The sequence below is a fragment of the Sorex fumeus genome, unplaced genomic scaffold (assembly GCF_029834395.1).
Source record: "Sorex fumeus unplaced genomic scaffold, SorFum_2.1 ptg000024l, whole genome shotgun sequence".
NCBI classification, from domain to species: Eukaryota; Metazoa; Chordata; class Mammalia; order Eulipotyphla; family Soricidae; genus Sorex; species Sorex fumeus.
Genome location: NW_026606081.1, coordinates 56,996,325 through 57,064,559, shown reverse-complemented (window position 1 = coordinate 57,064,559; position 68,235 = coordinate 56,996,325). Strand labels below are relative to the sequence as shown.

General features: G+C 60.2%; 2 protein-coding genes across 4 annotated transcripts; one reads left to right on the top strand and one right to left on the bottom strand.

The window, feature by feature from the left end:
* The first annotated feature begins 11,884 nt into the window (after window positions 1–11,884).
* MFGE8 (milk fat globule EGF and factor V/VIII domain containing) lies at window positions 11,885–19,894 on the top strand. Of its 2 annotated transcripts, XM_056113845.1 has the most exons (9): window positions 11,885–12,033; window positions 13,617–13,742; window positions 14,181–14,312; window positions 15,635–15,816; window positions 15,924–16,079; window positions 16,620–16,764; window positions 18,354–18,538; window positions 19,203–19,358; window positions 19,452–19,894. In XM_056113845.1, exons 1-9 carry the CDS (start codon window positions 11,961–11,963, stop codon window positions 19,587–19,589), a joined length of 1,293 nt encoding a protein of 430 aa, XP_055969820.1. In that variant the 5' UTR covers window positions 11,885–11,960; the 3' UTR covers window positions 19,590–19,894. The 2 variants fall into 2 exon arrangements, with proteins under 2 accessions (XP_055969820.1, XP_055969821.1); XM_056113846.1 differs by lacking the exon at window positions 13,617–13,742 and having other exon boundaries at window positions 11,887–12,033; window positions 19,452–19,688.
* Window positions 19,895–21,115: 1,221 nt separating this feature from the next.
* On the bottom strand, window positions 21,116–55,728 carry ACAN (aggrecan). 2 transcript variants are annotated; one of them, XM_056113839.1, is made up of 19 exons: window positions 55,481–55,728; window positions 43,559–43,635; window positions 43,105–43,488; window positions 41,844–42,018; window positions 41,322–41,449; window positions 39,788–40,081; window positions 38,456–38,860; window positions 37,043–37,217; window positions 36,547–36,674; window positions 35,124–35,417; window positions 34,820–35,029; window positions 30,692–33,949; window positions 29,304–29,417; window positions 24,350–24,463; window positions 22,394–22,552; window positions 22,224–22,306; window positions 21,843–21,987; window positions 21,429–21,611; window positions 21,116–21,261 (listed from the first exon to the last, which is right to left on the bottom strand). In XM_056113839.1, the coding sequence occupies exons 2-19, from the start codon at window positions 43,626–43,628 to the stop codon at window positions 21,197–21,199; spliced, it is 6,384 nt and encodes a 2,127-aa protein (XP_055969814.1). In that variant the 5' UTR covers window positions 43,629–43,635; window positions 55,481–55,728; the 3' UTR covers window positions 21,116–21,196. The 2 variants fall into 2 exon arrangements, with proteins under 2 accessions (XP_055969814.1, XP_055969815.1); XM_056113840.1 differs by lacking the exon at window positions 24,350–24,463.
* Between the last annotated feature and the right edge of the window lie 12,507 nt (window positions 55,729–68,235).

Here is a 68,235-nt window from a genome sequence, read left to right as displayed (position 1 = left end):
CAGCCCCCACGCCTTCCTGTCCTTATCCAACTCTTTGTGCCTGCTAGAGCTTCTCTACTGGGGTCAGTGGGGGCAGGGAAGCCCCCCCACACACCGGAGTGAGCTGCAGGCCTGGGGAGGGTGGGGGCATCAGCTCAGGATCTGCCTGGCCCTGTCCTTCCCCTCAGATAATCAGTGCAGAGTCTGGAGTTAGCCCCAGCACAGCCAGGGTTGGCCCCTAAACTAACGGAACCAAAAGCACCCACCTGGCCTTTGGCACCTGGGGGCTGGGGGGCCGTCCTGGGTCCCGGAGCTGGGGCTATTGGGAGCTTCTCCAAGCCTCTGGGAGACAAACCTTCCCTCAACTCTCCACCTCAGCTCGCCACCTTCCCAGGCCCCGGCAAACTCTCTGCCTTGGGAACTGGGAACGTCCCCCAGGAATTTGCAGGACTGTGTAAAATGCAAAATGGGGTCAGCGAGAAGGGAGCCGTGAGCAGCTGGAAGGGAAACTGAGGCTTCAGTTGGCAGGCCCCTGGCCATGGGATCAGGATGTCCCCCACCTGACCCCCACTCCTGACCCAGCTCCAGCTGGCCTTCCCACTTGAATCTTGAATAACCGCAGCTGACAGGAAGGGACCTTTTTGTCTTGTTTTGTTTGGTCTAGTGGTGTTGGGGGCTACTCCTGGCTCAGTGCTCAGGGCTCACTTCCAACTGTGCTTAGGGAACCAGGCAGTGCCTGAGGGGTGGGGGGCTGTGCTCGGGCCCTTTGAACTGCCCCCCCATCTCCCACTTCGGAAATAAATGTTTCACACCAACACATGTAAGGTTCCTAGGGACCCTGAGAAAAATTCCAGAGCTAAACTCTGCTAATTAGTACCTCTTCCTTACCTGCCCCCTCCCTGATAAAGCCTTGAGATGTAAAGTCTGTCTTCATTTGTTGACTCTTCCTAATTGGGATATAAATTCTGAAACCATTCCTTGGCCCTTCCTTATCTGTTACCTGTTAGGAACTTTTCCCTTATCCGCCTCCACCAGAACGCTGGAGCCGTGAGCTGGGAATCAGAGGGAGCCAGGTAATAACCAAATGTCTGAGTTACCAGATACCCACTGGCCACGATGCCTGTGTACGCAAATGCTGATCTTTGAATCTATAGGCTAAGGAGTGAGGTACTTTTAAATGGATTGGTTAGGAAAGTATATGTCGTTCAGATCTATTAGCTATGAAATGCGTGGGCTGTGTTATAACGGCCAGTGAAGGCCTATATGAGACCCCCTTTGAAGAAGTTCGGGGTCTGGCCTGACGGCTTGACCCTGGCTAGCCAGCTCAATAAACTTCCTGCTTGCTGATTGCATTCCTGCGTGGTCCTTGCTGGCGGTCGGAGATCCAGAGTCGTGTCCTAACACAGTCTAGCGGCCACGCTAGGAAGCCGCGTCAGTAAGCAGGTGAGCAGCCGGGGTGTGTTGGGGGCAGGGCGGAGGCAGCTTCCTTCCAGTTCCGGTACTCGTACCCAGCAGGGTGTGGGAACTCGAGCACCGGCCGGGCCAGGCCCCCTGAGGAACTGGGACCTGTCTGTCTGAGGATGTAGGAGTCGGTGACAGTGTTCGGTGGGTGTTTTTGCTCCCAATAAACAGCGATGAGCCAGTTGTGGGCACGTCCGGAAGGGCTGTGGTTGGCGGCTATAAACATCTGAATGGGGCAGAGGAAACCCACAGTCCCCGCCCCCAGCTCCCTCCACCCCCCTCTGCCTGGCTCGGGCCTAAGCAACTGAGAATCACAGAAGGGGGCCTGGAGCAATAGCACAGCGGGGAGGGCGTTTGCCTTGCACGCGGCCCACCCGGGTTCGATTCCCAGCATCCCATATGGTCCCCCAGCACCGCCAGGGGTAATTCCTGAGTGCAGAGCCAGGAGGAACCCCTGTGCATCCCCGGGTGTGACCCAAAAAAGCCAAAAAAAAAAAAAGAATCGAAGAAGGTGGCTCCTAGGGGTTCTGCAGCAGCCAGGTCCCCTAAGGAAGGAAAAAGAAGTCACAGGGACTCTCCTGACCAGGGGTCCCAGCCTGGCCCGGGAAGGGTCAGAAAAGCTGGATCGACCCCTAAGGTTTGGGGTCCCTTTAGCTCCACCTCCCAGTGGGGTCCCAGGTAGGGCTGCTTCCTGGGACCTTCCTGTCCCTCAATGTTTTTGGTTTGGTTTAGGGGCCACACCTGGCTGGCAGTGCTCAGGGCTGACTCCTGGCTCTGTGCTCAGGGATCACTCCTGATGGTGCTCAGGGGACACCGTGTTGTGCCAGGAATTTGAACCAGAGTGGGCTGAGTGCAAGGCAAGAGCGCTGGCCTGTCTCTCAAGCCCCTGCGGGGTGTACTTGCAGGTGCCTTGCTGCCAACCCCCAAGCACAAGCACCCCCCCCCCCCCCACACACACACACATGCATGCAGGCACTGACGCACGCACACACACCAGGTTCCTGACCGAGTCCTGAGAGAGAGGTTAGATCTGGGTCAGCAGAATTCCCCAAACTTTCCGTCTCGTGGTCTTGGGGCCTTCTCCTTTGGTTTGGAGAGGCGGGTTTCGGGGTCACCCCACTCCTGTCCTGAGGAAGCCTGTGATAGGCCTCGGGCAGCAGAGAGACTGACTCAGCACCCATGGGTGGGCGGGGAGCACAGGAGCACCCCTGCATCATTTCGGGGGGCTGTCAGTTTGGCAGGTCAGCTTGGGCACAAGGCTAGTGCCAAGGACAAACCGCCCTGCGCCAGCCAGGGTCAGAGCCGCCCCTCCTAGGCAGGCCACGTGGGCGCTGCAGCCAGAGGTGAGAACTGAGGCAACCACTGCCCCCCACAACCTGCAGTGACAGGCAAGACCCGCTGAGTCCCACCCCAAATCTCGGGCCTAATCAACCCTGAAACGTATCTCTCCCGTGGGGCCACGTGTTGCTGGGGATTGACCAGGGTGGGTCACGTGCAAGGTGATCTCTAGCCCCTGAACCCTCTTTTTAAAGTCTGCGTGCCTCAGTTTCCCCATAGAAAACACATTGAGTGCTACCAGGGCATTTCTGCAGTGGGTTGGGCCAGTGCCATGTCAGAAGCCTGGGCTGGCTCTCTCGGCCCCACCCCCATCCCCCATAACCGTGATGAGGACCAGAGATGGTGCCTCCCCACCCGACCCGGGTCCGGGCTGGAGGTGCTTACAGCTTTGAGCACGTGTGTGTCCCGGGCAGTCACCTCTGCAATTCTAGGAATTTCCCAGGGCACCAGGCAGCCGAGGGAGCTGACGTGGGAGGAGGAATGTGAAGTGGGGGCCTGGGGGGAGGTTGCGGGGTGGGGATGCCTGGGCTCTCCCAGGACTGGAAGCTTCTCGGGCCCAGCAGCGGCGGCGGCACCAGCCCGTAGCCCACACTGGAGCTGCCTATTCTCAGAATAGCTTTCCAGGGGCGCCGGCCAGGGAGACCCTCCTGTCCAGAAGGGCTGATCGCGGGTTAGCACAGGCTGTGGGACACGGGAGCATCCTGCAGGCCCAGAGTGGCAGCTGGCGGTGCGTCCTGTCCTGGTCTCCAGGACTGACTTCGGTCTGGAGGTGGATTTGTTCTGGGGGGCATGGGAGGCGACTGGCACGCAGACCCTCTCTCCTTTGACTTTCCCCGCACCCCACATTTTCTCCTTCATTTTCACACCTGCCAGGAGGTTTGGTCCCAACTTCCCTTCTCTCAGAGGTGGGAGGGCTTGGGGAGGAGGGTTGGGGGCGGGGATCCAGGCTTTGTAGCCCCCCCCCCACCCCCAGCTCAAATATGCAGTGATTTGAGTGTGATTTCAAGGAAGGGGAATTTCAGGGCTAGGGGAAGACCCAGCAGCAGGACATTGGTCTTGGTTGTGGGGGTGGATCACCGGCACCCGCTTTATGCCTGCATACACACAGTCCCAGTGAAGTTACTGAAATAGAGGGAACTGGCTGGTGGAGGAAGCAGCACAGCAGGGAGGGCACTTGCCCTGCACACAGCTGACCTGAGCTCTGCAGGAGGGAATGCAGAACCTGGAGGGAGCCCTGAGCACTGCCAAGGGTGCCCCCAAAACCCAAACAAGGGGAGGTGTAGGGCTTTGGACAAAGAGGGGTCCCAAAGGGGGAGGTCTTACAATAATTAGGATTTTGTTTTTGGGGGGAGAGTGTTAACTCCTGGCCCGGAGCCCAGGGATCTTGGGTGTGAGGCCCTTGGTGCTGCGATCTACCCGACATGTAAACATGCCTACAGCTTTTTTTTTTCCCTTTATTTTATTTTATTTTATTTTTTTTTAAGTTGTAGATTTACAATTTTTTGTGCTTTGGTTTCAATTATACAATGATCAGATACCCATCCCTCCACCAGTGCCCATTTTCCACCACCATGGATAATATCCCTCCCACCCCCATCCCCCCATCCCCCCTGTCTCTGTGGCAGGGCAATCCCCTGTGTTCTCTCTCTCCTTTTGGGTGTTGTGGTCTGCAAAAGAGGCATTGAGTGGCAAACATGTTCAGTCCATAGTCTACTTTCGACATGCATCTCCCCTCCTGGGAGGATCCTCCAAACATCCTTTATTTGGTGCCTTTTCTCCCAGGCGGGGACGAACATAGGCCTGGTTTCCCCCACCCTCGGCCTGTCTGCGGCAGCATCCTCCTCTCAGCCCTGGGGCGCCTGCTCACTGGGGGCCCCTGCCCCCGCCCCTGTGCGCCCTGGGCAGCTCCCTGGACCCCTCCTGGGCCAAGGGAAGCTGGGAACAGAGCAAGCAGGACTGGCCTGGCAGAGGGTCCGAGGAGCCACAGAAGGGGGGCTTTGTGTGGCCGCCTCCCCTCCCTCCCTCTTGCCAGGCAGGGCCAGCTCCCACGCCTCGCCCCCTCTCAGGGCCATTGTCGCCCTGACCTTGGACCAGCTCGAGCGAGAGAGAGCGAGCGGGCACTCCTGCTTCCCGGGACAGTTCTCGGGACCGAGCTGGGAAGGGACTCTCCGTGCCCGCGGCCTGTGCCAAGCTGCTGGCCAGGATGGTGGCCGATGGCTGGGCCGGGAGAGAGGCCAGTCTAAGCTAACGAGGACGCGGCCGGTAGGGAGGGAAGTGGACATCCGTCATCTCCCAGAGGGCCCTGCATGGTTCCCCGCCAAGGGCAGCTTGGTGGGGGGGTCGTGCTGGGAACCAGGCTGCTGTCCACTGCTGGCAGCCCCCTCTGGACTCCTTCCCGGGGACCAGCACCCCATGCCAAGGTCTGTTCTCTCTGGCTTACAGCCTGGGCCTCCGCCTCCCAGTGCCCCCCAACAAAGACAAGTGGGAGTTCTCTGCCTCCTCCCCTAGCCCGGTAGCTGGCCAATACAATTTTGTTTAGGGCCCCTGCCCCCCTCCCAGATGGCACAGCAGGTGGCCGCTTCCGGGGGCAGGGAGGGGGGGCAGTGCTCTTTTATCCAAGGCTCTGGCCAGGGTGGATGCCAAGTTGGAGGGGTGCATCTCTCCTCATCTCTCCGCACCCCATTCTTCTGGGGACCCAGGCCCTGTGTCCTTTGTGGGCTCTGGAGGGCTGATGCTTCACTGTCTTCTGATGGGGAGTCCCTCACTGGGCAGAGGACCCAGGGTGGACCCAGACTCGCAGGGAGATCAGGCAGGCGGGGTATCCCCTGTCCATGTCTTACAGAAGAAGGAAACCTTTCTTTCTTTCTTTCTTTCTTTCTTTCTTTCTTTCTTTCTTTCTCCTTCCTTCCTTCCTTCCTTCCTTCCTTCCTTCCTTCTTCCTTCCTTCCTTCCTTCCTTTCTTTCTTTCTCCTTCCTTCCTTCCTTCCTTCCTCCCTCCCTCTCTTTCTTTCTTTCTTTCTCTTTCTTCTACTTCCTTCCTTCCTTTCTCTTTCTTTCTTTCTAGATTCTTTCTTTCTTTCTTTCTTTCTTTCTTTCTTTCTTTCTCTTTCTTCTCCTTCCTTCCTTCCTTCCTTCTTTCTTTCTCCTTCCTTCTTTCCTTCCTTCCTTCCTTCCTTTCTTTCTTTCTTTCTTTCTTTCTTTCTCTTTCTTCTCCTTCCTTCCTTCCTTCATTCCTTCCTTCCTTCCTTCCTTCCTTCCTTCCTTCCTTCCTTCTTTCTTTCTTTCTTTCTTTCTTTTTCTTTCCTTTTTTCTTTTTTTACTTTTCGGGTCATACCTATCAATGCTCGGAGATTTCTCCTGTCTCTGCACTTAGGAATTGGTCCTGGCGGTGCACGGGTGCATCATATGGAATCCTGGGTTGGCCATATGCAAGGCAAACGCCCTACCCACTGTGCTCTCACTCTGGCCCATGGAGAAAGAACCTTTTGCAGTGACTAGTTCGTGCGGAACGGGGACCTCTGAGTCTCCCAAGATTTGGGGCCAGGGAAGGGTGGCAGGGCCGTGGACTCAGAAACAGAAAACTTTAGCGGCTGTGCAGCGAGGTCTGTGCTGGGTTCCTGGGCTGCCAGTTCAGCCCCCACTGGGGGATGGAGCCTAAGCAGACCAGGGAGAACCAAGAACCCCCCCCCCCAAGACTGAATGTTCTACCCTGGCAGCCCCCAAGCTCATGTTAGGCTGTGTTTTGGGGGGATCCTACAAGGTTGGCTCCCAAAGCAGCTCAGCTGTTCCCACCCTGCAGTCTGGGGGTCACAGTGCCCCGTTTTGGGCAGCCTCATCCTCCTTCCAGGGACCACTGTGCTTTATTTGAGGGCTTGCTCTCCTCTGCCTCTCCCCTCCTTTTCCATGTCTCCTCTCTCCCCCTTCTCTTGTCTCTCTTTCCCCCTCTCCTGTCTCTCCCTACTTCTGTCTCCCCTCTCTCTCTCACACCCCCCTGAGGTTCAGGGAATGAGCAGGAATGAACAGGCCTTTGCAAGGCTGCAGGCTGCCAGGCCTCCTGGGGAAAGCGAGGCAGGGGAGGGCATTGTCTGACCCCCTGCTGCCAGCTGGGTGCTGGGTGGCCCCGATGCTCAGGAGCAGGGGGGAGCCCCCTCTCAGGCCCTGGGAGTACTGTCTGGGCCCCCAACCGAGCAGGAAAACTCCCTTTGGAAATGAGGGGGCATGCGATTCCCAACTGTGAGCTGCATTTGCGGGGAAATGCAGGGCCACCCGCCCCTGACTGCATGTCTGGTGAGGGCCTCTGGACTCACTGTGCCAGTGGTGAGGCCGCCAGGACATCGACCAACATTCTAGATTTTTCTGAAAGACAAACAGACTCCTAGGATCTAAATTCTAGAGGCACTCATCGCAGGGCTGTGTGGGAGCCTGAGGGCTGGCCGGGCAGCAGCCCCTCCTGAGATTTCTGCTGAGGGTGTGTAGTGGATTGGAGCTGGGGAAAGCGGGGTGGGGGGCAGCATGGGGAGAAGGCAGTGCCCAGAGGGGCTTAGGGGCCTGGGGGCCAAACAGGGCTCAGGAGGGGTCCAAGCTGGGCAGGGTCAGCGGCTCCGCTGCCTCGCAGGTGCTCTCATGGGGATTGGACCAGAGTTTAGCAAGCTGGAGAGCTCAGGAACTGAAATAGTCTCATAGCCTCGTTAGCAGGGGAGGAAGGAGAGAGTTGGAGCCCTGGTTAGGAAGAACAACCGTTTCTTCTGCAAGTCTCCAGGATTCCTTGATAATGTTGGCCTGTAACTGGAGCCAGGAGGCGGCTGAGCCCGGGGCTGGCCTGGGTTCCATTCCCGGCACCTCAACCAAATGCTCAGGGCTCACTCCTAGCTGCTCTAAGGGATCACGCCTGGCAGTGCTTAGGGGATCCTATGGGGTCCCAGGGGTGGAGCCAGGGTCAGCCGCAGCCAAAGCCAGGGTCCTGCCAGCTGTGTTCTCTCTCCAGCTCCTCTCTCTGTGCCCTCAGCACCTCAGGGGTAACCTTCGGACTCTCCCCACCAGTTCCCGGGTTCTGAGTGGGTGCTTGTGCCCCAGAAATATTTCCGCATGCCTGAATGAGCATATGGGGTGGGGACAGAGGCTGTTGCTGGCTGGCCAAGTCTGTGGCCAGGAATCTAGGGGAAGGTGGCCAGGCTGGGACGCCTCTGGGCTCAGTGGCATACTTGGAAGCAGGCAGAGGCTGGCCCAACCCTCTTGGTTGCGGGGCACCGAGGGCCGTTAAGAGATCTGGAGGCCTGAGCAGCAAAGCTGTGAGTCTGGAGCAGGAAGTTGGTGACGTTAAGTTCTGCTGATTAGGTCACCGACAGAGCTGCCGGGACTCCTGGATTGGAAAAGGGGGACTGTGGGTAGGAGAAAGGAGACAGCCCCGGGCCGGAGCAGCGACAGCACAGCCTCTGTCCCTACCCCATACACTCATTCAGGTGAGCACGCAGCCCACCCAGGTTTGATCACCAGCATCCCACATGGCCCCCGAGCATTGCCAGGAGTGAATCCTGAGTACAGACCCAGGAGTGACCCCTGATTATTGCTGGGTGTGGACCACTACCAAAAAAAAAAAAAAGACAATGAGTCCCTAGCTTGTCTTCCTCGGGGAGGCCCTCAACTGTCTCTCCAAGAGATCCCTTCCGGCTGGGTGCTGGAGGCGGTTGTGCCAGCCCCGAGGCTTGTCCCCCACAAGCCCACCCACACGGGGGGGGGGCGGGGGGCGGGGGGGGCTCTGGCCCCAGCTCCCCTGATTTTGAGTCCCCAGAAAGGACAACTGCTCTTCTGTGGGACACGGGCGTGCAGTGACTCGTCCAGATGTCCTTCTGGCCAGCGCGAGAGGCCTTGCCAGAGCCTGTAAAAACAGCTGCTGCTCGGGCCTTTTCTCAGGGCGCTTCCGCCCCTCGAGCCTGCAGAGCCGGCCAGGCTCCCCGGATCCCTGCCCTCAGCCTGGGGAAGAGGGAAGGAGAGGACGCCAGAACAGACCGTGAATGAGCCAGCGTGCCACCTGGCCACAGGCATCAGCCAGGTGAGGGGAAGCCGGTGCTCCGGCGGGCAGGTGACCCCAGGAGCCGTTGGATGAAACAGGCACCAGTCCACCCGTGCTGGACTACAGGAGGCGGGCAGTGGCCGGTCCACTGGATGCTTCGAGATGGGGAAGTGAGGGTGTGTATGTGTGTGTGTGGGGGGGGAGGGCGGGGGTCAGGGCTAAGAAGCCTCAACCCAGGGTGGAAAAAAATCACATAAAGGAGCCTCAGAATCCTCTGGTCCCTCAGATTCGGTGAGCAAACACGTTTACTCAGTGTAGCTGAAAGCATGTTTATTCCTGGGCCTCAGTCCCTGGCCCCTGGCCTCTGGCATCAAAACAAAGGGGGCTTGTTTGTGGTCCCAGGACAGGCCATTTGCTCACAGATGACGTCCGCTCCAAGCAGCTGGGAGGGGGCGCTGTGGAGGGTGTGAGTGGGTGCTGGCTGGCTGGGGAGGCAGGGAAGGAGGGGTCTGATCAGACAAAGAGCCCCACACCGGGGAGCTGGGAGATGAACCAGACCGGCAGAGCACATGCCTCCAAAGCACCTCTCACTCAGGGCTGCTGGTCCCCAGCTCCGCTGACGGAGAACCCAGGGGGACGGGAAATAAAACAAAGACTCAAACTGGTACTGCCGTCACCCCCAGGCTTCCTTCCTCCTCAGTCCGTGAGAGTCTTTTCCCATGGCTGTTACCTTTTGCAGAGGGCCTCTGGGATCAGGGGACTCGCAGATGGAGTTATTTTCTCCTTCAGGCTCTTCTGAGCCAATTTGGATGACCCTGAGAGTTCCACATTGTGCGTGCCCAGTGTTTGAGAGGGGGTTGTCCATCAGGGTTAGGTTTGTCTGAGTTTTTTCTAGGTTCTCTTTTCTTTTCTTTTCTTTTCTTTTCTTTTTTCTTTTCCCTCCCCTTTCTTTCTTTCTTTCTTTCTTTCTTTCTTTCTTTCTTTCTTTCCATTTGGTGTGGAGCCATACCTGAAGGTGCTCAGGGCTTACTCCTGGCTCTGCATTCAGGTATTGAACCCCGGGTGAGTTGCATGCAAGGCAAGGGCCCTCCCGGCTGTACTTACTTACTCTCTAGTTCTGGCTTGTAGTTCTTTTGTAAGGCTGTTGGACTTTTCTTCCCTTCATTCATTCATTCATTCATTCATTCATTCATCAGCCATCAGGGCCAGTGAGTACTCACGGCTATTCCTTTACCCCGTGAGCTCTGCTGTCCCCTATTATTTATTTGTCAGAGTGTGTGTGTGTGTGTGTGTGTGTGTGTGTGGTGCTTGTTGGTTCTCGAGGGTTTTCTAGATGTAAGATCATGTCAGCTGCAAATAGAGAGTTACAGTTTTATATAGGCCTTTCCAACCTGAATACTCTTTTTTTGTTTGTTTTTCTTTTTGGGGTCAGTTGGGTCACACCGGGCAATGCTCAGGGCTTTCTCCTGGCTCTGTACTCAGGAATAAGGGGACCCTATGGGATGCTGGGAATCGAACCTGGGTCTGCTGTGTGCAAGGCAAAGGCCCTACCTGCTGGACCATCGTTCTGGTGCCCCAACCTGAATCTCTTTTTCCATTTCTGGCCCTATTGTCCTTTCTAGAACCTCCCCATGCAGTGCATGGGTGAAAGCAGCACCCTTCCTTATTCGTGGGCTCTTCTTGCTGTTGTTTTTGGGCCACATCCAGCAATGTTCTGGGCTCACTCACTCCTGGTGGGTTCAGGGACCACATGGGGTATCGAGGATGGAATTCGACTGGCTGTGTGCAGGCGCCCTCCCACTATCCTGTATCTCTGACCCTGAGGGACTGTCTTTCATCCAAGGGTTTTAGATGTAGTTTCCCATAGATTTGCCTTATCAGGTAAGGAAGCCAAATACTCCTCGCTTCGGTCCACCCTGAGGGGCATCGGGAATTGAGTGGATGGTGTCTGCTCGTGGCCTCCTGGACAGTGAGGAGAGGGCTGATGTCAGCAGCTGGCTCCAGGCTGGGTCTCAGTGAAGTCGACAGGGAAGAGGGCTGGGCTTTTTTTCCCTCATCTGTCTGGAATCCTATTCTTACAACTATTTATTTGAAAGTATATTATTTATTTAGAAATAGGTAACGCTTGAGAAAAATTAAAAAAAAAAGATTTTAGTGGAAAACAATGCTGACGAGCCATGTCCTTCCCTGCCCCTCTCCCAGCCTCCGTGTCTGTCCTCAGAGCTCGGGCTCATTTCCTCAGTTATTGTCTAAGGCCACATCCAAGGATCAGGGCGGAGGTAAACACTTGCCCCAGAGACCTTAGAGCCCGCAGATCTGAAACTGTGCTTATCTGACCTTTGACAGAGGAAAGTCTGCCACTGCTTTTGTCTCTTGGAAACGTGCGTAGCCACAGCCGAAGGGAGCAGCGTCCGGCCTCGGGGCCTTGGTGTGGCGGCGGCCACTTTGCACCCGGCGGCTCTCCGGAGCAGAAGCGCTTTGCACCCCGCCCAGCCCTGCATGCCGGGGCCTGTGTCCCGCCGCTAGTCGCGCTCCTGCCGGCACACCTGCCCACCTGAGAAGAGGCCGGAGCACCCCGCCGGCGCTCGCATTGCACGGCCCTTGTATGCATAAAGCTTAGCATCTTCCTAGAACTTGGAAACAACGAGAAGAAACAACTCCAGGGGGACCTGCTGGCTCAGGTCCCAAAGGGTGGGGTGTGTGGGGGGTGAGGGCTGCCCAGGCCCAATTGGCCCCGCTCCAGGAAGCCCCGCCCTAGAGGCGAACCGGGGCGGGGCATTCCGTCGGGGGCGTGGCTTGCGGTGTCCGGTTGGGCGTGGCCTCCCTCGCGGGGTGTGGCCTGCGCCCGAGGGTGTGGCCTGCCGCTTATAGGCTTATCGGCTCATAGGCGTGGCCTGCCACCCGGGGCGGGGCCTGAGGCCGGGGCGGGGCCTGTCGCGTTGGGCGTGGCCTGTCGTCCGGGCGGGGCCTACCGCCTATAGCCGTGGTCTACCGTCCGGGGCGTGGCCTGCCGCCAGGGGCGGGGCCTGCCGTCCTGGGGGCGGGGCGGGGCAGCCTGATTTATTCCCGTCCAGGAGTCGCCGCGAGGAGCCCGCGGTCTTCGCCTCCGCCGCCGCCGCCGCCGCCCCGCGCCCCGCGCCCCGCGCCCGGTCCAGGTCTCGGCGCCCGCAGCATGCCCGGCCCGTCCCTGTTGGTCGCGCTGTGCGGCGCGCTGCTCTGCGTCCCCGGCGCCTCCGCCTCCTCGGGTGAGTGGCCGCTCGGAAGTTCGGCCGCGTCCGTGGTGTCCGGCCCGGAGTCCCGGGCGCGCGCGAGGCCTGTCGCGGCGCCGCGGGTCGACCCGGGTGGTAGCCCCCCGCGCCGAACAAAGGAAGCCCCCTCCTCGCCTGGCCCTCTCCCCGTCCGGGGGCGCGGTGCGGGGTCCCCAGCACCCCCCGGGGCCCGCCTGCCCGCGCTCGGCCGTCCTGAGCGAGTCGCGCCTGCGGGACGCGCGTGGCGGGGGCGTCGGTCCGGGGACCGGGCTGGAGGTGGGGCCGGGGAGGGACTTGGGCGGCGGTGGACTCCCGCCCCGCCCCGCCGCAGCCCTGCACGTGGGCCCGGGAGTTCCCTTCCAGGGCCCCGGGGTGGGGCGGCCAAGGTCCCGCACGCCGCCCCCCCCGCAGCCTCTCGGGGCGGAGGGTCTGGAGCGGGGCGGGGCCGCAGGGCAGCGGTCCTGAGATCGGCCTGACCCCAGGCCTGGACTTCCCGGGCTTCCAGGCCCTGCCCAGTGACCCAGGGCCAGGCCAGCCGTGTGCCCGCGCCTTTGGATTCCGCCCTCTGCCCCTTCCGGTCCTCACCCCCCGACTCGGGCGACTGTGTCCCCGGAGGAACCGATCCGAGTGGGGGTGCTGAGGCCCCAGAGATGGGGATTCCGGGGAGGAAGGGCACACCCCTGCAGCACAGGTGGGAAGGGGGCCGTTGGCTTCCTCTTCTCTTGCCCGGTGGCGCCTGCCCTGGGGTGTTGGAGGTCAAAGGGGGCGAGCTTGACCCCACGGGGGCAGGAGTGGGGCTCAGGCCAGCCCCCAGCTTGCCTGGCCTGGCAGGGATTAAACTGCTATTTAAAGTCAATGACTAATAGCAACTTGGGAGCCGCCGAGGGGGGGAGGATGGGAGGGAGGAGGAGGAGGAGGGGAGGAGGGAGGAAGGAAGAGTAGGAGGAGGGGGGAGGAGGCAGAGGCGGAGGGAGGAGAGGAAGGTGAGACCGTGGGGAAGGTGCCCCGGAAGTCCCAGCAGCTCTCCGGCTTCGGGATTTCTGGAAACCTTCCCACCTGAGATGGGGCCTCCCTGAGTGGGGGAGGTTTCTCAGCGCCAGCCCCACGTGGGGATGCTGGGGTGTGGGGTCTGAGAGGGGGGCAGCCACTGCAGGCTCTGGGAAGAGCTCTCTATTGGGGGTCCATGCCTCCCTCCCCTTCTGTGTGCGGCAGCCCAGGCGCCCTCTGGAACTGGAGGTGAATTTCTCCCAGTTCTCACATGGGCTGTCGGTGCCCCTCGAGATAAGGGACGGGGGGCTGCAGAGGACCTGCTAGCTTCCACCCTCGCATCTGCCCTGCAAGACCCAGCTAACCCTGGTGGGACGGGAAGGATCAGCCTCCTTCCAGACATTCCTTTCCTGCCACCAGTTCGGCTGTGCTCCCCTCCCCCACCTACTCCCCTCCCCCCATCCTCCCCCCCACACACACACCAGCTCCTCTCTGCTGCCCACATGCCCTGGGATGCCTGTCTGGGGCAGTGCTGGGTCTTGGGAGTCGCAGAAAATCCCCGCTGCTCTTCTGAGTGCACCCTGTTCTTGCAGGTGACTTCTGCGACTCCAGCCAGTGCCTGAATGGGGGCACATGCCTGCTGAGTCAGGGAAGGCCCCCTTTCTACTGCCTCTGCCCCCAAGGATACACGGGGCTCATCTGCAACGAGACAGAGAAAGGTAGCCCCGCCCCCTGACCGGAGCTTGCTCTTAAGCCTCGGTCCGCCCCGTACCTCGGCCCCGCCTCCCAGGCGGAGGCCCCGCCTCCCGGGCTGAGGCCCCGCCTCCCGGGCTGAGGCCCCGCCTCCCGGGCTGAGGCCCCGCCTCCCAGGCGGAGGCCCCACCTCCCGGTCTGAGGCCCCGCCTCCCGGGCTGTGGCCCCACCTCCCAGACCTGGCCACGCCCCTCCGAGAGCCGCCTGCCCCCTTGGCAATTATCTTGGCATTCAGTTCTGGGACCCCTGTGGCCACCCCCTTGGGAGCCCTTCCATCCGGTGATGGGGGGCGGGGGCGGGAGGCAGGTGGCGCCGGATGGGGGGGGTCCTTGGGGGTGATGGAGGCCGTTTGCTGCCACCTGTGTGTGTCCCCAGCCCCTCCTGGGTCCCTTCACCCCCTGCAGGTCCCTGTTTCCCCAACCCCTGCCACAACGACGCTGAGTGCGAGGTGATCGACGATGCGCACCGTGGGGACGTCTTCACGCAGTACGTCTGCAAGTGCCCTCATGGCTACACAGGCATCCACTGCGAGACGTGTGAGTGGGGTCTGGCCTGCAGGAGAAACCTCCTGTCCCCCTTTCCTGCAGGAGGCGGGGACCCTACACGCAAAGGGCTTTCCCCCCAAAGCGGGAGGCTTTATTGGCTTTATTGCTGAAGCAGTAGGACAGCAGGATGCATAGAGGGTGTTTGCCTCGCATGCGGCTGACCTGGGTTTGATCCCCGGCACCCTTTAGCCCTGAGCACTGCCAAGAGTGATCCCTGAGCACCTCCAGGTGTAGCAAAAAACCCCTAGAGAGTCTGGGAGCTTTCTCCATCTTTTAGGACCCACGAGGCCAGTTACTCAGGCTTAGGTGCAAGAGCCTGGCTGGTTGTCTGGCCTCTGGCGTGGGGAGAGGGTCCTGCTGGCCCTTGGGGATGGCAGGAGTCTCCATGGAGATTGCCCTCCCAGCCCAGCTGCAGACCCTCCCCCTGGATCTCGCTCTCCTCCTCCCCTGCAGGGGGTGGTGGAGGGGAGTCCCCCATTTCTGCCGTTCCTCAGGCAGATGTGAGGGAATGGTCTGTGCGTTTGGGGGCCTCCAGGGAGGGGGACAAGGTGGACTCCAGGACCCGGTGGGGGCTGGTGGCAGTGCTGAGCCCAGGAATGTGGGTGCAGGCGGGGGGGCGGGGCTTCTGGCAGACAGAGGCGCCCCGGGAGGGCCAGGTGGGCCCATAATTACCTGCTGGGTGCCCAGTAACTAACCATGGGTGTGCCCAGCTGGAATTACTCACCTAGCACCTGCTTCTCAGTGGGGTCTACTCCTGGGGCGCCCGGCAGGCCTGCCGCCACGGGTGCTGTGTCTCCTTGCAGATCCCACCAACCTGGAGACTGCCCGGCCAGTCTCTGCGCTGTAGGTTGTTCACTGCTCCAGCGTTGAGTCTGGCTGGGAGTACCCGTGGCTGCCCTGAGCCCGCAGCACCCCCTTTCTGGGATCACGGGGAAGCTGATGGGCGTCAAAGAAGGCAGCTTCCTGGATGGCAGCATGGGGGGAGGGCGAGGGCAGGAAGCCAGCAGGAAAGGGCTGGGTGGGAAGGGAACTGGGGCACAGCCCCCAACCCTCATTCCCTTGCCAATGACATTTCCAAAGTTCCTGGCAGATCTGTGCACGGCAGCCATTGTCCACTGTGGCCAGAGGGGCCCTGCCCCCCGGGGAAGCCAGGGGCTAGACTGAGCTGCAGGCTTTGTTCTTGGGAACGTTTTGCCCCTTTCCCTGTACTCCCCCTGGATCTCGTTCCTCGGTGGCCCTGCTCAGCGGGCTCTGGCCATGCTGGGCTGCACTGGGTCCTCCCAGCGACCCTGACGGTGCCCCCCACCCCGCAGCCTGTGCCACGCCCCTGGGCATGGAGAGGGGCTCCATCACGGATTCGCAGATCTCAGCCTCGTCCGTCCACCTGGGATTCATGGGCTTGCAGCGCTGGGCGCCCGAACTGGCCCGCCTGCACCGCACGGGAATCGTCAACGCCTGGACGGCCAGCAACTATGACCGCAACCCCTGGATCCAGGTAGGGCACGAGGCAGCCCCCAGGTGTGTACTCACGCTCTCTGGCCTGGGCTTGGGAACATGAAGACGTGCGGGTGGTCTGGAATTCAAGGTGCCACCTCGGACCAGGTGAACCTACTGCGGAAGATGCGGGTGACAGGCGTGGTGACGCAGGGTGCCAGCCGCGCAGGCAGTGCCGAGTACCTGAAGTCGTTCAAGGTGGCCTACAGCCTGGACGGGCGGAAGTTCCAGATCATGAAGGAAAACAGCGGGCTGACGGACAAGGTGAGGTTCGAGGGGGCCCTGGAGGAGGGGAGGACCGCACGAGGTCCGTCCCGGATACACTCCGATTCCCAGAGGATGCTCTGCGGCGAGAAGCCGTCGCTCCGCTGGAGAGTGAGAGCAGCCAGAGTTGAGATGGGTTCCGTGGGGGCCGGGGACTTCTGCCCTGCATGCCAGAGTTTCAGGCTCATGCCCTGGCACTGAGTGGGTCCATCCGAGCACTGCCAGGTGGACGGAGGATAGCCCTGACACCAAAAAATGAGAACCCAGCTCGGTGACTCCCTGGAGGCCAGCTGCCGCAGTGGGGGCATCTGTGCCTCCAAGGGTTCCACGTCTCGTGGTGCGTGTTGGACCTGCTCAAGGATACCATGCTGGCCACACCTAGATGTTGGTTGGTGGTGCAACTGGTGTCCATGGGCAGAGCCTCTCTCCTGAATGCGCTGGGGAGGGGAGGTCCCCCTTCACTGGCCCCGGGGACCAGGGAGGACGTGAGAAGGGAGTTCTGGGCTGGCCGGTGCCCCCATTCTGCCTCCTCCCTCCCAGGTCTTTGTGGGGAATGTGGACAACAATGGCCTGAAGGTGAACATGTTTGAGACCCCCCTGGAGGTGCAGTACCTGCGGCTGGTGCCCATCGTCTGTCACCGGGGTTGCACCCTGCGCTTTGAGCTTCTGGGCTGTGAGCTGAATGGTTAGTGCCAGGGCCCCCTGCCCCTGCCTTAGCCTGTCCCGGGACTGCCGCGTGCCCATGGCCTCCTGATCCTGCAGAGGGGAGGAGGGAAAGAAAAGGAACAGGGGCACCCTTTGGGTTCTGCAAAGCACCCTCACTTACTCTGATTCGGAGCATGGGTGCTGACTCAGCACCAGCTCGCTGGGGGTAGGGAGGCGGGGGGGGGGCGGGGGGAGAGGGGCCGGGGCCGAAAGCAGGGGTGGAACCAAGGGTAGGGGCTGGGAGTCGGAAGTGGGGGTTGGGGCCGGGGCTCTGCAGGCCAAGCATGTGCTCTGGGAGCCCGGAGCCCTCGCCGCATCTGTGGGGTGAGAGATGGATGATGGGAGGGAACGGAAGCCCACCCGAGCCATTGCTCACTGCGCACAGCTTGGGGGACTGTTCACTCATCTAGTGGTCCTCCTACACCCCTATTCCTGTGGCGTGCCCCAAGAGTCACGGACGCATCTGCAGAGGTCAGGGGGCCCAAAGCTGCAACCCTTCCGCTTGCTCCTTCGCCCGTCCCTGTTCTCTCGGTGCCACCTGCTGGCCGCGAGTGGACCTGCAGCGCTTTCGTTTCCCAGGGTCTTCCCCCTGTGCCCTGGTCTGACCCCTGCTGGCCGCTTGCAGAACCGCAGCGCCTGTGGTTCCCAGGACCTTCGCTCCGTGCGTCGGCAGCTGCATGCCGGGTTCTGCCATCCCATGCACACACGCTTGGTACCGCTCAGAGCTGAGTCTGGGGCCTGCCGGGCTTGAGTCTGGTTTGGATCAAATCATGCGCAGCCTCCCGGCCCTGGTTTTCAATATTTGGCTACTCTGGGCTTTCCACTTGGTATTGTCCCTGGTAACGTCAGAAATTGAACCCCGGCCTCTGGCATGCTGAGCCTTGGGGCTCACTCTCTGGCACTCCCCTTCTAAAACTGGGTTGTCTCTTTAAATCTGCAGCAAAGTTTGTTTTCCAGGGCCAGAGAGAGAACACAGCGGGCAGGGCACTTGCCTTGTTGTGGCTGACCCGGGTTTGATTCCTGGCACTAGCAATGGCCCCCAAGTTCCTTCAGGGGTGATCCCTGAGCATAGAGCCGGGAGTGAGCCCCGAGCACAGAGCCGGGAGTGATCCCTGAACACAGAGCCGGGAGTGAGCCCCGAGCACAGAGCAAGGAGTCAGCCCAGAGCATAGAGCCGGGAGTAAGTCCTGAGCACTACTGCATGTGACCCAAAAACCAAAGAAAGGAAAAAAAAGACCATCGGCATTTCTGTGTCTCCCACCATCTGAGACGGGATGTTCCTTCTGCGAAAGGGAGTTCAGGCAACTGTCCGTGACAGCCACATCTGGGCCTCTGCCCTGCCCCAGCCAGCACCTCTGTCCGGAAGGACAGAAGGACAGAAGGAGGGAGTCCAGTGTGTGGATCCTGGCTGTGTCCTGCCCCCTGAAGCGGTCAGGGAGGGCTTCTTAGAGGACCTGTCTCTGAGGTCGGGGTGGGAAGTAGTGGCTCAGGGCCTGTGCTGTGTGGAGGGAAGTCGGGGTGAGGGGAGAGGAGAGGACACCCGTGGGTGACGGTCCCTCGTGTCGGCAGGATGCTCCGATGCCCTGGGCATGAAGGACAACACCATCCCTGACAAGCAGATCACCGCCTCCAGCATCTTCCGCACCTGGGGCCTGAGCGCCTTCAGCTGGTTCCCCTTCTATGGCCGGCTGGACAGACAGGGCAAGTTCAACGCCTGGACGGCGCAGAGCAACTCTGCCTCCGAGTGGCTGCAGGTGGGTCCCGCACCAGGGTGAGGGACCGCAGCTCTCAGAGCTGTGGCCTGTGACCTTGACCTTGAGTGACCTTGTAGCCTCCGCCACTGTGCCCCTTGATGCCATTTCCGAAACACCTGTGCATTTTTTTCCTGGGTCACACCCAGTAATGCTTGGGTTACTTCTCGCTCTGCACTCAGGAATCGCTCCTGGCAGTGCTCAAAGAACCCTATGGGGCACCGGGGATCAAACCCGGGTGGGCTGTGTGCAAGGCCCTCCCCGCTGCCATAGCTCTTCAGCCCCTGGCCTGGTTGCACTGACCCCTGCTCCCTTCAACTCCCATGCACCCCCCACCATCACCATTCCTGGGAGGAAGAATGTGTGTGTGTGTGTGTGTGTGTGGCTGTGCATGTATATACATGTGTGGACATGTTTACACACACACACACGCGTGTGCTCCTGTATACAGCTGCATGCACTCATACACGTGCACACCTGGGCCTGCATTCCTGGTGAGTGCACACACATGGGCCGTGGCTGTGCAGACCCATGTGTGCACCTGTATGAGTGCGTGCAGAGAGATGACTGGGGTCCCCAGGGAGGGATGGGGGGGAGAGAGAGAGGTGGGGGCCTGGGTCCCCAGGGAGGCCAGGCCCCTCCCAGCAGCCCTGGCCTTTCCCTGCAGATCGACCTGGGCACCCAGAAGCGGGTGACGGGCATCATCACCCAGGGTGCCCGGGACTTTGGCCACGTGCAGTACGTGGCTGCCTACAAGATCGCGCACAGTGACAACGGCCTGAACTGGACCGAGTACCACGAGCAGGGTGCCACGGAGAGTAAGGTGGGTGGTGTGGGCACGCCGTGGGGCCGGGGTGGGGGCGCCCCTCCAGCCCCGGCGCACCTCACCGCTCCCTGCCCTGCCCTCTGTCCCCAGATCTTCCCTGGCAATCTGGACAATGAGTCACACAAGAAGAACGTGTTTGAGACGCCCTTCATGGCACGCTTCGTGCGCATCCTGCCCGTGGCCTGGCACAACCGCATCACCCTGCGCGTGGAGCTGCTGGGCTGCTAGGGCCCCCATGGCAGCTCCTCGGGGCGGGCTCCCCTCCCCCTCGCCCGCGCCCCAGCCCTCCTTCCGCCCAGCCCCTCGATCTTGGGGAAGTCGGGGGTGTCCGGACGGGCGGGGAGGGGGTGCAGGTCTCTTGCACCTCCCCAGCCTGGAGAGATGGCCACTCCTGCCGCCCCGCCCCTCCACCCCCACCGTTTCCTCCCAGCCCTGGCCCGGAAGCCAAGAGAGACTGAGGGGGTGGGAGGGGGTCTGCACGCTGGTTCTCTCCCGCAGGCCGGCAACAAGAGTATTTATGTCACCCCCACTCCTGTGTGTGACTCATTCCGTCTCCTGGGTTGGCGCTGCGTGGACTCGGGCCCGGGATGGTCAGCTGTGCCCACCAGCCCCGGCCCTCCGGGGTTCCTGAGCTCCCCTGTGGGGGGTGGGGGCAGGAACGGATGCCTGGGGGTGCCTGAGGCTCCCTCCCTCCAGCCTGAGTGCGGTTCAAGCCGCTGGCTGGGGTGGGGAGCGGATGCAGGGTTGCTCCCTCCTCCCCAGATGGCTGCTCGTCCTGCGGAAATTTCCACTTTCTCTGACCCGCAGGGCTGGCCAGGGCAGGGCAACCGGCTGGAAACTCTGACCCTTCAGCTGGGGGAGGCCCAGGGTACCACCCTGCACAGGGTTTGAGGTGGGGGCTGGGACATACCCCCACATACCGCCGCTTCTCCACCTCTGCTTAGGGCCAGCTGGTGCCAGGGCTCACCCCTAGACCCCTAGACCGGGGAGGAGGAGGGGGCGGGGAGAATTTTCTAGAACTCGGCCTGCTAATGGACTAACTGGCTGTAGGTCTGGGATAGTGCCTTCCTAGTGAGCTGCCCAGAGGGGAAGGGGGGTAGGGGTTCCCTTCCTGCACAAACCTGGGAGGTTGGTTCAGGGCTGGGGTCTCAGAACAGCCGCATTCTGACCTGAGCAGACCCGCAGGGGAACAGCGGGGCTCACTGCTGACAACCCTGTCCCGCCCCTGCCTGGGTCTCTCCTGGGGTGTCACGCCCCTGCTTGGGTCTCTCCTGGGACCCTTCCTGCGCCATGCCATGGGTGGGGGGACAGGTGGGGGCCTTTGATCCACGCTCCCTCCCAGACCCCGGCTGGGGTGACTCTTCTTCCAGTTTATTTTCGGCCACACCCGCTGTCCCACCGCCCTGGCCCCTGGCTTCAGTTTTAAACACAAACAGGTCTCTTCCAAGGTCTTTTATTATTCTTATAATCATCTTCAGTTTTCAAAAATATAAATAGGTGCGTGGAACCCTGAAGCCTGCACGGTCCCGGGGGCGGGAGGGGCGGGAGGGGCCCCGGGGAGGAAGGGCCCCACCCAGCCCTGCCCCGGCGCCCCGCGGGGACAGGACACCCACAGCAGCTGTGCGGGGCCGGGGGTCGCCTCGGTCTCACTCCCCCCCTCACCCTCCGTCCCCGGCGGTCCGCACGGTCCCCGTGTGGCTCAGGACACATCGTCGGCTTTGGCGTTGGGGCGGGTGTGTGGGGGCACGGGGGCACTCGGTGGAGGGGCCTGGCTGGCTCCCTCTCCTGGACAGCGGCTCCCTGAGGGCCAGCGGTCAGCCTGGCGGGCTGCGGGCTCAGTGTCCTGCGGGTCGGTGCCGCCGCGGGCTCCGCTGCCGGCGTCTGCGCTGGTAGGTGGCGGCTGGGGGCGAGCGGGGCCGTGAGCCCGGAGGGGACGGAGGGGACGCGGCCTCGGGCCACCTCCACGGGGCTCCGGCCACGCCCTTCCCGGGCGCGGTGGGCAGCGCGGGCAGCGGCCCCCAACCCGCCCGGGACCTCCCAGTCCCGCCCTCCCCGGCCCCCGCTCACCGTCCGTGCAGGTGACCCGGGGCTCCTCCCACTGGCCGCTGGGCAGGCAGCGGACGGTGGGCACGTGGCGCTGGACGAAGCCCCGCGCGCACTGGTAACGCTCCACCGCGTTGATCTCGTAGCGCGCCTTGGGCCGGCCCAGGGGCCGCGCGTGCTGCACCGCGGGGGGCTGTCCGCAGGCCACTGCGGGGGACACGCGGTCTCCAGTGGGCGCCGGGGCACAGGTGGGCAGCGGCCGTGCGGGGGCGGGGTCCGCGAGCGGCTGGGAGTTCCCTGGACGCCCCTGAGTCCCTCTCTGGCACTGGGTACCCGCGGCCTCCCGCCCTCTTGGCCTGCGGCTTCACCGCGCCCGCGCGTCCCGGGATCCTCCCTCCGCCTGTGCCGCCACGTGACTCGCACCCGTGCAGCCCTCACCTGTGCCCTTTTTGCAGGTGAACGGCAGGTGGTAGTTGCAGGGCACGTCATTCCACTCCCCCTTCTCGTGCCAGATCATCACCACGCAGTCCTCGCCGGTAGCAAAGAAGTTGTCGGGCTGGTTGGGCCTCCAGTTCTCATATAGCTGGGGGTGGGGTGGGGGGGACGGGTCAGGGGCTGGGCCAGGGGCTGGCAGGCCCCCAGCTGCTCGCCCTAAACGGCCGGGGGTCTGCGGCCCCCAGGAAGCAGGCCAAGCCTCCAGGCTGCCTGGGTGGCAGAGGATGCTGCACCCCAGATGGGCCCCCAAGTCCAGCCTCCCCGGCTTCTCCATCCTGCCCTGTTCCAGGTCCACTCCGCAGGCTACTCCAGCCGCGGACTCACCAAGGAGTGCCCGTCTGACCAGCGGAAGTCCCCTTCGATGGTGCGGTCATTCAGGCCGATCCACTGGTAGTCCTGGGCATTGCCTGCATGGGGGCGGGGCAGCGTCTGAGGCTGGGGGGCTCCCAAGACAGGCACTGCACCCCCACCCGTGCGCCAAGCCCTGCACTCACTGTTGACGAACTCCTGCTCCTCGGGGGTCAGGATGCTGCTGAGATGCGCCTCCTCCTCCCGGCAGCGGCCCTCAGCGTCCGCCCAGCTGGCGCGCTCGGGGAAGTGGCGGTAGCAGTGGCCCTGGAACTTGGTCCAGCCCTCTTGGCACAGCTCCTGGTCTGCAACACAGTGCAGGACTTGGCGGGGGGCGCGTTTCTGTCCCTGATGACCTACCCTGCCCCCAGCTTTTTCCCGCTGATGCCTGATCTGGCAGGCCTGTCAGGCCCAGGACCGGGGGAGACAAATGTGGATCCCAGGCCCCAGGGACTCCCGAGGAGGGGCGGGGGTGCAGGCAGATGGACATTTTGTCTTCTGTGGCAGCTGGGAAGGGGCACACACGTCTTGGACACGCTTTAGTAACCCAGGGAGTTGGGGGGTTGTCTCTCCAACTCTGCCTTCAAGGGCCTTCTGGGAAGGGGGCCTGCTCAGAACTGCCCTCCTGATGAGGGGCTGCCCAGGAGCCCCGGGCTGTCCAAGGGGTAGGGGCCACCTATGCTTCTAGGGGGAGATAGGGGTGGATGGAGGTGCCCTATGAGGTCACTTTTTTCTTGTATGGGGGGCCACACCCAGCAGTGCTCAGGGCTTACTCCCGGTTCCGCGCTCAGGGATCCCTCCTGGGAGAGGGCGCGGGGGATCCTATGGGGTGCCAGGGATGGAACCCAGGTCAACTGCATGCAAGGCAAGAGCCTGTCCACTGTCCTACTGCTCTGGCCCATGCTTGTGGGTCACTTCTTGGTCACTGCAGGACCTGAGCATTGTTATGTTATGCAGCTGGAGAAGGGACCAGGCCATGCTGGGTGGCAGTCTGCAGGAACAGCCAGAGAATTCTAGAAGGCTGGAAGCAGCAGCTGCCTGAGACCTGGAGGACATTACCAGGGCTCAGGGCGGGAATGGGGGGGCCCCCGGCACCGTCTGTTCCTCAGGGACGCCTACCTCCCAGGCCTGGCACCACCTTCTCTGTCCAGTGCCAAGAGGCTTTCCAGACACTCGGCCTGCATATTGGCATCCCTGTACCCACCCTCTGTCCCGCAACCCTAACAACACCAGACACTTATTCTTGGGGTCTGAGGCTGCAGGAGGGGAGGGTGCTCCAGGGTGACCCTACGCCTTGGCTGTGCCTGCGAGGAGCACGCCCCCTCCAGAGCCCCCTGCCCATGTGGCACCCATGGAGGCGAGCTAGGCGTTTCCATTCTTTTCTGGAGGTTTCTGGCACGTCTGCTGGCGAGTTTCCAGAGCATGGTTTTGTCAGGGGGGTGTCCTACTCAGTGGTGCCCAGGGATCATGCCTGGCGGCGCTTGGGATCATACAGGTGCCGGGGGCTGAATGGGGCGGGCCGCATGTGAGGCGAGCGCCTGCCCTCTGCGCCCCAGGCCAGAGCTCGGCCCAGGTGCAGAAGCAGAACAGCTCCTGCTTGCCCAGCTGGGCACCCCGTTCTCCCTGGCTTGCCTGGCTGCCCGGCCCAGGAAGGGATGAGGGAAGCCAGGTACGGTGGTGCCGGCAGGCCGCTAGTGAAGAGCAGGGGGCATGCGGGGGTCCTGCTAGAGCATGCGGGCAGCCCGGCCCGAGCATGCAGCCCCACGCCGGCCCCGTCCAGAGCTGGTGCGCTGCCCCTCCCCCGCCTCGCTTCTTCCAGAAAGACAGATGCGTCCTTCCCGTTCCCGCGAGTCTCACATGCAAAGCTGGTGCCTACTGCCCCTGCACCCACTGTGGGCCTGGGAGAAGCACCAGCAGAAGGTGCTTTCAAGACACCCCCGAATCTCGCTTCCTGGTCCCAACTCCCCCCGCCCCCCCGCAGAGGACAGATGTGGAGGGGGTGCAGCCCTAGGGAGCGGCCGGCCTGGAAGCTGGGTTAGCAGGAGAGGGGGAGGGGCGCTGCCGTCAGCGACGTTAGCTGAAGCCTCGCCGAGCCGGCCTACCGGTCTCGCACAGGTCGCCTCGGTAGCTGGGAAGGCACAAGCATGTAACAGCGGCAGCCCCGTCCACGCAGGTGCCTCCGTTCCGACAAGGGCTTGAGAAGCACTCGTCAATGTCTGCAAGAAACCAAGGGCCCCCGTTAGCACCCCGCGGGCCCCCGGCAGCAATGCTGCTTGCTCAGGATCCTGTGTGCCAACACCACGGTCCCCCGAGGATGTGCCGGAGTGGGTCCCGGAGTCAGAGCCGCACGCTGCTTTTCTCTCTGGGAGTTTGTTTCTGTCTGGTGGGTGGCGCTCAGGCTGGGCCACTGTCCGGGAACTGAGCCCCCCAGGCTCAGCGAGGGCAGGTTCCTCTCACGCCCAGTGGTCAGGACGTATACAGGGTGCTTGGCACTCGCCCCTATTCTTCTCCTGCTGCCGACGCCCCCTTTTCTCCCCTAAGTCCCTTCAGGAGCCTCCTGCAAACAGCGTTGGCCTCTGCGTCTCGTCTCAGGGAGGAGCAGAGGGTGGGCGTCCCCTCCTGTCTAGAGGGGCTCCCGCGGCTGAGGCTGGAGAATTGTTCCCCAGGTCTTACTCCACTCCAGGCTTCAGTCTCCTCCCGCCCTGGTCTTCTGCAAATTTTTTCAGGGTGGGGTTGGGTGGGCACTCAGCCGGGAAGTGGCCACTGACCCGGGGAGATGAGAATTTTCTTTTTTGGGGGGGCATTTCCTGCGCCACCCTCTGTGTCTGTCGTCGAAGCATCTGCTGGTTCGTCTGGAGAACTGAGTCCAGCACCGTGGCCAGTGAGCATGGCTTGCAGAGAGTGGGGCTCACCCATCCCCAGGACCCCTAACGTGTCCACGGTGCGCCCCACACGCGCTGCGTCCTCTGACTTTGCCCGCGCAGGGAGGCTGGAACATTCTCTTCTTCTTCTCTTTTTTTTCTTTTTGTTTCACACCCGGTGATGCTCACGGCTGACTCCTGACTCTGTGCTCAGGGATCACTCCTGGTGGTGCTCGGGGTTCTCATGGATTGGCTGTGTGTAAGGCCAGAGCCGTCCCCTGAAGCGTTAGTCCTTGTCACGAGTGCAGGCACAGGCATCTCCCGGAGCAGACCTGGGCGTGCCCCGCGGGATGGTTCTGGACCTCTCAGCCTTTCCCCCCAGCGGCTCAATTAAAGGTATTAGAAACCGATGGTTCCCGGCTGGGAGCGGTCAGGAGCGAGACCCTGATGCATGGGGGTGCTGAGGGGCGCCCCGGCATGCACTCGGGATTCCGGGCACAGGCCGCGGTTCCCAGCAGCAGCGGGAGCAGCAGGGAAGCTGGGCTGGGTCTCCTGCAGAGGACAGCTCTGTGTGGAGTCACTGCGGGTGCTTAAGCAGCTTCATGGGGGCACAGGCCAGGAGAGCCCCAGAGGCGGCCAAGGAGAGCCCCAGGCTGGCCGGGAGCGGGGTCACGGCGGGAAGGAAGGAAGAAGAAGGCAGCTGGGAGCTCTCAGAATCTTCTGGAACATGACACACTCTCAGAATCTTCTGGAACATGACACCCCCCCCCTCCAGTATTGCTTTTTGGGTACCAAGGTGATTTTTGCTCGGGGTCCTCAGGTGGGAACCCAGGGCAGGAGGGTGCTGGCCCAGGGAACGACTGAGAGGCAGCCATGGCTGACACTTGGGGGCTGCCCAGGGCAATGTGGTGAGGGACATCCCAAGTCCGTCCAGCCCGGTCTGTGCAGCTGCTGCCCTGGACCTCACTGTCATTGTTTCCAGGGCTGGGGAAGGGCCCGAGAGCCTCAGCGAGCACGGCTGTACCCTTGAACTGCATCTCCAGCCCTGGGTGGGAATTTCAGCCAAAGGAAAGAAGCCCAGATGACTGATTTCTCAGTTTTTGGTTTTGGGGCCACACCTGATGATGCTCAGGGCTGACTCCTGGCTCGGTGCTCAGGGATCACTCCTGGCAGGCTCAGGGGACCCTGTGGGGTGCTGCGTGGAAGGCCAGTGCTGCCCTGCTGCACTATCTCTATGGCCTCTAATTGCTTCCTTGAGAGAGGGAGTCTAGGGACTTCTCTGGGGGATTCTTGGACATCCAGGTCGGTTCCATGCAGGATCCCAAGGACATGGTGATGTTCGGGACCTGGGGGCCCGGGACCACTAGGCACCCGTGATTCTGGGGGTTTGGGGGGCTGAGAACTGAACCAGGATCTGCTGCATGCAAGACAGGCACCTCCCTTTCTCTGCCGACTCCCGTACTAGCTCTCTAACTCCCAGAGACGATCGCAGAGGCTGTGCCAGGCAGGTCACTGGGCAGGCAGGTACTTGGGGGCGGCCTTTGGGGGACGGATCCTTCTGCTAGCTCCAATGCCCGAGCAGGATGAATAGCATTAAATGGGAAAGTCCGCTCAGCGACCGTCAGTTCTCACACGCACACGAGTCGGGGAGTCTGGTTTGGGGGCCACACTGAGCTGTGCTCAGGGCTCAATCCTGGTGGGGCCCGGGGGCGGTGTCCGGTGGGGGCATGGACCCAAATGCAACTCTCAGAGGATTCAGCCCCTCACGCCTGCCGTGGGACACAAACAGGACAGGTGCTGGCACGAGTTGGGCTTAAGTGCTTTAGACATACACTCGTCCAATATGTGTTTCCACGACTAGATGGGAAGGGCTGGGGGATGCGGATGTTTCTGAGTTGCCAGTATAAGTTCCTGATCTCTTGGGTATATGGATGTGTGTGTGTGTGTGTGTGTGTGTGTGTGTGTGTGTGTGTGTGTGGTGGGGGGTGGGTGGGTCCTACCCTGCTGAGGTCAGGGGACCACATAGGAATTGAACCAGGACGGCTGCATCCAGGGCAAGCGCCTGACCTCTGGGCATTTAAGAGCCTGGACGTGGCTCTGGGTTCCAAGATGAGATGGCAGGAGCTGGCCCTGCCCAGGGAGCCCGGAGGACCCTTCCACCTTCCATCTCTGAAGTCTTTCCTGTCTAGTGGGGCTCAGATGGGGCAGGGGGGCTTTTATTAGCTCCTCCTTATACACGGTGTTCTGAGCTCAGGCCTCCCAAGCCTGGCCTTGCCCCAGCTGTGCTGTGGAGTCTTCTGGAAATTGTATTTCAGTGTTTGGAGCCAACGCTGGCAGCATTTGGGGGCTTGTCTTGGCAGAGTGCTTGGGGGTCATTCCCAGCAGTGTTGGAGGCTGCGTGGGGCCTGGGATGGAGCTGGACCTCCAGCATACAGTGCCTGCACTCAGCCCCAGGGGCGTCTCCCCGGCCCTGTCACCTATGAGCCTCTTGGTGCTCCCCCTCAGTGCCAGGACCATGTCCATCAGGGTGGGGTGGGGGGCCAGGCTGAGGATCACTCTCCCTTTGACCCTACCTGCAAACTAGGTTGAGCAGCTGTGGAGGGGGTATTGGAGGCCCTCTCAGACCCCATAACGTGGCCCTTCACCCCTGCATCCCCCGGTCTGGTCTGACTCTAACCCCACTGTCCTATGGGGACACTCTGAGAGAGACCCCAGGCCTGGTGGGCCCCTCCATGGTTTCAGGCCAGTCAGGGGATCTTAGATGCCCTTGTCCCAGCGGGGATGGGCTCGCTGCCGGGACGGAGGTGGTGAAAAGGCCCTTTGGGAACAGACTCGAGAGGAAGAGCCGTGTGGGGCCTGCGTTATGGCTGCTGTGCGTGGGTGCGGGGGCAGGTGGGGGTCTGCTGACCTGCTAGGGCAGGGCCACTGGTCCTTTGCCCCCCACCACCTCAGGGGCACCCCTCCACATGCTCCCCTGGGGAACGGACTGTGCAGACCATCCCAAGTTCACCAGGACACTGGACCCAGGGCAGTGGCCATGGACTCTGAGCCCTGACCTGCTGGACAGAGCCCCTGAGATTTCTCTCCTAGGAGGAGGCAGCCCCTCTGTGCTCTGTAGCCCCCACCCCTCCTGATGGGCTCCGGGCAGGGTTGGGAATCAGGAGGAGGAGGGTGATGTGGGAGGGGCCACATTCCTGGGGGTCACCAAGGCCCTGGCACAACTGTCCCTGCAGCCAGCAGGAGGATCAGCACCTCCAGCCTGGGATGGCCACAGAGATCCAGGTGGGACCCTCCCAGAGGGGACAGCATAGCTGGCGGCCCCCCATTGGGCATGTGGTTACATGGGGACGTCAGATGTGACCTAAGGTCAACGACAGGGACAGACACTGTCACAGCCCTTTAGGAGGGGTGAAAAGGTGGGCACAGATGCTGAGCGCCACTATCTGAGGTGTGCACGTGTATATGTGTGTGTGTGCACATGTGCATATATGTGCGTTCATGTGCTTGTGCGTGTATGTGTGCACGTGTGTATATGTGCACGTGTGTGTCCACATACCACATGTGCACATGCCTGTGTAGTATGTGTAATGTGTACATGCATATATGTGTGCATGTGTGTGCATGAGTATATGTGTGTGCGTGTATGTGTGCATGTGTGTGAATGTGTGCATATGTATGTGTATGTGTGTGTATGTGTGTATGTATACATGTGTGTGCGTGTGTGAGACCTCCCCCAAAGCATCATGATGGTGATTGGGCCAGGAAAAGAGCCTTTTCCAAAGGTCCTGCTCTGATCCGGAGCGGGATATTCAGAGCCCAGGGGCCACGTGGGGCAGGGGAGGCGGGCCCTGGCACAGACAGTATCCCCTCGCAGGTTTGGGGACTCTGGTGTTGGGCGGTCCCTGGGGCATCCCATCATACAGCCTGGGCTGAGCCAGGGAGAGGTGATGGGGTCCGGGTGGCACTCCCTGCCAGTAGCCCCCACTGACTCACTTCCGCAGGCGTACAGGGGGCCAGAGACTTGGGGGTGGGCTGGGGTTTCCACTGACGGCTGCAAGGCCCCTCCTGGGAAGTTGGGTCAGGAGTGGCTGCACCCCCACCCACCCAACCCTGTTTTCAGGCCACGCAGGGCTCATACTCAGCTCCTGAATGCCCCCCCCCCCCCCCCCCCGCTGCCCGGTGACCGAGGGCTTACCTATGTCGCAGTGCTCACCGGCGTGACCAGCGGGGCACAGGCACACCACACCATCCTCTGTCTCCTGGCAGGTCCCAGCGCCACAGCGGGCCTCGGCACAGGACCTGGGGCGAACTGCACGGCGAGAGGTCAGCGTCCCCAGAGAGCCGAGAGGGTTGCACTGGGTCAGCATTCGGGGGCTCCTAGACAGCTGGGCCTCTGGGGAGCTCCATGATGGGGAAAGGACTCGGTGTCCCGAGATGTGACAGCAGAGGGATGGCAGCTCTGTCCCTCTCCTCTCTAGTCAGGGCCCGCCCTGGTGACACCATGCTCTGTGCTCAGGGCTGACTCCTGGCTCAGTGCTCAGGGCTGACTCCTGGCTCTGCTCAGGGCTGACTCCTGGCTTTGTGCTCAGGGCTCATTCTTGCCTCTGTGCTCAGAGCACACTCCTGGCTCAGTGCTCAGGGCTCATTCCTGGCTCTGTGCTCGGGGCACACTCCTGGCTCAGTGCTCAGGGCTCATTCCTGGCTCTGTGCTCGGGGCTGACTCCTGGCTGTGTGCTAGTGGCTCACTCCTGGCTCTATGCTTGGGGATCACTCCTGGCTCTGTGCTCAGGGTGACTCCTGGTTCTGTGCTCAGGGCTCACTCCCGGCACTGCGCTCAGGGTTGATTCCCGGCTCTGTGCTTGGGACTCATTTCTAGTTCTGTGTTCTGGGCTGACTCCTGGCTCTGTGCTTGGGGATCAGTCCTGGTGGGGCTCATGGATCATGCATTTCCTTGGACTTTGGAGGTAACTTGAGAAAGAACAGCTCTTGTACTCTTTCCAAAGTCAGTTGTCAGCCAAGTTCTTGCATTGTTACGTGTTTCTTGATAGGGATTTAAAATTTTTGGGCTGTACCTAGTGGTTCTTGGGGCTTACCTCTTTCTGCCTCTGGACTCAGGGATCACTCCTGGGGGAGGGGCTCAGGGGACCCTGTGTAGTGCAGGGATTGTACCTGGGTCAAGGTGAGCACCCTCCCTACTGCACTATCTCTCTGGCCCTCATCGTATGCATTCTTCCCTTTAATCCTCCCTGGGACCTTACCTTTTACTTATTTTTATATTTGGGCCCACACCCAGTGATGCTCAGGGGTTCCTCCTGGCTCTGCACTCAGGAGTTACTCCTGGTGGTGCTCAAGGGACCCTATGGGATGCCGGGGATTGAACCCAGGTTGACCACGTGCCAGGCAAGCACCCTCTTGCTGTCCTGTCGCTCCAGCCTGGACCCTTGCATTATGTCGACAAGACACAAGAAATTTCCTTGGAGCTGCACAGAATCTGGGGAACTCAGACCTTTGAATCACACTGCCTGCCCCCGGCCCCTAAGTTGGAAATACCCAAACCCCTTCCCGGAGAAATGGCAGAAGTACCTGCAGAGGAGTCTCCCGCCTCATCAGCGTCTTCCGGGAGGCTGGACACGTCGTCTGTGGAGGGGCTGGCAGCAGTGGCTGTTTGGTCGTCTTCTCCCGAGTGCAGTGGGCTGGATGCCTCGGTTTCCACCAGAGCCTCGGCAGGCGGCTGACTCTCCTGGGTCCACTCAGACTCAGGGACTCGTGTGGCGATGATGATGTCCAGGCCGGAGCTGCTGCCCTCCATCCTGTCTCCAGAAGCCGGGGGTGGGGCCAGAGTCCAGCCCGAAGCATCACGGGTGCTTACATACGTGGCGTCAGTGGGCTCTGCCGGTTCTCCACTCAGCTCCGGGGCGGTGGAGTCCTCCCACGCTGTCCCCGGGAAGGATGAGGGCACTTGACTCAGGTCAGGGGACCCTGAGGCTCCTCCGCTGGCCTCGGGGGTGGCCGACACCCCCATTTCAGGTGAAGGGTAAGCAGATGTTTCTTTGCTGAATTCTGGCACCTCCGAGGTTTCCGTCTTGGATCCTGGAATGCTCCCGCTCATGTCCCCAGATCCTGATACGTCTCCACTGGACTCTGGCACCCGGGGGAATTGAGTTTCTGGGGGCCGTTGGCCCAGTTCCTGCAGAATTGTGGGGCTCGTGACTCCCTCCAGGACTTCCGGGAGCCCTGAGGGTTCCTCGCTGGTGCCCGTGGCTGCAGAGCCGTCCCCGCTGATGTCAGCGGTGGCGCTGGGAAAATCTTCGCTGAAAGGTGGGGAGCTTGCGGGAGTTCCGCTGGGCTCCGCTGGACCAGACGGGAGTCCGCTTAGGTCCCCGAGACCCGAAGGGACCCCACTGAGTTCCCAGACGCCTGAAGGTCCTTCTGCTTCCTGGGCAGTGGGAGCTGGGGTTCCAGACTCCACCAAAGTCCTGTCCACCAGTGAGACCGTGGGGAGGCCAGAGGTACCCCCGCTCCCAGCCTCTGCTCCCGAAGCGTCTCCGCTCACCTCCGCCTCACTGCTCGGCAGCCCTCGGAGGTCTGTGGGCCGCGGGCTCAGCTCCCAGGACTCTGCAGCTCCGAGCACCCGGCCGCTGCCCTCCACCGTGCCAGAGGCGCTTGTGAGCTCGGTCTCCCCAGAAGGGAGGCCGCTGAGCTCCACGGACCCCAAGCCTTCCTGTCCCTTAAACGGGGTTGGGACCGCTTCCACCAAATGGGTGTCCACAAAGGTGACGTCCCCACTGCCACTTGTCGCCCCAGAGGGGGTCCCATGGAGCTCTGGCCACCCTGAGGGCTGCCCGCTGACATCGCGGACCCCTGATTCTCCTTCACTCACCCCGGTCACACCGAATGGTTGACCACTGCCCACCAGAATGCCAGAAGCTTCTCCGCTGATGTCTGGTTGTCCCGAGGAGAGTCCGCTGAGATCAGGCATCCCGGATGTTTCCCCGGGGAACCCTGATACCCGCCCGCTGATGTCAGGAGCTCCAGGGGCCTGGCCGCTGGGTTCGGCCCCTGAAGAAAATCCACTGGCCGCCCCACTGATGTCCAGCTCGCTGCCCCAGGGCAGTCCAGAGACTTCACCAGCACCGCTGACACCCATGGCCCCCCGCCCCTCCAGTTCCCCCGCGGTGGTGGTCGTGAGAACCTCCACCAGAGTGGTGTCCACCAGGGAGACTGTGGGGAGGCCCGAGGGCAGTCCACTGAAGTCAGGCAGGCCAGAGGAAGGGCCACTCCCAAGGTCCACCCCAGAATACTCACCAAGTCCTGAGGGAAGGCCACTGACTTCTGGTGTGAGCCCACTGCCCAGGACTCCAGAGGGCAACCCACCGAGGTCCCAGGCTCCAGAAGCAGAGCCTCCAAAGTCCCCCTTCCCAGGGGCTGAGCCGCTGAGGCCCTCAAGCCCAGAAGCAGAAGTTTCTAGACTTTCCCTTCCAGAAGGAAGGGCCCCAAGGTCATCATCTCCAGAGGCAGAAGCTTCTGGAACTCCAGAAAGCACTCCAGTGAACACCCCTCTGCCAGAGGCAGAAGCTTCTAGATCTTCTCCAGAAGGAGTTCCAGTGAACTCTCCTTCTCCAGAGGCAGAAGCTTCTGGAACATCTCCAGAACTAATTCCACTGAGCTCCTTTCCCCCAGAGGCAGAAAATTCTGGAACTTCTCCAGAAGGAACACCACTGAACTCCTGTCCTCCAGAGGCAGAAATTTCTGGAGTTTGTCCAGAAAGAATTCCAGTGAACTCCCCTTCTCCAGAGGCAGAAACTTCAGGAACTTCTCCAGAACTAATTCCACTGAGCTCCTTTCCCCCAGAGGCAGAAAATTCTGGAACTTCTCCAGAAGGAACACCACTGAACTCCTGTCCTCCAGAGGCAGAAACTTCTGGAACTTGTCCAGAAAGAATTCCAGTGAACTCCCCTTCTCCAGAGGCAGAAGCTTCTGGAACTTCTCCAGAACTAATTCCACTGAGCTCCTGTCCCCCAGAGGCAGAAACTTCTGGAACTTCTCCAGAAGGAACACCACTGAACTCCTGTCCTCCAGAGGCAGAAACTTCTGGAGCTTGTCCAGAAAGAATTCCAGTGAACTCCCCTTCTCCAGAGGCAGAAACTTCTGGAACTTCTCCAGAACTAATTCCACTGAGCTCCTGTCCCCCAGAGGTAGAAACTTCTGGAACTTCTCCAGAAGGAACACCACCAAACTGTCCTTCTCCAGAGGCAGAAACTTCTGGACCTTCTCCAGAAGGAACACCACCAAACTGTCCTTCTCCAGAGGCAGAAACTTCTGGACCTTCTCCAGAAAGAACACCACCAAACTCTCTTTCTCCAGAGGCAGAAACTTCTGGACCTTCTCCAGAAGGAACACCACCAAACTCTCTTTCTCCAGAGACAGAAACTTCTGGAATTTCTCCAGAAGCAAGTCCACTGAGCTCCTCACCCCCAGAGGCCGGACCCTCAAGTTCCTTGCCTCCTGGTGGAAGCTTTCCAACTTCAGGGACGTTGGCGCCCACAATTCTGTCTCCATCCCCAGAGGCTGATCCACTCTCTTCGGGCAGGCCTGAGCCCAGGTCAGGGCGGGCAGTGGAGTCCAGGCCTTCTGAGGGCTGCCCGCTGGCGTGCAGGTGGCCAGAAACATCTCCACTGCCCGAGAGGTCCCCGGATGTCTCCTCAGCACCTGGCAGCTGGGTCCCGCGGGGCTGCAGTGGGGGGAGTGTGGACATCTCCTCCGAGGCCCCGGGCAACACGAAGGGCCCTTCTGTGCCTTCCTCTGTGGCTGTGTCCGTGGGAGGCCATGTGGGAGGGGGCCCTGCAGGGAAGGGGAGGGGAGGTGTGGCTTTAGCAGCTGCCCCAGGGCCTCCCCAAGATTGGCCGTGGTGCAGGAAGTGGGGGGCTGAACTTCGGGAGACTCAGGGTGCCATGGGACTCAGGGCCTAGCCCTGGCCACTCCTTTAGCCCCTCCACAGTCTCATCTCAGTGGGGTGGCCAGGGAGGGGGTGTCCTGTCCCCTTTCAGCAGAAGCTTGAAAGAAAAGCCCATTTGGGGGTGACACCCTGGCTCAGGAGCAGGAGGGCCGAACCTCAGACTTGGACGAGGATGTCCCTCACCTGGGCTCAGCTGCCCACACCTGCCAGTCTCACCCCCTCACTCTCACTTCTGGAGCCCTGGCTGAAGGCAGCCCTGCCCCTCCAAAGGAGCTCCCAGAAGTTTCTTTTACTCCTTTCCTCTGTTTTTTCTTTTTGGGACACTCGTGATGCCCAGGGGCTCCCCTGGTTCCACACTCAGGCGCCACTCCTGGTGCTGCTCGGGGGACCCTAGGGGGTGCCGGGGATTGAACCTGGGTTGGCTGCATGCAAGGCAAGTGCCCTGCCCGCTGTCCTATCGCTGTGGACCCTCTTTTTTGGTTTGTTTCTGTTTTGGTTTCGGGCCACACCTGGCACTGCTCAGGACTTACTCCTGGCTTTGTGCTCAGGGATCACTCCTGGCAGTGCTCAGTGGACCATATGAGGTGGAGGGGGTTGAACCCGGGTCATCCGTGTGCAAGGCAAGTGCCCACCCTGCTGTCCTATCACTCCCCACCCACCCCCTGCGACTTCCAGAAGTTTCTTTCCTGCAGATTTAACAGTTGTCCTCCCTGGGGCTGGGTCCCAGACCCTTGCAGAGGACAACTGGCACTGACCTGGCAGTGGGTACTGGCTGGCGGGGGTGTGCTCGGGCACCCACTCCGTCTGGTTCTCAGGCTCTGTGAAGCCAGGGGTGATGGTCATCTCTTCCTCCAGGGGACCGGCAGCCACTCCGGGGGCCACTTGGGTCACCATCAGGTCCTCTTCGACTGAGGACAGTGTGGGGGTGTCCCCATCTTCTCCGGGAGATGGCACTGCAGATGTACCTGGGGGAGCAGGGTGTGAGGGTCCCTGTGGGGTGGGGGTCGGGGTGGACAGAGCCCCTGTCGCTGTCAGAAGGGGGCTGCAGGGCGCTCGTACCTCGGAAGCAGAAGGCGTGGTGTCGAGACAGGGGGTCCGGGAGGCCTGTCTGGTTCTGGTAGAGCGAGACCGTCCTCACGCCCGGCTTGTCCCCACCGCAGGCGGGCCGTGGGGTCACAATGGGGTACCGGAGGCTGCCGTCAGCCAGCCAGCCCGCATAGCACTTGTCCAGGCCGCGGCTCCAGGCGGCATAGAGCTGGCCCGTGGACGCCAGGGTGGCATTGTGGCTGGCACAGGCGGCCAGGGCTTCCTGGAAGGTGAACTGCTCCAGGCGGGTGATGAAGAAAACCTCCCCTAGGGACAGAGGGGGCACATGTGAGCCCTCCCACACCCTGACCCGCAGGGACCCCAGGCCCCGGCTTCCTCTCTCTGTTCAGTTTCCAGGCACTAGGAGGGCTCCCCAGGAATCCACAGGGAGGACAGGGGACGATCCAGCCTTCAGCTCCCCACTGGAGGCGCTGACAGGGGGAGGCTGATGGCCACGTCTGGGAGATGGACGCCCGGTGGGTCCTGAGGCCCCGCTCCAGACCGGCCGCTTCCTTCCTTCCTTCTCAGCCCATGTTGTAGCAGGACACAGGGCGGAGGTGCGGGGAGTGGGGGGGGGGGGGCCATGTGCCCAGGTCCCAGAGACAGAGGCCTGCCCGGCTACTGGACACTGGCCCTTCCAGGTTGGGCGTGTGGGAGTGGCTCATAGTTTGAATGGGAAGAACTGGAAGGAGCCGTGGCAGGCCGAGGGCTGGGCCAGGCCTGGGCACAAGGCGTCCATGTGCCAGCCACGGATGTAGGGACCCTCCAGGAGGGGGGCGCCAGCCCTCTGACCCGGACTCCGCCTACACATCTCATTCCTGTTTTGTCTTGTTTCGGGGTGCACCCGCAGTGCTGGGGGTCACGGCTGGGGCCTGGGCGTCCTGAAGCCCAAGCCCCACCCCAGCCCGTGGGGGTCAGCTCCTTGAACCCTCACTGTAGCTTTTATTATTATTTTGACTTGGGGCCACATCCGGCAGTGCTCACGGCTTACTCCTGGCTTTGTGCTCAGGGATCACTCCTGGTTGTGCTTGGGGGACCCTACAGGGTGCCAGGATTGAGCCTAGTGGGGAATCCACACCCTGCAATGCTCACGGCTTGCTCCTGGTTCTGCACTCAGAAATCACTCCTGGTGGGGCTCGGAGACCCTATGGGATGTCGGGGATCGAGCCGGGCCATCCATGTGGAAGGCAAACACCCTCCTGCCGTCGCTCTGGTCCCCACCGTTTCATGGAACCAGAGCCCCCATAATGCTGGGGCTGCCCTGAGCCCTGGCAGGGGGAGGACCGTGGGTCTGAGTTTCCTTTCTGACACAGGCTCCTCCCTCGTGAGAATGGGCTGGGGGTGCTGACCCCCTGCGCTGGGTACCCCCAAGCGAGTTCCCGCCCTCCATCTTTACCCTCCAGCCGGTCCACATAGCAGTAAACGTCGTAGGTCTCGGACGGGGGGCGCACACCGTATGTCCGGACCCCGGGGCTGCTGTCCTTGTCCCCCACACAGGGGGTCCGAGGGCTCACGATGGGGTACCTGCAAAGAAGGGGATGGGGGAGAGCCTGTTGGGAAGGCCAGGGTCGGGGCATGCAGGGCGGGTGGACTCGATGGGAAGTGTTCCCTTCAGAAACGTCTCATGCCAGGGACTCCCTGTGTTCCACCAACCTGGGGGGAAGGTGGGGGAACTCTGGGGTGGTTTGGGGTGTCCTGGGTCCCTGGGGGGTCCTAGATGTGTGGACAGGCAGGGGGCAAGAGCAGAGTCAGAACCAAGGGTCTCGGGGAAACAACCAGAAACCAAAAATTCTCAGGCCCCTCCCAGAATATCCAGGACTAGGACCCTCCCCAGAATATCCCGGAGGTTGCAGTGACCAGGGCGGGGCAGGGCAGGGGTGCTGGCCAGTTACCTGACTGTCTGGTCCCGCAGCCAGCCGGCATCACACTGCTCGTAGCCTGCCTCGTAGGCGGCCTGCAGCTGTTCTGGGGAGGCCATGACTGCCCCGGTGCGCAGACACGCTTGCTGGGCCTCCTCGAAGGTCAGCGCGTAGCGGGTGGAGCCCGGGCGGTAGTGGAACACGACCCCTGGGGTGGACAGGGACGGGAGACTCAGGAAGTGGACCCGATGCCCGAGGTTCTGCTCTGGCCCCTCGGGGATTCCCTCCCCTCTTCCCCAGCCTCCCTCTCTCTCCGTTTCCCACTGTCCCTTCTGTTCCCAGACAAGCCGGTTCCCACTGCTGGTTCAAACTCCACCTCTCCAGGCCCCTCCGTCTCAGCACTCTCCTCTCCTCTCCCCTGCACATGTCTGACGGTGGAGGGCGGGCCCCCTGCTCCTCCTCAGACATAGGGGGCCACCAACTCCTCACAGAGACCACTCCTGAGTGCAGGTCCTGTTCAGCGACACATGGGGGGACAGCAGGGACCCTTAATTCTCCTGACACCATCTCAGGACAAGGGTGGCAGATCTTTTCCACTCCGTGCAGACTTATTTTCTAAATGTCATTTATTTTCATTTGACTCTGGGCCACACCCGGAGATGCGCAGAGGTTTCTCCTGGCTCTGCACTCCGAGGTCACTCTTGGCGGTGCTCGGGGGACCCTATGGGGGGCCGAGGCTGGAATCTCCGCTGGCTGCGTGCAAAGCAAGCGCCCGCCCCGCTGTATTATCGCTCCAGCCCCAATTTTATTTATATTTTGCAATGCCAGGGACACATATATGGAGGCAAGTACTCTGGCGAGTCACCTCCTGGGTCTAGGCTAAGTTCTTGGAGGGTCTGCGGGGCCAGCTCTTCTGATTAAGGGTGAGCCCCTTGAGTCCCGAATTAGCCCCATGGCTCATTAACAACTGGCCGTGGCTTTAAGCCACTGAACACTGTTTCCTGTCACCCCACGAGCCATGACATGTTCCTCCTTCAGCCCGATGTTTTCCGTGTTTTGGGGTCACAGCTGCAGAGGGCTGCTCCCGGCGGTGTGGGAGGCCCGGGTGATGGGGGGCAGCAGAGGTTTCTCAATGCCTTCAAACCCTCACCTGGGTCTTCCTTCTGGGCTCTGTGAGAGGCAGCGGCTGGTTTGGGGCTCTGGGGCTGCAGAGCCAGGGAGTGGGGCCCCCCAGGGAGACAGGGGCTGTGAGGAGTGAGCAGGGCCCCTCCCCCACCTCACCTGGATCCAGAGCACGCCTTTACCTATGCCAATGCCCACCTGTGCCCATTGGTGCCATCCATGCCTGTCTGTACCCCTCTGTGCCCACCTTGCCTGCCTGTGCCCCTTGTGCCAGCCTGTATCCACCTGTACCCACCGGTGCCCACTTGTGCTCATGGCGCTTACCCCTGGCCAGTTGCGGCTGTCCAGGGACTTCGGCAGCTCCCGGGGCCGCGGTCACCTGCACCACCAAGTCGTCGCTGGTGAAGGAGGTGACTGAGCCTGGACCAGCCGTTGGCACCTCCGCAAAGTCCCAGGGCCCAGGGGCCCCCCCAGTCTCGTTCTCGGCCCCGGGGAAGCCAGTGGCCTCCAGGTCGGGCTCGAAGCTGAAGGGCTCCTGGGGCTCAGGTGCTGTCGGGGGCACCTCGAAGATGGGCCTTGCTGTGAGGATCACGTTGCCCCGGGCCTCCCCCTCGGTGATGTTCCGGGGAGGCAGGGGCAGCTCCAGGTCGGGCCACGTGACCGTCTGGATGGTGATGTCCTCGCCACCGGCCCCGAAGAAGTCTTCTGGGATGTCCACAAAGTCTTCACCTGGACGGGGTGGACACAGGCTGCAAAGGTGCCGGGCACACAGCAGGAGACCAGCTCCAGGGCCCGCCCCTTCCCACCCCCCACTACGAGTCTCACATCTCCCAAATCCCTCTGCCTGCCTAGAACCTCGCATCACGGCCTTGGGGATGGTATGGGGGGGAAGCGGAAGCGGAATCCAGTGGACTGTGAGCCCGGCCGACCTGCTCAACCATCCCCAGCAGAACACCCTGGCGGGGAGCTCAGAGCACAACAGGGGATCCCCAAAACCCTCTTCATCAGGAAAGGGGAGATGCACGAAGTTCCCGCCCACACCCTTGAGGCTCCGAGTTGTCCCCACGCCCCTCGTTGCTCGTTGCTCGGTGTCAGCTCTGGCTGCAGTGCTGACCTCAGTCAGCTCAGCAGATCCCGACCTCGACCTCGCCTAAATACATCAGAGGCGGAGTCAGAGCGACAGCACAGCGGGAGGGCATTTGCCTGGCAAGCGGCTGACCCAGGTTCGATCCCCGGCATCCCATAGGGTTCCCCAAGCACTGCCAGGAGTGATTCCCGATTGCAGGGCCAGGAGGAACCCCTGAGCGTTGCCGGGTGTGAGCCAAAAAACCCAAAACCAAAACCAAAACAAAACAAAACAAAAAAACCATCAGAGGGATGCTTGCGTCCCCCTCCTGAGCACTGGTCATTGCAGAGGGCAGATGGCAGTGTGGCCCTGGGGCAGGACTCTGAGCCAACAGCTTCCCCAGAAGGCACAGCCGCCACCAAAGCTTGTTCTGGAAAACTTGTTCTGGGCTGCGATGTGGGTGGGCATCCGTGGGGCCTGTGAAACCCCTCGAGAGTAGCGGATGTGTTCTGAAACTCGGATCCACAGGGTGGTTCTGGCGTTACCCTCCACACCGCCCTTCTCCCAAAGCGCTTTCCCTGCGGCCTTACCTGTGTAGCAGATGGCATCGAAGCGGGACGAGGGGTCGGGGTACCCCGTCTGGTTGGCGTGCAGGTACACGGTCCTCACGCCCAGCGTGTTCCCGCCGCAGTTGGGCCGGGCCTTGGAGATGGGATAGCGCACGCTTCGGTCGGCCAGCCAGCCCGCACTGCACATGTCCATCCCGGCCTGCCAGGCCAGGTAGAGCTGGCCCGTGGTAGCCAGCCGCGCGCCAAGCCGCCGGCACTCAGCCGCTGCCTCCTGGAAGGTGAACTTGTCGGGGGAGGTGGCATAGAAGACGTCGCCTGGGGAAACACAGATGGTGGGAACCGGCCCCCGAGACCAACCGCTACAGACCCTTCCAGTGTCCAGGCCTTAGACCTGCTCATCCTCTCCTCTCAGCCTCGGGGGCAGATCCTTAAGACAGGGACTCAGAGACCAGCTGCCTGAAGGCAGAAGAGGAGCAATTGGGGCACTGTGTGTGCCACCCCGACTTCTCCGCCCCCCACTTGTATCTGACTCCAGACTCAAAGGCTCGACCCAGACACTGATGGGAAAAGTCAGCCATACCCCACATCAGTACCCCCAGCCCTGTGGGGGTGTCTGGGCCCTCGGAATCCAGAAGAGCATTGGGTGGACCTGCAGGTCCTGATTTTGCTGTTTGGGGGTCACATCTGGCAGTGCTCAGGGCTTGCTCCTGGCTCTGTGCTCAGGAATCACTCCTGGCAGTTCTCGGGGGAACCCCAGGTCTTCCACATGCAAAGCAAGTGCCTGACCGGCTGTCCTATCTCTCCAGCCCTTGCAAGCCCTATTTTATTTTATTTTATTTTATTTTTCCTGTAGGGAGTTTGGACCAGTCAGCTCAGCACTTACTCCTGGCTTTGCACTCAGGGGTCACCTCCTGGCGGTGCTCAGAGGGTGCTGGGGATGGAGCCCGGATCTGCCACGTGTAAGGCTGAGATGCCTTCCCTGCTGTCCTACTGCTCCATTCCCTGCCCCCCTTTCTCTATCCCTAAATCCTGAGCAGGTGTGTGGGCAGAGTGGGGCGGAGGCCAGAGGGTCCGCTCAGTGACTGCCGCCCCCCCCCCCAGAACGGGACACCAAGATTTGTGGCTTAATAGATGGGTGGGCCCAGGAGGGTCCTGGGGGGGCTGAGAAAAGGGGGGAAGGCCCCAGTCTTGGCATGAGTCATCAGCCTTACACCTGGTCACTGGGGAATCAAAGGACAGAGCGCTGGGTGCTGGGAAAAGTGGAGCACAGAACTTGCTGGAGTGGCGGGACGCGGGGGTGGGGGCTCATCCTCCTGCCTCTCTGGCCGCATGGGCTCCTGGCCCTTTCCATTGCCCTGGGGTCTGGCTGGGTGGGGCTGGGGGGAGGGGGCGGGAGTGCTGGGGGACGCCAGCTGTCCTGATGGAGTTGGGGTTATTTGTTGGGCGTCCAAGCAAGGCCGGGAGCACTGGCTGGGGGAGCCATCCGCACAGGTTCCCCGGGCCGGCAGACACTCCTCTCTCGGGCCCCTGCCAGACACCGGCTCGTGGGACTCACCCTCCATGTCCTCAGCAAAGCAGTAGACATCGTAGGTCTCATTGGTGTCCCGCAGGCCGTAGGTCCTCACGCCTGGGAACTCATCCTTGTCCCCGTAGCAGCCCTCCCGGGGCGTGTGGATGGGGTACCTGCCGGCATCGGGCCACGCTCAGCCCTACCCTGAAGCCCCTCAGGTGTGGACCCCCGTAGACGGGCTGTGTCTATGCTTGTCCCGGCCCCAGGAGAGGCTCAGGCTGATGGTGGCGATGCAAGGGAGCTGGGATCAGGGCTCCTTCTCCTCCTCTTTCCTTCCTGCCCGCCTTCCCTCCCTCCTCCTTTCCCCCAGGAGGGGTACCTAAGTGTGGAGCCAGGAGTCAGCCCTGAGCACTGCCAGGTGTGCTCCCCCCCAACCCCAACCCAACCCAACCCCCGAGTTGCTGGGGTTCTGAGGGTTTGTGGAGGGTGGGAGGCAGAATGGGAACTGGCTGGGCGGTGGGGACGTGTGTGGCCGGGGGCAGCTCCCCCCTGGACACACGCTCTCACCGGACGGTCTGGTCGGCCAGCCAGCCGGCGTCACACTGGTGGAAGCCGTCCTCGTAGGCGGCCTGCAGCTGCTCGGGGCTGGCGATGATGGCACTGTTCTGCAGGCAGGCCCGCTGCGCGCGGTCGAAATCCAGTGTGTAGCGTGTGGAGATGGCTCTGTAATGGAACACGATGCCTGCCGGCCAGGGCAGTCAGGCCGGGTGCCGCCGAGCCCTGGGGGCTGCCCCCCCACCCCGGACCACACACACACACACACACACAGCACCACAAAGGCCAGCTCTGGCATTCCAAACAGTCTCTGAACTGCCCTGACATTGGACACTTTATCTTATTGATTTGGGTGGTGTAGGAACCCGTGGGTCCCTCCTCGGGATATGCGGCTGGAGATGCTGGGAGGTGCCTTCGGGGGGCCCAGGGGTCAGGCTTGGAGCCCTGTGTACTGAGCACATGCTCTGCGGCTCACTGTCCATGGGACGGCTTGTGTCTTGTTCTCCAAGACCCTGATTTGCTTTGGATGTTTCTTTGGTTTTGTTTTGGGGGTCACACCCGGCGACGCTCAGGCCCCACTCCTGGAAGTGCTCAGGGTGCCCTGAGGGGTGCCAGCGACTGAAGCCAGGCTGACCGTGCTCAGAGCCAGGCCCTCCCCATGTCCTCTTTCTGGCCGTCCTGATTTGCTCAGGAGAACGAGGCTCACTGGGCCCCAAGTGTCCTTTCCCAGATGCCATTCTGGGGTGAGCCCCGTAGCCACCCAGAAGTCCTTGGTCTGTCCTTCCCTCGCCAAGCTGACCCACCAGCTTGGTCAGACAGGGCCCCCCGCCTCCTCCTGGGGCCATGGACAGAGGGGTGGTCTGCCCTTCCTTTTGGCTTCGGGAATGGGGGGGCTGGCAGAGGAGACCCAGCCAACAGCTTTGGCTCAGCCAGGTTCACCCAGGCCAGTTTGCTGGGACCGGAGCAATAGTCCAGCAGGGGGTCACTGGCCTGGTACACGGCCAGCCCGCATTCCATCCCTGGCACCCCATAGGGTCCCCTGAGCCTGCCAGAAGTAATCCCTGAATGCAGAGCCAGGGGTCAGCCCCGAGCACTGCCAGTTGTGCCCCCACGCCCAGGAAAAGACTCAGTTTGCCTGTCTGCAAAATGGGAGTGTTTAGTCCCAGCTCGGCCCAAAGCCAGCCAGGGAGGGGTCTTTAGGGAAGAGATGTGAGGAATTTAAACCCCGGCGCGCCTGGCCATGCCCCTGCTTCCTGCCACGGGAGCCCCTCACCTTTCACCGCCAGCTCCACCGTGGCCTGGCTGTCGTCCACGCCATGGACCACCTCGCAGCGGTAGACGCCGGAGTCATTGGCACGCAGGCTGCGCATCTCCAACGTGGCGTCGCTGGGGATGGCCGGGTAGTTGGGGAGGGACGCGCGGTCCTGGTAGGCGCTGTGGACCCGCACCTGCCCCTCCGTGGCCACCAGCAGCACCACCTCCCTCTCCTTGGACACGCGGCTCCACTTGATCCGGGGGCTGAGCGGGGCGGTGGCGGGGGCCGTGGTCACGGGGAGCACGGGGTCGATGAAGTAGCAGGGGATGGTGATGGTGCTGCCCAGGGGCGCCCGCAGCGGGGACGGCTCAGGGATGCTGACGCTCAGGGAGTTGTCAGGGGCTGCGGGCAACAGGGCGTGAGCGCAGGGTTCCAAGCCACCCCCCACCCCCGCCCTCCTCCCCGCCCTCACCTGACATGTGCATGGAGTCGGTGGCGGTGACGGCCCTCAGAGCTGCCAAGAGCAGGAGTAAAGCGCTCATAGTTCACCTGGAAGCGTCAGGGCATGGGTGTTACTGCACGCACGGGGGTTGGGGGGGGCGAGGAGGGCTGGTTCTGGAACATTCCGGGGGGCCTGGCACATGCTGCCCTCCCTGCCAGGGTCTGGAGCATTCCTGGGCCCACCGCTACTAGACAGGCAGGAGCGGGCGGCCTTGTGGAGAGCAAGCAGCTTGTTCTGTCCGGAGGACAGAGACGCCCAGGGCCTGTGGCTGACAATTCTCCATGTGCCCATGAGCCCCATGGTGTCCAGCTCACCAGAGGTCTCTGTCCTGCAGCACCCGTTTATGCTGACCAGAAGAGTCGGGGCTGGAGAGATGCACCGGGGAAGGCAGCTCAGGGCCACCCTGAGCCCTGCCGGGAGTGACCCCTGAGCACAGAGCCAGGAGCAAGTCCTGAGCTCTGTTGGGGGTGGCCCCAGACCACCCCCCTTATCCTCCACCAGATAGAGCTATTATTCAGCTCCTGTCTCAGGTTATGGGGTCCCGGGGCCTCAGAGGGGACCCCAGGCCCATGCTGACCCCGGACTTGCCTCTAGCTGCCGCGCTGATTCTTGTAGGTGTGTGTCCCCAGACCTCTCAGGGAACTTCAAGAGGGGCCAGAGGAGCCCCAACGGCCGGCAGAGAGCTGGGCCCTCAAGCCCACGTGGGCCCTAGTAGATGTGTGTACAGTCAGGCTTTGGGTTGACCCCAGTCCTGTCAGCAAAGACTCTTCTCTGATGCTCTGATCTGGCAGGGCCTTGCAAGTGTTCAGAGGTACCCCCGGGGCCTGGGGCGGCGGGCAGGGGTCTGAACCTCTCTCTGGGCCAGGCGGACTCTCTTCTCCCAGGACAGCTGCTCGTGGTCACCCCAAGAGAAGCTGGAAGTCTCTGCTTGTTCCTGGCCCCTGCGGTTCATTCCTTCCAGAAGGTTCTATCTGACCCAAACCCTGGGCCAGTGGCACCTACAGGACATCCTTGCCCCTTCCTGCTCGCCTCTTTTTCCTTCCTTAGTTCCACCTCTCCCAGAAGGCACATCGTGGCTTGCAGCCCACCCCCAGAAGTGGGGGTGCCAGGAGAGCTGACTAGGGGGGATATGAGGGGCTGACCGGGTGACCCTCTCGGCAGGGACGTGGGACTTGGCCCTGAAGCTCCCCAGAACTCACCTCCACCTTCAGTTGTTGGATAACATTGGCTTATTTTTGCTCCTCCTGCAGGGAGCTTTACTCCCTGAGTTATTGAGTTACTCCCACGACAGTGCTCCTGAGCCACACCCAATTCCATCAGGCACTAATTGTGTCTCTCTTTCCTTTATGCCATTTGCATGGTTTATTTAGCAATGCCCTTTTTACATAGGCACAGGAAGACAGTTCGTGCCAGGCTTTCGTAACATGGGAGTTAACTGACTCCAAATAATATTTACTCCTGAGCATCCATTGTATTTACCTGACTTAAGCCTCAGTTTCCCCTACCTCCTAACACCCCCAACAGGAGGGACAAGGATGGACCCAGGGCAGGGGTCTGTAAGCTGTAAGTTGTAAGCTACCCCGGCATCGGAAAGAGATAAGCTCATGCCATAAGAAGTATAATAGGTCAAGAGCATCGTCAAGGAACAAATTCTGTTGGGACCCAAGAAGAAGTGATTGAATAGGCCCTCCCGTTGATCGTCGATTTGCTCGAGCGGGCCCAGTAACGTCTCCATGGAAGAGTTTGTTGTTACTGTGTCTAGCATATCGAATACGTCACGGGGGGCTTGCCAGGCTCTGCCGTGCGGGCGAGATACTCTCGGTAGCTTGCCGGGCTCTCCGAGAGGGGCGGAGGAATCGAACTCGGGTCGGCCATGTTGGCTGCGTGCAAGGCAAACGCCCTACCGCTGTGCTATCGCTCCAGCCCATATATATATATATATATATATATATATATATATATATATATACATAAAGTAAGTAAAGTAAAGTAAAGGCCCTCCCGTTGATCATCGATTTGCTCGAGTGGGCCCAGTAACATCTCCATTGGAGACTTTATTGTTACTGTGTTTGGCATATCGAGTACGTCACGGGTGGCTTGCCAGGCTCTGCCGTGCGGGTGAGATACTCTCGGTAGCTTGCCGGGCTCTCCGAGAGGGGCGGAGGAATCAAACTCTAGCCGGCAGCCCTCCCGTTGATCGTCGATTTGCTCGAGCGGGCCCAGTAACGTCCCCATTGGAGACTTGGTTGTTACTGTGTCTGGCATATCGAATACTCTCGGTAGCTTGCCGGGCTCTCCGAGAGGGGCGGAGGAATCGAACTCGGGTCGGCCATGTTGGCTGCGTGCAAGGCAAACGCCCTACCGCTGTGCTATCGCTCCAGCCCATATATATATATATATATATATATATATATATATATATATATATATATACATAAAGTAAGTAAAGTAAAGTAAAGGCCCTCCCGTTGATCATCGATTTGCTCGAGCGGGCCCAGTAACGTCTCCATCGTGAGACTCATTGTTACTGTGTTTGGCATATTGAATACGTCATGGGGAGCTTGCTAGGCTCTGCTGTGCGGGTGAGATACTCTCGGTAGCTTGCTGGGCTCTTCGAGAGGGGCGGAGGAATCGAACTCGGGTCGCCCATGTTGGTTGCGTCCAAGGCAAATGCCCTACCGCTGTGCTATCGCTCTGATGAACAACGGGAGGACCGTGACCGTGACCATGACTGTTTCAATGCATTACTAGCTGAGGAAAGGAGAAAGCAACACACACCAGATGGAATCCCGCCCTTGAGCAGATCCTAGTTAGTAATCTGGAGTGCTGAACCCTCAGATGAGATGTTGTCCTTGAGTTAATCTCCTAGAACTTCCGCTGAAGGAGGGGCTTTCTATCTGTTTGCTGTTACGACGGTGTTCAAGCCCACCTATGTGTACCCCCACCCTTCACGATTCCTATATAACTATAGAAATATGAGGAGAGACAGGGGACTAGACTACAACTACGAGGGGGAAGAGAGGAGAAATGATTATGCTGTAAAGGAAGAGCTCGGACGAGGCTAGGGGAAAGGGGAGCGAGGGGGATGACTAAATTCCAGTGGGGGAGGGGAGAGAAATTATTATGCTGCAAGAGAAGAGGTCGGACTACCCTGGGGAGAAAGGAGCATAAATTACTATGCTGTAAGGGGAGAGATGGAACTACATTGTGGAGGAGAGAGAAATAAACTGTCTACCAACTGCCTGGGACCCTGTTTCTCCCCCCCCCCCCATTGTCCATCCATTGCCATGGGCTAGCTAGGGGAACGCTTCTCTCGTCCCATGCCCCCATGCTTTCTTTGGGGGGGTCACACCCAGCGATGCACAGGAGTTACTCCTGGTTCATGCACTCAGGAATTACTCCTGGCGGTGCTCGGGGGACCATATGGGATGCTGGGAATCGAACCCGGGTCGGCTGCGTGCCAGGCAAACGCCCTCCCCGCTGTGCTATTGCTCCAGCCCCATCCCACGCTTTTAAAAAAAAAATTTTTTTTTTATTAGTGAAACACCTTGAGGTACAGTTGTAGACTTACAAATTTTTGTGCTTGCTTCAGCCCTTTTGGAAAACAGGCTGAATCGTCCACGGACGATTCTCAAAACATTAGAATTTGAGCTCCCATTTGACCCACCAATACCACTCCTGGGAATATATCCCAGAGAGGCAAAAAAGTATCGCCCCCATGCTTTTTTGAAACTCACATTTAAAGCCAAGGAAAAGGCCATAGGCTCTGGGGCTGGCATGTGGACTTGGCGTGCTGGGCCCTGGCCCCACCCCAGAACCACCTGGAGAGGCCCCGAGGCTCCCGGGAGCGTTTCGGGCTTTATTTCCTTCCCTGGAGCTCGAAAGAGGAACAGTCATGGACTGTGACACCCCCCTGACCCAGAGCCCCGCCCCCCCGTGCAGCACACGCCTGGACCCCACTTCATCAATGACTCCCCCAAATGCTGACTGCTTGTCAGTGGTGGTGGGCAGAAGGCACCCCACCCTGCCCTCACTGAGGTCTCCTCCTGGTCCCAGTGAGGGCAGCCCCCTTCCCCTCGGCCAGCAGAGGCCCCCACAACCAGAACCCACGGAAATGGCCATTCCATGGGAAAATCGAAGGAACTGCCGTGTCCCCGGGGAAGAGCCTAGAGCCCCCGCGTTGTTCTCTTCCTCACAGCTGACGAGGACCCCTGCAGAGCCCCGGTGACTTGCCCCAAGCCCCACAGAACTCAGCAGAACACAAGCCCTTGGGGTGTTGTTTGTTTGGCTGTTTGGTTGGTTTTGGTTTGGGGGCTGCACCCAGTCGTGCTCAGGGATCACTCCTGGCAGGCTTGGGGGACCCTAAGGGGTGTCAGGGATTGAATCTGGGCCAGCCACGTGCAGGTCAGTGCCCCACCACTGTCCTCTGGCTCCACGGTGCCCTGGGGGACTCGGACTTAAGACCACGCACACAGGGGCTTCCCGGTTCCCAACCCCACACTGGGGTTGTGCTTCGTGATCTCCTCCAGCAGCCTGTGTGTGTATTCTGGTCTCTGGGGAAGACGGGCCTCTCTGTGCCCTCGGCGGGGAGCTACTGCCCAGCCACGGCCTTCTCCGATGCCGTCCCTCCTGGCTCCCACGACCAGTTTCACGTAAAACCAACTGAGTGTGGGCAGGAAGCTGCCCTGGGTAGCTCCTGCGTTGGCCCTGCTCTGCTCTCCCTGGGAGAGAAGGCTGGTACCCAGCCCAGCCCCTTCCTGCTCTCGGCCCCTGTTCCAACCTGGACACCTGGACGCCTTCTCTGCATTAATTTCAGACGTTGTGCAAACACCAGAACCCGCTTTGGGGAAGAAGTGTCTTTCGGCCCAAGTGCTCCACCGGGCCCACACGCTCCTCCTGACAACGGGCCTGGAGCCCAGAGGGAGCTCCCAGTCATTGGTCAGTCTGCCGGGACTTGGGGCCCATCCTGCAGGGGCCAGGAAGGGGCCAGGGCCACTCCGAGGAGGCCTCCCTGTTAGACACAAAGCCGGGTTTCACTGCACGTGGACGGTCCTGCTGGAAACGTCTCCTGGTTAGGGAGGACCATGGGAGCCTGGAGTGACAGCTGAGGTCTCGGGCAAGCGAGGAGCCCAGGTGCCTGGGATGAGCTTCGGAAATGGGCAAGTGGGCTAATGCCTAAAACTTTGGCGCCAAATGCTGAGGTTCTCCGTGTCCCCAGCCACCTGTGTGCCCTGCTGAGAAGGGGCCTGACTCCTCACTCCGCCCTGGGCTACCATCGAGGGCCTGACTGGGAACCACCAGGGGGCGCCCTGGACCAGAGCTGAGCCCTCCCTTTTGCAGGCTCCGAAGTCTCATCCATGGGTGGTGACTCCTACCCAAGACCGCCTCATGTGCCCAGGCCAGGCCTTCCCTCTTCTGGGGTTCCCCACTTGCTTCCCAAACCCAACCCGGGGACTTCTTGGTTCTGCTTCAAGTCCCTTTATTCCTGGGGCCACTAAGCTGCTCCCTCACTCCTCTGCCCCCTGTGAGGGAACAGAGCAGCCACGCCTCAAGGCACCCTTAGGTTGGGGCTCCTGTGAGGTTCTGGCAGGGTCCCCCAAAGGCAGCTGAGTCCTGGGAGGGCCGTGATCAGGGAAGAGCTCAACGGTTGTGTCTATCGTGACCTCCGGAGGGCGCTGTTGCCCCGAGTGATGAATGAATGGTGCCTGGGAACTGCCAGCCTGGTTGCTCACTTGGGTTTGAAGGAAGGACATGGGGTACATTGTCCATCTGGGCGTTGTTCCTTAGTTCATCCACCCACCTACCTACCCAACCACACATCCACCCAGCCATCCACCTATCCATCCATCCATCCATCCATCCATCCATCCATCCATCCATCCACCTATCCACCCATTATCCACTCACCCATCCACACATTCACCCATCCACCATCTATCCACCCAACCACTCATCCATCCACCCATTCACCCGCCCAGCCACCCACAACCCATTCATATACCCACCACCCATTCACCATCTATCATATATCTATATACCCACCATCCATCCACCCATCCATACACCACCCACTCACCAGCCACTATCCATACACCCAAACACCCACCCACCCAACATCCATACACCCATCCATCGATCCATACACCCACCATCCACCATCTATCTACCCATCCACCATCCACCATCCACCATGCATCCATTCAGCCACCATCCACCATCCATCCATACACCATCCACTATCCATCCGACATCTATCCGCCATCCATCCACCATCCACTGTCCACCATCCATGCACCATCCACCATCCATCCACCATCCACCATCCATCCATCCATCATTCACCATCCATCATCCATCCATCCACCATCCATCATCCATCCATCCATCATTCACCATCCATCATCCATCCATCCACCATTCATCATCTATCCATCCGACCAGCTTGCCTGCATTTCTCAACCCTGTACTAGGTAAACTGCACACCAGATACAAAAGTTTCCTGCTTTAGGGGGCTTTACAGGTCCCCCCACCAGAACCATCCCCCAGACAGATTTCTCAGTAGCTCATTGACAGGTCAGAAACATTTGCTTCTTCTATCCTTCTCTGACAGGAGAAACAAATATCCCCATGTTGCACACCTCTGGTCAGCCATGAAGCTCCAGGTCCAGTGTTCTCTGCCCATATTTTAGGTCCCAGACCCTGGGGGACCATCCCCCACCCTCCTCACCCCTGTGAGAGCTTGTGTGTTGGGGAAGAACCATGGCCGTGGGTAGTCTCAGAAGGAAGACGGATGCTGCCTTCCTGTCTCTGCTCTGTGCTGGTGTCTCTTGATGCCTTTGAATGAACCCCAAGTCCCGACCTCCAAGTTCCCACGCCTTAAGTAAGGGTCCACAGCAGCATGAGAAGCAACCAGGGCTGCCAACGGCCACTGCCCTGCACACACCACCACAGAGAATATGTGCGTGTGTATAAGGGTGCATGGCCACATCTGCCCATCACTGCCCTCCACCACTGCCTTCTGCCTACACACAGCTGGGTTGGCCTCCTGGTGACTAAGTGGAAGCTGAGAACAGCTTGTCACACCTGACACCAGTGACCTTTGGGGCCGAGTCTCTCTGGGGGGCTGCTCTGAGGTCTGGGGGCACCTCAGCCCCTCCTCCTGGCCCCGTGAAGCGGTGTCATCCTTTCTTGGGTGGCTTCTGAAAGGTTACACACTCCCCTGGAGTCCCCGGTGGGCGGGACCTCTCTGGAGGGGGCCTGTAGGGTCATGTCTGTCTGCCCAGGGCACCCCTGTGCCACTGGAGTGTGGAGTAAGGGAGTTTGGTCATTGCAGAGTGTCCATGCGGGGGTCGACAGCAGCCTTTCCTGCACCATGGGGGTGGGGACCCAGTAGGATGCGGGGGTGGGGGGCAGTAAAACTTCCGCAACTCGGGTCTTCAGGAAGGGGTGCTTAAGCCTAGGCCAGCCGCAGCACCTCCAGACCTACCCTGGCCCCCCAGGGCCCCACACTGCCCTGTTGTCCTCCCTCCCCCCACAGCCATGGGGAAGCTCTAAGGCGCTCATTCTCTCGGGGACTGAATGGGGCAACCCTCAGGCTACAGGTCTGCACCCCCAAATCAAGTCAGTTACAGAGAGAGATTCCCTCTGCCCCCAAAGAGCCTGGTGTTCCTTTCCTGGGTGTGTCTGAAAGGAAAAACATGACCTCAAAGGTAACCAAATCCTCAGGCTACGAAGCCCAGCCTCGTCCCCCCAATCCACCTATTCATAAGATGCACAAAAAGCTGCTTCAGCAGATACTGTGGGCCATTGAGAGGTGCCTCCATGCACCCAGGCCTGCCACAGGGGCCCTCGGGCCCACAGACATTCACACAGACGCGCAATCGCACAGACCACATGCACACACAGACACACAATCACACACAGACATGTAATCACACACACGCAATCACACACAGACATGTATCACACAGACATGCAACTGCACGGACATGCAATCACACAGACACACACTCACACACTGTCACACACAGATATGCAATCACACACAGGCACACAATCACACACAGACATGCAATAACACACAGACATGCAATAACACACAGACACAGATATGCAATCACACACAGGCACACAGTCACACGCAGACACAATCACACACAGACATGTAATCACACACAGACATGCAATCACACACAGACACACAATCACATAGATACGCAATTGCACACACAGACATGTAATCTCACACAGACATGCAATCTCTCATAGGTACACGATCACAGATATGAATCACACAGACACAATCACATATAGATATGCAATCCCATAGACACATAATCACACAGACACACATACCCACATGCACACACATACACACGAAAATGTGATCACACACAGACATGCAGTCACACATGCACATATGCACATATACAGACACGCGATCACACAGCCATGCATGCACACACAGACATGCAGTCACATATCTACAAACACACAAACATATTACATACACACAGAAACACATACTCACACATACCCACATGCACATACATACACAGGTTCATACTCTCACAAGACACACACCCTCGTGCACATACATACACACATATACAGATGAATACTTACACATGTGCTCACACACACAAACACACATGTCACATAAGTAAGATGGTCACACATTTGTTCAAACACACATACACACACGCACATACACACATTCACACCCTCACACCCTCACACATAGACCCACACCCACATGACCACATGCAAGGGGGCGCTGAGACCAGAAGGGCAAACACCCCGTTCCTGCTTTTGCCCTGAGCTCAACTCTCAGGAGGAGCCATTCCTCACTCTTCCCGGCAAGTCCTGCCTCTCTCCATCAAGCCCTGGCCCCTCCTCTGCAGCCCCTGGATGCCCAGATGGGCCTGGGGGCTCAGAAACCCCCAAGAGAGATGGGGCGTCCTGTCGGGAGGGTCAGCAGCATCGGGCAAGACCTGTCTGCCTACTCAATAGGGCTTCCTGGAGGAAGAGGCCCCAGGGGCCCAGGGCATGAGTCCCCATGTGGGCAGGCGGGCCACAGTCCCCACGACGACTCCCCTGTCCCCTCACCCACCCTGTGCATCTACCACAGCCAGGCCTGGCCTCTCCCTACCTCCGGTCAGCTCAGGAGCCCCCAGAGCCCCCAGGCAGGGCCATCCCCAGGACAGAAGTCTCCCTGCGATGCCCTGCGACTCCCATCTCTCAGACGAACCTGCCTGAACCAACATCACAGTCGCAGGTGGGCGTGATGGCCATGCCAGTGACCCCGCATTTACACGGCACAGCCGGAGTGTCCACGGCAATGGGCCCTACCCCCAGCTGGAACGACTGGAGCAGGGACCACCCCCTCCGCAGTGGGGCTCATGGCCTGTCCCCACAGGGTGACATGAGTGCCAGCGGGCTCCTCTCGCTCCATGAGCCCACCCAGGGGTAGCCGGGGAGCTGGCTCAGGGGGCTGGAGCACAGGCTTCACATATGAGGGCCCCGTGTCCAGTCCTCTACCCCACGGTCCCCCCAGTGGTGCCCCTCAAAAAGACAGGGGGCCATAGACTTAGAGACATGACTGACGTGGTATCTGCTACGAGCTAAGACACGTCACTCAGAGCACGTGGGGAATTCTATGTGGAACTGACAGCTTGGGACCCCGACTTCAAAGTGGCGGGGGCTGCTGTGAGGAGGGAGAACCCAGCTTACAGGGACCCCAAAATGCCCCCAAGTCAGAGAACCCTCTGGGGGTTACCTGGCCCCTCCCCCACCGTCTTTTCTGTTCTTGAGGGTCCCCCTACCCATTTTTCTGGCACCGAATGGAGAAAACCCCAACTTGGCCTTCGGGTTGCCTGGGATGGGGGTGTGGGAGGACGGCAGGAGTGACTGACAGGAACGCCCACACCCCATCCCCCCTGAGCCAGCAACCACTCTCAGTCTGTTGTCAACTTTCTACTCTATCAATCGGGTGTTGTTCGCACCCTAAAGGACCCCGTGGAGGGTCGTCACTGGGAATCCTGGGGAGGCAAAGCCTCTGCCTATGGCGGCAAAGCTCAGGGCCAAGGCAAGGAGCTGCCCCAGCAGAGCCTGGCCCCTAGGCGGCGCTGGTGAGATGCCGAGGAATGAGTGGCGCTCCAGGGCTGGCTAGGACCAGCGGCTGGATTACATCTCATTTATTTCACCTGGGATACATCTCATTTATTTCACCTCTTAAATTTGATGTTTCGCTTTTTGGGGGCCACCCCCGGCAAAGCTCAGGTCTTCCTCCTGGCTCTGTACTCGGGGATCTCTCCCGGCAGGGCTCAGGGTGCTGGAGACCGTATCTGGGTTGGCTGCATGCCAGGCCTCTTTTAAACGTTTTGCTTGTTGGGTCTATCTGTACCCAGGAGTGCCTTGGGGCGACCCCCGGCTCTTTGCCGAGGGGACTGTGGGTTGTCCTGGACGCCAAGCTTGTGTTTTAGCTTGCTTTCTTGTGTCCGCCCTCTGGTCTGGTACACCTCAATTATTTTTTAGTTTGGGGGATACACTTGGAGGTGCTCAGGGCTGACTCCTAGCTCTGTACTCAGAGATTAATCCTGGCGATGCCCAGGAGACCATATGAGGTGCCAGGGATCAAACTCGGGATGTCCACACGCGAGGCAAGCGTCCTCCCTGCTGTCCTGTTACTCCAGCCCCTGGTACATCTCATGTAAACCCACCACTGGACTCCCCAAATCCTAGCTCTTCTCAGAAATAGATTTGCCCTTTCCAATAATTTACACACATGAAAGTTTGAGTCTGTGCATTTTTCTTTCTGCTTAGGTGAATTTCTCCCCCCATAAAGGCCTTGGCTTCACTCCCTCAACACACCTTCGTTTCTGGGTGGCATCTTTGGGCTCATTGATGGAAAAAAAAGGCCAGCGCCTGTCTCTGAGGGTTCCTGCCCAGCCTGGCCTTGGGCATAGTTCACTGATCACCGTTTTCTTTGGCCACCCAATGGATTGGGGAGAGAGTGAGAGAGAGGGAGAGGGAAAGACTCAGGTGTGGATTCTTTGTTGGGACTAATGGTACCCCATGCCCAGACTCCTGGACGTTGGCATCCTTCCATCTGGAAAGCATCATCATAAACTCACCTCCCCCTAATCTGGGTTCACCCCCATCTCCTGATGTACTGTGGGTGTGCTCCCCAGAGCCTGGTTCGCTGTGAGTGTCCCTGGTTCCAGACCCCCCACAATAACCCGTAATGTTCTTCCTTTCTTGGGGGGCCACAGCCAGGGAGGGCGATTCAGACTTCCTGCCAGGAGGAGGGGAGCCCGCAACCAACCCCTAGCCACGGGCTGCTGGAGGAGAATGGTGAAGGAGCTGAGCCCGGCCCCCAGCCCCCACCTTCTGCCCTGGCTTGGAATGTGGCTTCCCTTAAGACTCTTTCCCAGCCTCTCTCCGCTCTCCTCCTCAACAGGACCCCCCAAACCAGGGCCCACCACTTCCCATAGGATTTCACCACCCTGGAGTGCATTACAAAGCCTGAGGTGAAACTGGTAGGTTCCAACTGGTTCTGTTTAGGCACCTGCTGTATACAGACACGCTGCCTGCTATACTGTCTCACCAGGATGCTGCACCCCTGGAGAGTCAGCACCCACCGTCTCCACTGAAAAAGTAGGGCACCCCCAACTCCAGGGCTGCCCTCCGGGACGCCAAGTCACCTGGCAGTGGGCAGTGAAGTTTGCGACGCCCTCTGCCCGCTGGTTCCTGTGACAAAGTTTGCTCCAGTCCCCTGGGCACATGGCTGGGGGAGGTGGGAGCCCCTGCCCTAGAGTACCCCCTCGCCCGAATTTTGGGGCGCCGGAGGCAGGCTCAGGGGCAGCGGGCACGCGCTCTGCGGGCCGTTACCTGGAGGAGTCGCGCTGCTTCTTCCAGAACTTCTGTCCCCGCGCGGGGCGCAGGCGGGTGGCGGGGGGCTCCTGGGGTGCCCGGATCTCGGGGTGCAGCTCAGGCGGGGCCGGCCTCGCCTCTCCTGCCCGGTGCTGTCCCGCAGGTCGCGTCCGCGGTAGTGTCCGCAGCACCCGGCTGCTAAAACTGGCCTTGGGGATGCTGGAGCGCGCGGGCCGGTCCGAGCGGGCGCGAGTCTGGCGGCCCCAGCGCGGCGGGCGCGGGGAGGTAGGTGGGCGGGCGGGGCGCGCCGTGACACAGGCGGAGGGGCGGGCGGGGGAGGGAGCGCCCCGGGAAACCCCACCTCCCGGGGCGGCCCGAGCGCGCCCACCCTGCCAGGCGCTCCGGCGCGCGGCTCGCCGCGTCTGCATTGCGGTGGGTCGGCTGCGCCCCACAAGCTCCCCGCCCCGCCCGGCTCTGCCCTGCTCCTCCTGCGCGCTCCCCGGCGCCCCTCGGGCCACTCGGGCTGGGACCCCTGCTGCGGCACGGCTGGAAGTTGAGGGGAGGGGGCGGGGTGCGCCGGGGAGGGCTGGAGGACGGGACAGCGCGTGGGCGCAGGGAACCCGCGTCCACAACCCACCAAGGACACTTCCAAGGGAGCAAGGGCCCAGCCGGCACCCAGCGACACACCACCCTCCCCCCCACCCCGGAACTCTTTTGCAAAGAGAAGCCAAGCGCTTCAGCCTGAGGGTTGGGCCCCGGGAGGCGCTGGCGCTGAGTGGGCATTTCCCGTGACCCACCTTTATACAGCCTCCCAGCGCCCGTCCCGGGAGGGCTGAGGAAGGAGCTTCCACGGATGGGAACATCTGGTCAGGAGGGCCAGGGCTGGAGCCCAAGGTCAGGGCTGCCTCCGCTCCACAGAGGATCCCAGCCCTTCCCGAGAGGACTCAGTGGCGGGTCCAGGCCCCGGGGAGGAGCATGGAGCACCAGCAAGACGCCAGCCGCGTGGCTGGACTGTGGCCCAGCATGCCTGGGTGAAGGGCAATGGGAGTGCCTCAGTTTCCCCGGAGGGACTTCTCTGGAACTGTTTTGTGTGTTTTCCCCCCAGCAGGCGGTTTCCAGGGGCCCCACCCCCACCTTCTTCCCCAGGGAGGGCTGAGGGGGGATGGCTCAGTTCTGTCCCCACTCCCCCAAGCCGTGCTCCCTCTTTTTGTTTGTTTGTTTTGGGGCCACACGCCGTGATGCTCAGGGGTTACTCTTGGCAATGCTTGGGGACCATCAGGGATGTCAGAGATGTGCAGGCAAGCGCCCTCCCCGCTGTGCTCTTGCCCATCTTCTTTTTCCGTTTTGCTTTGGGCTCATACCTGGCAGTGCTCACTCACTCCTGGTAGGGCTCAGGGGACCCTGTGGGATGTCAGGGATCGAACCCAAGTCGGACACGCGAAAGGCAAATGCCCGATTGTCTCTGTATTATGACTCTGGCCCCAACTGAGTTGGCTGTAGAACACTTGGGGCGTGATTAACATGAGAACCAGAGCCCCCCACCAAGGTCAGTGAAAGGGGATGGAATGGTCCAGCTGCCACTCGGTCCCGTGTGAGGCGATGGGGTTTTCACGCGTCCCCTGGGAGGTTGCACTGAGCAGTCACTGGGCTCAGAAGCCCCTCTCATCCACCCCTCTCAGTCCACACAAGCAGGGGTTGCTGGCTTGCAGGGGTGCATGCTCTGAGGCTGGCCTGTGGACCCCGAGAACCTCTCTAGGGGCTGCTTTGCCTGAGGGAGGCCTGGGCTGGCTCCCTGGTCCCCAGAGCACTGCTGGGAGTGACCCGTGCACGCCGCAGGCATGACCCCGAACTCAAACCAAATAAATACAGGAAGTCAGCCAGTGCCTGTACTCAGAGGCCGCTGGTGTAGGGCCCTGGGGACACAGGACTCAGCTTCCCCACGTGGGTCCTTTCTGCCTGGGGACTCAAGCCATGCTCAGATGACAGGGTCTGCAAGGCGCCGGTAAGGTGGGGTCTCGAACCAGCACTGACCCAGGCTCTGACTTCCTCTCCGTGGGGGAATGGCGGTAGACCCCAGGCAGCCCGGGACGCTGCGTCCTGAGCTCAGCCCCACTCAGGGCGGACGTGGTGGCTAGTGCAGAACTAAAGCCCCGAGTGTTTGCACGCTGACCCCTACCAAAGGCTTCCTGCTGGGGTCCAGCCATGCACCCGGGTCTGGAGGGACATGCTCCACATGTGCATAGCACCCTGGACAGGACCCTCTCTGTCCCCCCACGCCCCAGCCCCACGGGAAGCGGCTTCTCTCTGCTCCATTCACAGGCCGCTGCCAAGGTCTCAGGGACGAACCCCCAGCTCTCCGATTTTTCTCTCGGTGATGGCCATTGGGCCTGTTTTGAACAGTTCATTCCATATTTGCACTCACCCTAGGAAAGATGCAAAATACTCAGCTCCCCTCACAGCCATGACATCCCCAAGTGCATGTGGAGAGGAAGGAACTCCACCCCCCCCCCCCCCCCCGCGCTGCACCCCTCCCCCCCACAGCGGCCCCAGGCCCACTCATTCATTGGTCTCTGCTTTTGATCTCACTGGTGTCTTCATCTGAGTTGTTTAGGTGCAAAACCCAGCACAGGGGCTGGAGCGATAGCACAGCGGGGAGGGCGTTTGCCTTGCACGCGGCCGACCCAGGTTCGATTCCCAGCATCCCAGATGGTCCCCTGAGCACTGCCAGGAGTAATTCCTGGGTGCATGAGCCAGAAGTAACCCCTGTGCATCGCCGGGTGTGACCCAAAAAGCAAAACAAAACAAAACAAAACAAAAAAACAGCACAGACCAGGAGGAAAGCACTGCATGGGGCTTCCCTCTCTTCTGAGGACACCGGCAGCCTCACCGTCCTGGGATGGACACTCAGGGTGGGCTTTGGGATAATCCTAGGATGCACGCTCAGGGTGGGCTTTGGGGTGGTCCTGGGAAAGATGATCGGGGTGGGCTTTGGGGCCAGACCGATGGGACAGCTCTGGCACACGGCTGACTCTCTTCAATCCCTAGCGCTGCATATGCTCCCTGAGCACTGTGCCAGGAGTGGTCCCTGAGCATGGCAAGGTGGGCGTCCAAGTAAGTTTTGTCTGAATGTGGGGGGGAGCGTCCAGGCTTAGCGTCTCAATAAAGATATTGTCCCCAGGAGGATACTGCCAGCCCAGTGTCCTCCTGGGGACAATACTTCTCCGTGTGACGGTGGACTTGTCCGCTGTCTGGTAGACTCACCGGGAATATCCGGCTCAGCCCCCTCAGCACTGGCGCTGCTCCGTCTGCCTGCTGGAACTCTCTGACCCTATGACGCCCCCTTCCCGCCCCAGCCCCTGCACCCAACTTGCTTTGTCCGGTCCCTATGAATCTGCCTGTGTTCAGGACACGGTGACCACGGAAATGTCCAGAATCGGCCCTTTGTGGCTGGGTGATTCACGGGCCCTCATGTGTTGCAGGAGCACCGTGAGGCTCACGGACGGGAACTCTGAGCACCGCCCGAGGCTGGCGCAGGGCACCCAGGGGGCCAGGAGCCCCCACCTGCCCCTGTGACTAGCAGCCACTCCCTTGTCGCCAACTAGGTGCGAGAGCTTAGCCGTGCCTGCGGCAGCCTTGCCCCTTCTGATGCTGAGGGGTTAGTTGCTCTGGGCTCTGCACTCAGGAATCCCTCCTGGCAGTGCTTAGGGGCCCATATGGGATGCTGGGGATTGAACCTGGGTTGGCTGTGTGCCAGGCAAATGCCCTCCCCGCTGTGCTCTTGTGCCCACCCCTTTCCTCTCTTGATTTAGGCAGAGTCCAGGGGCATGCACAGGGGCCCCTCGGGACATCCTCACCTGTAAACTCCATCGTGACCGCGGCCTGATCACACCTGGGGAGGTGCCAGGCTCCTTCCTAGGGGACCCCTCCTGGGCCCCCAGACGGAAGGCAGGCCCATGGGAGACTGCTCCCCCAAGACTTTCAGTACCTCAGAGAGTTGGGCTCTTCAGGGCACATGGAGGAGGAGAAGGGAAGGAGGGGAAGGAGAGAAGGAAGGGAGGAGAGGGGAGGGAAACAGGGGAGAGGGGAGGAGGGGAAGGGAAAATAGAGGGGGAGGAGGAGTGTAGGAGGAAGAAGAAGAGGGGGAAAGGGAGGAGAGGAAAAGGAGGAGGAGGGGGAAGGGGAAGAGGGGAGGGAGAAGAGGGAAGATGGGGAGAGGGAGGGGAGGGGAGGGGGTGGAGCAGGGGGGAGGCAGAGTGGCGGTGAGGGCAGAGCTGGTGACTGCAGAAGATGTGTGAGCAGAGTGCCATGGTGGCCTGGAGGTGGGGTGGGGTGGGAGCAGGGGGCGCTATGGGGGTCTTCTCAAGCAGCCGCAGAACAGAACTTCTCTGCATCCTGAGGACGAGTTGAAACTGCGTCCTTTGGTTTGTGCCCAGCTGCAGGAGAGCAGCTGCATGCAGGGTGGGGAGCCAATGTGGTGATGACAGTGAGGGTGAACAGGGGTCCCAGACACGAGGTGGGGATCTGGGAGAGGCCAGTGCCAGCCCTGAGTGGGTTTCGGACAGTCCCTGCGGTCACAGAGGGATCAGTTTCAGCGTGGGCCGTTGGCGCTATCGGAGGTGGGGACCCCAGAGGCGGTCCAGAGACATGTCCCGCGTGGGAAGGGTCCAGCCGAGACCCCGCACGCACATCTGGGTTGCACGGCAGAGCTGGAACTGTTCTATTCTGTCCCGAGAATGTGATGCTCACGGGGCTGCCGCTGGCTGATGATGGGAGTGTGTGCCAGAGAAAGGGGGAGGAGGGGAGGCGGGGTCAGAGGGCCGAGGAACAGAGAGACCCAGAAAAGGGGGCAGGACCCCGAAACAGCCCAGAAAGAGCATCGCTGGCCACAGGCTCTGGAGAAGAAAGAAACGGCCCGTCAGATTCAGTGCAGGGCTCTGAGACCTCTCCCGTCCCTGAGCAGGGCAGTGTGGCCGTGCCTTAGACAAACAGCTGCCCTGGGATTTCTGGGCAGCCGTGGGTCCCTCAGACCCAAGATCACGACACCGTCACCCCAGCCACCCCCAAGGTCCACGCTAGAATCTGGAGTTTCTGTGGCCAGCAGGGCTTTGGGAAATGCAGGAGGAGAGAGAAATGATGAAATTCGTTTTTGGAGGGTGGTTGTGAGGGGTCCTTCTTTAGCTGCTCCTCCTTCCTTCCTTCCTTCCTTCCTTCCTTCCTTCCTTCCTTCCTTCCTTCCTTTCTGTCTTTCTGTCTTTCCGTCTTCCTTTTAAATTGAACCACAGTGAGATACACAGTTACCAAGTTGCTCATGGTCGGGTTTCAGCCATACAATGTTTCACCCATCCCTTCACCAGGGCACATTTCCCAGCACCAATGTCCCCAGTTTCCCGCCCCTCCCCCCACCCCCTCTCTGCTTTCTTGCCCTACCTCTTAGAGACAGGAATCACTAAGTTCCAATATTGGTAGGTAAGACCCCTGGGCTCTCTGTCTTGCATGGCCATCAGAAGCTACTTATAAAGACTGGAGCAATAGGACAGTGGGGAGGGCGTTTGCTTTGCACATGGCTGACCGGGGTTCAAGCCCCAGCATTCCATAAGGTGCCCCAAGCCTGCCAGGCGTAATTTCTGAGCACAGAGCCAGGAGTAATCCCTGAGCACTGCTGGGTGTGACCCGAACTAAAAATATATTTAAAGAAATTTTAAAAGCCACTAATCAGGAGCCAGATCCTTGGAGAGGTCTAAAATCTTTTTCCCCCCATCTTTTTGGGTCACACCCAGTGATGCTCAGGGGTTTCTCCTGGCTTTGCACTCAGGAATTACTCATGGTGGTACTCATAGGGCCATTTGAAACGCTGGGGTTTGAACCTGGATCGGCCACGTGCAAGGGAATGCCCTATTGGCTGTGCTATTGCTGTGGCCCCGAGCTTTAAAATCTTAAAGAAAAATCATGCATAAGAAAAGTCCCCTAGGCGTTCCGGTCCGTCCTTCACGCCCTACCGAGGTCACCAGTTGCCCCCCACGAGCGGCTCTCCAGCACAGCCACGGCCCCAGAAGCACAAGGACTTAATGCAGAACCCAGCAGCTTGGAGCAGAAAAGTGAACGGACTATGCATTGATCCAGGCCATCAAGTCTGCCGGAGGGGAAAGGGTGTTGCCCCATTCGCCCTCTCCTCTCTGGAAAGAAAGATGGCGGCCACATGGGAGCCTTGTGGACAGCAGGTATGAGCCGGGAGTGTGGGGGCGACTAAAACCTCATGGGAAGGGGGGTGTTTCGCTCCGCCCTTCACGCCCTACCGAGGCCACCAGTTGCCCCCCACGAGCGGCTCTCCAGCACGGCCACGACTCCAGAACACAGAAACCAATTTCTTGACTATCTGACTTTCAGTAGAAATACTTCCGGGGTCAATAGGTAGAATAGCAGAAATCCAAAACCAACATTTGGTTCTTGAACCCAGTTGTAGAAAGCAGGTCACTTCACAATGCTTTTTCAGCATGTCTGATTTGGGGGGGGGGGGGTAAACTCTAAATAATAGTGGCGAATCTTTTATTGAAACAATCTAATCAAAGCGGATAGAGTGTTAACTAGAATTCATCTGCCTCACGGGGACGGGGAGGGGTGGGGGGTGGGGTTTTATTGGGGTTCTTCATGGGAAAAAATAAGTATTGGTAAAGGGAAATGTGTTTGATATTTGCATGACTGAGACATAAACCTGAAAGCTTTGTAACCTTTCCCACAGTGATTCAATAAATAAATAAAAAAAAAAAAAAAGAAAAGTCCCCTAAGAGGGTCCCAACCACAGGAGAGTGGACAGACATTGGGAAGGTGATGGGCTGGATTGCTCAGGGGTCTAAGGAAAGACTTAGGGACAAGATAGGTAGGAATGACACAGGCAGGGGCTGGAGCCGCTAGAACAGTGAATAGGCACTTGCCTGGCACGTGGCCGACCCGGGTTCAATACCCGGCACCCCATTTGGTCCCCCAAGCGTTGCTAGGAGTGATTCCTAAATGTAGAGCCAGGAGGAACCCCTGAGCACCACTGGGCATGACCCCAAAACAGAAAGAAAGAAAGAAAGAAAGAAAGAAAGAAAGACAGAAAGAAAGAAAGACAGAAAGAAAGAAAGAAAGAAAGAAAAGAAAGACAGACAGAAAGAAAGGTAATTATATCAGCAGGCAGAACAGTCTCCTTCTCCACAAACACCCACAGTCCAGAAGCCACTACTCCCCACACTCAGGCAGAGTAAGGGACCCCCCATCTGCCCCAGCCCATCCCCCAAGCCTGCGCTGGGCGGCTGTCTCCTGGGCTTTGCTTGCGATCCTGCCTTCCCAGAGCACAAGGCACCTATTCACCTCACGGGGTTTGAAATTCTCCTCTGAAATTCCTCTCCCTGCGAACGCGCCCCCCGCCCCCCCCCCCAGCACACTAAGCATCTTTTCAAATTTCAGACATAAACAGCGGGGCGCCCCACCCAGGAACCCGCTCGGCTGCTCCTGATAAAAATAGAAGGAGGGCCGGGCTGGGGGCAGCCGCACAGTGCGGGTCTGTGGCCCCAATGTTTGCACGGCCGCGCTGGGGAGGGGCGTCGCTCTGGCCGCTGCGAGCTGCATTCTCTGGGGGCTCCGTCACCCACCCCAGGTGCCTTCTGAGGCCGAGTGCTGGACGCCCAGTCCCGGGAGAAGCACGTTTACACCTGCGGTCCTTGGCCCCCTGTCATGCCTGGGCCATGGGGGAGGGGAAGCGGGGAGGCTGTTGGCTCATAGAAGCGCGGGCATGCGAAGCCTCCACGGACACCCCAATGCACACCAGAGCCTGAGCAGGCAGGGCAGGACTTTGGGGACTTGCTGGGAATCACTCTGAAGTGAGCGGCCAATTCACAAGGAGGTGGAAACGACCCCCCCCCCCCCCCCCCCCGCTTCTTTTTTGCTTTTTTGTTTGGGGGCCACACCCAGTGATGCTCAGGGTTACGCCTGGCTCTAGACTCAGGGACCACTTCTAGTGGGGCTCAGGGGCTCCTATAGGGTGCTGGGCATTGAACCTGGGTTGGCTGTGTGCAAGGGCAACATCCTCCCTGCTGTGCTACTGCCCAGGCTCCCGGGATCCCACGCCTCACCCGCCCACTCTGCCTCCAGCTTTGGCGTTTCCCCTTGGCGTGGGCTTAGACCCCAGTTTCCCGCTCAGTAGAGGAGCAGCTTTCATTCTCCCATGGAAAGATCTAGAAGGCGACCCGCCAGGACTATAGCCTCAGTTCCTGGGGCATCATGGCCCTAGGGCCCTTCCTTCCTAAGAAGCTTTGTCACCCCTGCAGACGGGGCTTTCTGTGTTAGGGGACGGCGGGGCACGTGGTGAACTGTTGGGGGGTGGAAGCTGAATATTGGGGGCCAGAGTGCAGGGCTCACTCACTCACGCTCAGGGACAGTGTTGTCCCCTAGAAAAGCCCCAAGCCCGTTTCTGCCCCACCCTGCGCCGCTCCTCCCCGTGGGGTGTCTCAGCCTTCCGAATACTTCTCTGTCTCTTCTCTCCTCACCATGCGGTCGGAGTGACCTGTCCCCTGTCCTGGGCGTGGTGCACACAGTCCCAGAGTGAATGGACAGAGAAGGTCCACTCTGTGCCCGGTGGGGCTCGGGTCTGCTCGGCTGCCGTGAGTCACAAGGACACAGGCCAGGGCGTGGGCCGGGTGCAGTGGGTTTAGGCCCCCAGCGGCTGCAACTCCCGAGGCTCATTCTGACTCTCCTAAAAGATTTCCGACTTGCAAAAAAAAAATTGTTTTTGACAAGGTCAAAGAGACCACAGTGACCCTGTGGAGTGAGGTACAGATTGGGGTCCTCGGGGCCTCGTGGGCAGCCTGGACGAGTCCAGGGCACGGTGCTGGGGGCACTAGCTTCTCTGCACCCTACCAGAGCCAGGTGAGTGGGCATTATGCCCCCCACAGACGTTCTGCCTCGGGATAGGAAGCCTCTTGGGGGATCCGAAGGCCATGTTCCCAGTGGAAAGTTTCAGGGGGCAGAGAGGGAGCCCTGGAGCTCTGTGGGGGCCGCCCTGAGGCCCTGCTGGCTGCCGCTTTTCTACCCATTCTCTACTGCCCCTGCCTCTGGCCAAGCCATTTCGCTCACTTGCCCCAAATGCACCCAGCTCGGCTCCACGGGCATCAGCTGAGGCCTTAACCCAGCTCAGTTCTGTTGCTTCTTGCCATCCGGTGAGGTGTGTAGAGCGTGCCTGGGGCTCTCTAGAAGATTCTAGAACCCTGCCCTGACGGGCGCTCTGGAAGCAGAGGTGACTGGGCGCCGGGAGGGCTCCTGAGCACCACCCAGGGCCACCAGAGGAGGCTGCCCGTTCCTGTCTGTCCCCTTCAGCCTCCCGAGCACTCAGGAAGGAGCAGGCTGATGCTTCGGAAGCAATCACTATGTCGCCCGGCGTTGTTCATTCCCCTCCTGTCTGTGATGTTGTCTCCACCCGCACCCCCAGGGCGACCGCCCAGCTGAGGGCCCTGAGACCACCTGTAAAGAAGATGAGGGACAGGCATGTGAAGCACGTGGTGCCCCAGGGGGACTCCTCCTGCCCCATCGGAAAGGTCTGTGTGGGAAAAGGCTGTCGAGAAAGAAGCATCCAGAAGGAAGAAGCAAGTCGGAGGGCAGGGGCTCCACAGAGGAGCGGTCTCGGTCAGGACAGGGAGCAGGTGTGGCTGCTGGCTGGGAGGTGCGGGACACTTGTGCCACCATTGCCTGGCTTGGACATTTCTCCGTGTCTCAGCCTCTGGTCCTTCCCATGCAGATGCTGTGGAAATGCCATCGGCGGGGAGATACAGACCCTGAGTGCTTCACCCAGACTCTGGGGGAGGCTCAGTGATGCACGGAGGATTTTGATGGGAGGAGGGGGACTACACTCAGGAGTGCTCAGGGACTATGACCAGCAGTGCTTAGGGGAGTTTGTGGGTTCGGTGGTAAGTGCCCTGCTAGCCGGCTCTCGAGCTGATGGGGAATGCACCACAGTGCCGGGGCTGGACTCTGACTGCCCCCGCCCCCACTGCACAGAGGGGCAAGAGTGTCTTCAGGGGCAGTCACAGCCCCGGTTTGAGGGCGTGGCTGGAGATAAGAGATGCTTCCCTTTCCCTGACTCCTGATGCAGTCACACCCTGCTGGTTACTTGACCCCAGCTGGCACAGAGGCATGAGCACCACGGAAATTGGCAAATGCTGGAAATCAGCGTATCAGTCACCCTCCTGGTCAGTGCGGCCTCCCCCGCTTGCCACTGTTCAGGTGACGTGGAAACCGGTGGGGAGAAATGGGTCTTGCCGAGGGCAGCCGATTCTCAAGGACATGCTCATTTTCAGTTGCTTCTTTTGGGGTCACCTCCTCCTGGCTGGGGTGGGGCTCACTTGCAGTGGTGCTCAGGGTCCTGGCAGTGCCAGGAATCAGCTTCTGCTCCCGTGGGCAGTGTGCATGGTGCCACCCACCGAGTGCCCTCCCTGGCCCTGAATACACTTGGGATCTGATTCTGGCAGGGGCTGGGGACCCAAGTCTCTGAGCCAGTCGGAAACCTTCCCTGGGCTTTTCTCTGCATCTACGGGCTTTCCCTAAGTACAGGAGAGTGATCCATGGTGGCCGGTGGATCCAGTGGTGGCCGGTGACCTTTAGCTCTACAGATCCGGTGGAAATGTAAGAGAGGGTCCGATCCTGTAAGGAGAGTCAAAATAGCAGCATTTCCCAGAGAGGGCCCCATGGCGCGGGGTCGCCCGTGCTCAGAGGAGGTTGGGAAGCTTCACACAGATGCCTCCGGCCGCACAAAGCACCCTTGTCCGGCCGGAGAAAGGTCCCCTGTCCTCCGCTCTGACCACCGACCGCGGCGTGTTCTGGCTCAATGTAGCAGCTGCTGGCTAGAGGGGTCTCTGGACCCCTGCCCCAGATGGGGGCTCCCGTTGCACCCTGAGGTAGGCTGTTAGCCACTTTCACTCCTGAACCTCCAGGGGGGTTGGCTCTATTAGCCCCAGGCCCCAGAGCTTGTATCCTGTTTAATTTAAGCCTAAATTCCCAACTTTTATCCCAAAACACCCTTTAAAAATTAGGATCGATTTAACAATGGTACAGTAAGGTTGGGCATTTGCTTTGCCTTCGACCTGGGTTTGAGCCCCAGCACCCCAGAGGCTGCCCCGAGCACCACCAGGAATAATTCCTGAGTGCAGAGCCCAGGGTGAGCCAGGTATGGCCCCCAAACTAAAAGCATTTAGGATCCCCCAGAAAGCCTTTGTTTGTATTTCATCCCTGAAAGGGACTTCTTGATGACCAGATCATTTAAAACCTAGCACTGAGTGAGGAGTATTTAATACCAATGAAATAAAATTGAATCATTTAAGACTTAGGAGGGGCAGAGGGATAGGACAGGGCTAAGGGCCTTGCATGCAGACGACCCCAAGTGGGTCCCTGGCACCATTATTGCCAGGATGTCCGGTTAATCCTAGCTACCACCCTCAAGTTGAACTGAAGGCTTGATGAGCCAAATATAGCCATAAGGCTTTCCCCCACCCCCGTACCCTGAGCATGTGTGGGAACCCCGATTGCCCAGAAATAAAAGTGATCAATTCATTTAAAAATCACAACCACACACTCAGTCCATATCACCACAAACAGCATGTTTGTATGAGAAAGTGGCGTATGAAAGTGGGATCTTTGCACAAAAGTATGTCTGGGGAACCTCTGGAGGGACAGGTAAGAGTGACTGGCGCACTGCAGGCGGGAATGCGTGAGAGAAGCCCTCGGTTGCTGTTATTTTTTGAATTTTGGGCCACACTTGGCAGTGCTCAGGGCTGACTCCTGGCTCTGTGTTCAGGGATCACTCCTGGCAGGGCTCATGGGACCAAATGGGGTGCCGAGGAGAGAACTGGGCTCTCTCCAGAACCTGGGTGGGCCTCATGCAGGGCAAGTGCCCTCCCCTTTGTGCTAGGGCTCGGCCCAGCCCCCAGTCCTTCTCAGCCCCCTCGTCCTCCACGAAAGCGCCATAGCTTCTGGTACTTCATACTTCTGGTACTGCTGAGCCCAAATATGTCTCTGAGAACACCACACTGCACAACGTAAATGCATGCCTGTGCCTACGGGATCCTGGCTCTGAGCTCAGCCCAGGCAGGTTGAGGGACCCAAGTGGTGCTGGGAATTGTCCTGCTCTGGCCATGTGCAGTGTGGCACCTGAACCCCAGGCTTCCTCCCTGGCCCTTCAGCCCTTGTTCTAGGAGACACATCTGGGGTATCTGTCATGTCATGCCTATACAAACACTGTTGGCTTTAGAACATACCATGTTTATAATTACACAATTCTCTTTTCTTTTAGTTTTTGGGTCACACTCAGCAATGCTCAGAGGATTACTCCTGGCTCTACCCGCAGGAATTACATCTGGTAGTGCTTGGGGAAAATATGGGATGCTGGGGATCAAACCCAGGTCAGGCTCACGCAAGGCAAGTTTCCTGCCCTCTGTACTATCTCTACAGCCCCTCATTTAAACATGTTTTTATAATTTTCTTTCTTTTTTTTTGTGTGTGTTGGGGCCACACTTGGTGATGCTCAGGGCTGACTCCTGACTGTACTCAGGAATCACTCCTGGCGGGGCTCAGGGGACCCTATGGGGTGCCAGGGATTGAACCCAGGTCAGCTGCATGCTAGGCAAGTGTCCCAGCTCCAGGCCCCGTCACTTTTTTTTTTTAAAGCTATCTCCTGAAAATCATTCCCCCAATTCAACAGGGTGATCAGAGCTCTGGGGTTCAGGCAAGCCAGATGTTAGGGTGCTCACCTT

Bases quoted from the DNA above. Each gene is read 5' to 3' on its own strand.
- MFGE8 (XM_056113845.1), top strand. From the start codon at position 11,961: ATGCCCGGCCCGTCCCTGTTGGTCGCGCTGTGCGGCGCGCTGCTCTGC. The intron at 16,765-18,353 runs GTTAGTGCCAGG...TCGTGTCGGCAG, and splicing joins TCTGGGCTGTGAGCTGAATG to GATGCTCCGATGCCCTGGGC. The intron at 18,539-19,202 runs GTGGGTCCCGCA...CTTTCCCTGCAG, and splicing joins CTGCCTCCGAGTGGCTGCAG to ATCGACCTGGGCACCCAGAA.
- ACAN (XM_056113839.1), bottom strand. From the start codon at position 43,628: ATGAGCGCTTTACTCCTGCTCTTGGCAGCTCTGAGGGCCGTCACCGCC. The intron at 43,489-43,558 runs GTGAGGGCGGGG...TGTTGCCCGCAG, and splicing joins CGACTCCATGCACATGTCAG to CCCCTGACAACTCCCTGAGC. The intron at 21,612-21,842 runs GTGAGGGCTGCA...TGTCCCCCGCAG, and splicing joins CACCTGCAAAAAGGGCACAG to TGGCCTGCGGACAGCCCCCC.